The sequence below is a fragment of the Vombatus ursinus genome, unplaced genomic scaffold, assembly GCF_900497805.2.
Source record: "Vombatus ursinus unplaced genomic scaffold, bare-nosed wombat genome assembly UNPS02014793.1, whole genome shotgun sequence".
In the NCBI taxonomy this organism is placed as follows: Eukaryota; Metazoa; Chordata; class Mammalia; order Diprotodontia; family Vombatidae; genus Vombatus; species Vombatus ursinus.
In genome coordinates, this window is record NW_020954571.1 from 2,233,331 (window position 1) to 2,305,419 (window position 72,089).

The window sequence follows — 72,089 nt, forward strand, 5'->3', positions numbered from 1 at the left end:
TTATGATTAGCATTAGCAGAAGGAATTTCCATGATGGAAATGCCTATGCTAACAAAATTATAGATTTTTCATAAATTGATACATAAATGCAACTCTAAGACACTGGCTCAAGCTGAAACAGTTGCAAACTTCCTTTGTTTCTTGTATGTTAAGACCGTATCCATAGGAAGCCAGGACATCCTAGGCTTCCTAATCCCTCCTTTGCTTCTACGCACAAATGAAATACTTTGTTAGTTGCTATATTGCCTACTGTACAGTCCCAAGCTGCCAAGCCTTATGGAACAAACTCATTGGGCACTTTCAGGTCAAGGCTCCAAGAATCTGTCTGCCTCAGTTATAAGGTGTAAGAGGTGTAACTCACCTCCCTCCAAAGGGGTTCTTAGGATGAGGGCTGAGCATCCTGAACTAGGAAGACAGAAAGTTGCAATAGGGTTAGGGCTTAAAGCTACCCAAGAAACAAAGGAATATGACGTTGATGACTTCGGGGAGAGGAGGAGAAAGTTGGATAAGCCAGGATGGTCCCTCCCAGATCAAGTCTATTACCCCATCTATGACCTATGGACATTTGGACTCCCTGCACCTGGGCTCAGTCCATCTTCCACACGACTGCTAAAGCAATTTTTTCTTAAGCTAACATCTGATTACCACACCCCTATTCAATACACTCTAGTAGCTCCCTATTACCTCTATGACTACATACAAACTTCTCTGTTTAGGTAGCTTTTAAGGCCCTTGAAAAACTGGTCCCAGCCTCTTCCCTTTTCCTACACTCTACAATCCAGACAAACTGGCCTTTCCACATACACTGCACCGCATCTTTGCTTCTGTACTTCCTTCCCTCATGCCTAGAATGTACACCTCACCTTCACCTCAAAGAATCCCTCTTTCCCTTTAAAATGAAATTCAAACAGCATCTTCTACCTAAATGAAGCCTTTCCTTATGTCCCCACCCCTGCCCCTACCCCCGTTGCTAGTGCCATTCTCCCCTAAATTACCCTGAATTGACTTTTGCTTTTATTTTTTTAGGTAATTGGGGTTAAGTGACTTGCCCAGGGTCACACAGCTAGTAAGGGTCAAGTGTTTGGTCTGAGGCCGGATTTGAACTCAGGACCTCCTGACTTCAGGGCCGGTGCTCTATCCACTGCGCCACCTAACTGCCCCAACTTTTGCTTTTCTTTATATTTATTCAACACATACTTACATATACACTTGTTTCCCCAGTTAAATTGTAGGCCCCATGAGAGCAGAGATTGTTTCATTCTTTGTATTCCCAGGGCCTGGCACATGGGAAACTCACCATAAATGTTTGTAGATTGAGCTATGATCTTCAGACTAGAGGAGCTTTAAGGTTCCTTCCAGTATTGACTCCTCTGATCCTGAGATAGCCTGGCACAGCTGGTTAGCTTCCTGGTAGGACTCCCTTGTCTATGTATCAAAGGTTAAGCTTCTACTCCTGCTCCTCAAAAGGCTTTCAGCCCTCTCTTCCTTCTAAGAAAAGGCCATTGAGGTTACCTCATCTATGAAGGCTTCCCAGAGACTGTCCACCGTTCCCCTCCCATGTCCCACCTGAATGTCCTCTCTGAAATTTTCCTTGAGTACTTTATCTCTCCCCTTTGTCCCTATTACACTCCACTAGATTTTATACTTTTATCTGTGTGCATGTTGTATCTCTACCCTGCCCCCTAGAATATAAGGTCTCAAGACAGCAAGGAGAACGTTATTTTTAATCTTTGCAACCAAAGCACCTAGAATAGTGTTTGGTATACAATAAGTGCTAAATAAACGCTTGTTTGTAGACGGGGGAAAGGCACATAGGGAGGAAAAATATTGGAGGCCTGATGTTTCCTGGGGCGGCCTTTCATACATGAGAATGCAACCATGAAATAAAAATACATCACTGAAAGAAACCAGATGAGGCTTCTAACTCCCTGCATTTCAAAGATTGTGCTGTTGTTGAATAAGCTTCAGTAGCTTAAAACTACTCTAAGATGTGGGGGATGCCCTGTAGAGGTACCTTAGCTCCCCTCACGCATGGTCTGCTTGACCCATGGCTGTTGTGCTTCTCACGGGCTTGTTAGAGCATCAAAGCTGTTGTAGATCTAGCAAGGTGATCAATTATACTTAATGCTAATTATCACTCCTAAAGAGTAGGAAGCCCAATATACTGGAAAAGGATACAAGACTTAGAATTAAGAGAGACAGGTGCTCGAGTCCTTCCTCCAACAATTATCATTTGTGTGTTTGAACTTAGGTTTCCATCTAGGCTAAGGATAGGTTATAATAGCAGTACTCCTTACCTCACAGGGTTTTATGAGGATCAACTAAGATAACACATAAAAAATGGTTTTATTATTGGTATTATACAGATGGGGAAAGGAGGAAATAAACATTTACTAAATGCCTACTACGTGTGAGGTGCTTTACAAATATCATCTCAATGACAGGCATTATCCAATACACTTGGGTTAAAAATTCCTAACGAAGGCAGCCAATTGAAAACTTTAATATCAACAGATGAAATCTGCTTATCTGCAGATAGGGCAAGGCAGGGTCTACCTAATTTTTGTCTTTACTCCCTCAGTTCCTAGCCAACACGTGGCACTTAGTAGGTGCTCAATACTCATTGGCTAGTGAGTCACAAGGATTAGTCTTATATAGAGGGTGTGTGTATGTACGAAATTAAATTAATTGAAAGGTTCATCTTTTGAAAAACACAAAGCCCATTGGGAAGGGTGCATGTTAAATCCTGGGCACCTTTGTGTATGGTACTCTCCTAGTAGTAACATGAACAGGGCACAAAGTGGGGAGTGGGGCAAAGGACAGAAAAAAACTTTGCCAATCTCACAATGAGCTTGGTCACATCTGTCAACATGGAAATAGAGTGGTTAGATCTCTAGAGGGCACCCCAGATGATGACCCTATCACATGAACCAAACTCAGCTGAGTGTTAGGCCTCAGCACTGAGGCTGTGTGTGTGTGTGTGTGGTCCCAGGATTCTGTGATGCAGAGGGATTGTGTGTCAGGTCAGTAATAACTGACTTTGAATCTTGCTTCTGACACTTGCTGGGGATGTCACTTAAACCTAAGCCTCAGTTTCCCATCTGTAAAATGGGGATGACAATGCCTCTGGCATTTAGGTCTGTGCAGGTTTCTTCTGAAGATCAAATCAGACCATGTCTGTATGTAAAGAGTTTTGCCAACACCAAAAGCACGAAGACCATTTCTGCCTGAATGGTCCATACTCATCTCTGAGGCCTGACTGGGAGCTGGGGAAGGGCAGAACAAGAGCTTTTGCCATAGGTCAGTAGTATATGTGATAGTGTTTGAACTTGGGATTTCATCCCTCTCCCAACATAAGTCCCTTCTCTGCAACTTAAAAGTTGGAGATTTGCTTAGACCATTGAGAGATTTAGTGCCTTGCTCAGTCCCAAAGCCAGCAGCAAAACTTGAACCCAGGTCTTCCAGCTGGTTCTGCCCTGAGGCTTACTGAATAGAGAGCTGGCCTTCAGAGTCAGGAAGGTCTGGGCTAACCTCTGAAATACCTTGGATATGGGAAGCTGGGCAGGTCCTTGGATCTCTCGGTGCTCCAGGCAACTCTCTAAGATGCTAAGTTGCTACCTAGGAGGTGCTACCTGAAGCGATGGAGAGTCTCCCTCTTCTCAGGGAGTTCTCTCATGCCAATGAAGTTAGAGGCCCACTGAGTCTTTCAGTCTGGCATTATCTTAAGTCACCCCAGGATGGGCCATCTTTCTGGGACTGTCTCCATGGCCCTGGGGCTGGAAGAGGCCAAAGTGCTAAGACTGGATGTAGATACTCAGCCAGGAGTCCTCTCAAATCTATCTGCCCTTGTGCCTTGGACCCAGAGAAACCCTAAGAGCTGCACTAGGCAAATCCAAAACTAAGCCTTTTTGACTTGCAGAAAAATTTCCACAAGTGACTACTACTCCAAGAGCTTTTCAAATAACTGCTTTATGAAAAACAAAAATTGTGCAATTTAGATCAAACATACATTTTTCACAAAACTAGACTTGACCAGCAGAGGCACTTTTCCAACAGAAGCCCACTAGGCAGCCATGGACCCCATTTGCTGTTCTCCCAGAGCTGCAGAGACCCCAGGATCCCTTTTCATCCTCCCCAATTCCTCTGGCTTTCCCCTCTCCCCTCAGTAAAAGTGCTATTGGATTTAATATGTTACTTAGAGCAAGATGCTCTAACTTTCTCTCCCCATGATAATCAGGCCACTCCCATCCTTCTTCTCTTCTCTGTAAACACTGATAAAGAGACGAGGGATGTCGAGCTCTGGAGGACCTCTGTGAAACATGAGCAGCAAAGACCCAGAGTACCAGCCCTGCCTTCCTCCCTCAGCCTGAAAGACTGGCCCCCAAAGACTGCCTGGAAATCCCAGATCGAAGGGAACATTTGGCCTGAGTGCATCTCCCCAAACTTGCTCCTCGGGACCCATCTGACAGGGGCAGTCTGACAGGGAAGCCACCATTGTAGCCCTAGCAAAGGTCTGGACTTTGTTCCCTCTGGGGTACCAAGCTAGACTTAGCACAAGAGAAAGTCAGTGAACTCATCAGTTTATCTCCTATGACCAGCTGACTAAAGTTAGCTTGGGATTCTTCCCAAGCTATCCCCACCCCCAACAACCCCACTAGATATGGGGAGCTCTTCCTTGTTTTAGTACTCAAGAGGGCCAGCTTCTCTACCGTACCACTACTTCCAAAGGCCTCATGTCTCTAACAACTAGGCTGATGGTTTGAGGGCCTGCCCAGCTCTCCTGGGTCATGGAAGGGAGAGAACTCATTGCTCAGTCCATTCTCTCCCTGCTCTCCTTGATCACAGTCTAAGGAACAGGGTCTCTTTAGACACAAGGAAAGCATTCTGAACTCAGTGTGCCCTGGCCTGTTGCTGTAAGAGTGCTAACATAAAACAGATACCTCTTCACCACCATCCACCCAGGTTCCAGGAATAATTGGGCAAGGATTTCAGAGACATGGCTGTGCCACCTCTAATTTTAGGTCTCTGGGAACTCAGGCATCATTAAAGAGGGTCTTGGCCTTTGCCAGCAGCATAGGCTGCCTGTCCATCCAGAGGGATTTTTTTGTAGCTCCCCAGAGTGCCAGGATTTGAGCAGTAAGAGATAGAAAGGCTCAGAGAACAAGGAAGTAGAAAGTTGGGCATTTTCATACTTGCTGTGCCAATGGCAGCCTGGAAAAGTTTGTTCCTAATACCTGAGCTGGACACCAGTAGGCAAAGTAAGGATGATAGGGGTAGGATGTTAAACTTCAGTGCTGAGTGAGACCACACAGCCCCCAGAAGAGAGGTGGCTTCACCCCTTTCTTCCCAAAAGTCATTCATTCACCTGGACAAGATCTCAAACACCAGAGAGATGGTAATCTGGTTCTGTTAGTAAGGGTCACTCACAGCACAGGACTTCATTGCTCAGCTTGTGAGATAAAAGAGAGGATGTCTCGGGGCCCAATTGTGGGGATGAAGGCATAGTGTAGAAACCACATCCATGGATGACAAGGAAAGGAATGCCCAAAGAAAGATGGTATGAAGAGGGCCTTTGGAGAAGGTGACCCAGAATGAAAGCCCAGCAGAGGCAGAAACCATGACATTTGGCAACAGGAAAGGGAGGTGTCTCTGTTCATCCTCTCACCCTGAGCAGACGGGTGGGGGATGGTGCCTAGGGCTACTGCATAGGTTGTGAGGTTGGCCCATTGGTCCCATTTTCATTTGGCTTGTTAGATAGTCTGAAAAATGTCTCTCTCATGACAGAATGGCAGGTCTCTAGCAACTTTGGGATGTCAGTCACTGTCAGGCCTTCTGTCTTGATTGGATCCAGCACTTCTACTTTGATCTTCCCTGGAAAGAAGGGCAAAGAAAGAGATATGTCCTGTTGCTGTTGTGGATGCTGCTGTTGAGCCATTGCGGATACTGCTGTTGAGCCATCCTGGATGCATTTTTGATGCCCTAGGTCAGGCCCTTACTTAAAACATCACAGGATGTGTACTTTGGTTGGTTGGTCCTATTCCTCCAACCCAAATAGGTCATGGGGGGGCGGGGGGGCGGGGCTGGTTCTCATGCCCTAAGCATGACCTCCCAAGCCCTGCACCAGGGTTTTCTATCTAGCTCTCTGCTGCCATCACTGGAAGAGAAAAGATCAGAGAAGGCTTGTGACTAGACACTGGAGCCATCCATACAACACAGGCTGCTAGAGGGAGAAGTCACTTAAGGTAATATTACAACTCTTTCACCCCTGGTATACAAAAAACATACACAGAGATGAAACACATGTGCATAGACGCCTAGAATGGAGGGGATATTTTAGAGCCCATCTTGGCATGAGCTATGCCAAGGCAATCCCCCCAAAGGCTATTTCTGGAGCTCCTCTCAGAAACAGGCTCTCACACCTAGCTGGGCTCAGACTTAGGTCTGGTTTCCTCCTGCTTACCCTCTTATGGAATCCCTGGCTAATAGGAGGTCGATATTCTGCTTTTCTGGGGCAGCATAGCCCCTGTACTCTGTGCACATCCAATGTGATGATTCATCTTGACTCTTGCCAGTGGCTTGGGCCCACAATCTTTGGATTCCTCCTTCCCCCGACTCCCTAAGTATCTTCAGAAAAGATAGCAGTTGTTTTGGGTATTGGTACAGCTATCCCTGTATGCCTGATACCAGCAGGGCCGAAGCCTACTTAGAGGATTCATGAGCCAAGATGAGTCTTCTACTCCTGGAGACCTCTGGTTGGGCAAGGGCATACATAATAATCTCTGTATATGGCTCTGGTGCTGGGCTTTAGATCTTTCCCCAAGTGCTCTCCTGTCAATCACTCAATAAGACCTCACAGAAATTCTTGGGAGGGAAGGAGGCTGGGTAAAACTTGTTGGCCCCATTTGACAAATGAGGAAGTTGAGGCTTGGAAATGTTACTACTGTGAACCTCAGAAGGCATTTAATTCAACTTCTTCATTTTACAGATGAAAAAACTGAGGCCCAGGGAGGTTAAGGGATGATCTAAACCCATGTTCTTTGCCTCTAAAAGCCAGCTGCTTTCCCCACCACACCAAGATGCCTCAACTCAATCATTTTACATTCTTCTTGAAGAAGATGATACACCCAAAGCCACGCACAGCTAGATAATGACAGAGTCAAAACCAGCACTGAGATTCCCTGGTCTCAAGCTCATCACCCTATACTACTTGGGAACGGAGACTTGTGGGTCAAATAAAGAACAGCTTACAGTCGGATTTGACAATCAGAGACATGAGAGAAAAGGACAGATACCTATTTCCCCCAGATTCGACTTGGGCCTAATCTCCCAGGCAGGCTGTGTATTTAAAGGTGTTAAGCCATGCTAAGACTAGAAGTTATCTGGGGCCATACCATGCAAGCTTCATCCCCTAAGGGTCCAAAATCCCCAGGTGCTTCTTGTTTCTAGTGATTCCTGGACAATGGGCTTCCTTGATTTTCTTTGATACTCTAACCCAAGAAAAGTATCCACCAAGCCATTCCAAACTTACTGGTTCTATTGGTGGCTAACCCAAGCTCCTTACATTTGGGAAAGGCAAAGGGACACCGAGTCAAGTCTTCTTTACTTTGATTTCCTCATCTGCCAAATGGGGGACCATTGGCCCTGCTACCACCCTCCTAAGGATGTTTTCAGCCGATGGGTCTAAAAAGTGCTTTGTAGAATATCAAATACCGGTTCGATGGGGCTGCCTAAAGCACCCAAAATCCTGTTCCACCTAATTCCTGCTTGGGGACGAAAGAATTCTTTTCCTTTTAAAATATAAAATATATCTCCGAGTGATTCAACTTGATTTTTCCTTCTCTGTTGAACCCATCCCAGAGACCACCTATTTGTAGCTTTTGGGCAGAATTAAGTAGCCAGAACATACAATGCCAGAGTCAGGATTCCAAGCACAAGAACACTCACAGGGAGTAGCTCAGTGCTACCAGTATCCTAGTTATTGCCAATACCAGGTCAGCACTGTGCCTTATGTATATTAGGTCCCCAGGCGACGCAAGTCTGACAGTTTGTTTATCCTCCAGATTGTAGAGGAAGACCTCTGAACCAAGCTTCCAGAGCCCAGGAGCTGACTAAGAAGTACAAGTCATAGAAAGGACACTAGTGTAGGCATTTGAAAAACCTGGGTTCTGATCCCACCCCTACCATAAACCAGCTGCATGACCTGGGACAAGCCATGGTCCTTTCCTTCTTGGGCCTCCATCTCCTCATCTGTAAAATGGGGCAAGGAGGAAAACTAGGTGAATTATTCCACCACCCCAAACCCTATGCCCTCAGGGATGGGAAAAGAATTTGGGTTTCACTCCTCTCAAATACCAGTCAAAGATTCAAGATGGCCTGGGTCTGTGGGCCTATGTAGGGGAGTATGAAGTAAAAAATCTTTGTATAATAACTGGCATAGGGGCTCAATAAAAACAAAACCAGTATTACTGATTAGACTGAAGCTCAGATCCTAAGAGCTTCCTTCGTAAAAGCCCAGGAAGGAGAAACAGATCAAGGAAAGGGGATATGACAGAGAGACATATTCACATATATAGCCAAGGAGTCACATGAAATACCTGATGTGAAGATTTTCTTCTCTGGATGGTAAAAGGAAGAGAATGACGAATACACCACAGGAATGACTGGCACCTAGGGGTGAGGCAAACAAGCCACCAATGAACATATGCCGGAGAGAGGCTAAAACATGGGACTCTCACAGTGGGACAGGCTGAATGTGGCAGGCCTCCCTCTGGCCTCAGGCATGTCTCTCAGGGCCACTCCCTTGGCAACAGGCCCAGGGGAATTACTCATTTATAAGGCTTCTCCCCCACCCCACCTAGCAATAAGCCTGAGAAAGCCTAAGCCAGCAACCGAGTCTTCATCTGCTGCCAAATAAAAACCAAGTACTACCCATTCTACCCACGTCCCATCTGAGTTTTTCCTCCATCATCAGTGGAGAATGCTGAAATGGTAGATAAGATCATGTGACACCTATGCCATTTCTAGATCTCTTCTAAGGACTGTCTGCTTGAATGTTCCTAGTCCCTCTAGAAACAACCCCCTGCTTTCCACAGAAAAGACTTTTCCACCTTCAGGAAGCCCAAGGCCAATGGCCATTAGCCAAAGGGGCTTTAAAAACAAAGCTTAAGAAATGGAGCCCACTATCTTATGATCCCTTTTGGGAGAGCTGAGAGCTAGGGCAGAGTGGAGCGTTCCATCCAGTCCAGCTGGACACTGCTTGAGAAGCCCTCTGCTGCTGGGACATCAGACCTCAAAAAGTGAAATCTGGTTCAACTTTTATCTCTGAGAAACTTTTTTTTGGGGGGGCTAGGCAATGGGGTTAAGTGAATTGTCACACATCTAGTAATTGTTATGTGTCTGAGGCCGGATTTGAACTCAGGTCCTCCTGAATCCAGGGCCGGTGCTCTATCCACTGCGCCACCTAGCTGTCCCTCAACTTTCATCTCTGGCTCTGCCTCTTTTTCCTGCCTAATATCTACCCTTTGGAAGGAAGATGGATAGTGAAATAGGGCCTCCCATCTAATCATATTTGCCTGCTGCTTCATACTGCACTTGCCTTCAGTCTAATCTCCAGCCTCCTTTGGGAAGTGGAATAGCACCCTTCACTCAGTGATGACCATTCTTATACTTGGTCATACCCTTCATATTCCAGTGATTCTGAACCTGTGGAGGTCATCACCCAAAACTCCATTTCTTTCCCCCTTGCTCCTCCCCCCACCAAATGATTCCTTATTCCCACTCCTTCAATCCTCCCACCCTAAAGTTTCAACCAAATACCACCCAGCCATTCCTCTGTGCCCTCTGGAATGCCTGCTCCATAGGCAACAAATTTTCCTTCATCCTAAATGTTGTTTCTCTTACTTCTTCTATCTACTAGCTATTACTGAAACTTAGCTCCCCACTAATGACACAGCTTCTTTGGCCATTTTGACCATCTTTAAGTGCCAGTTTACCTCTTTTGAGGTTCATTCTAGTCATAACTACCACCCAATCAAAATCTTGTTGTCTAAAGATCTCTAGGTCACTTCCCTTTTTTCTCTAATGAGTTCAGTACATGGCTCATAATTTTTCTCTTTTCTTCTTCCTATCCTCATACTATGGGACTTCAACATACATATAACTGTGCCTCAAACACTCTAACCATTCAGTTCCTCAACCTGCTCATTTCCCATAAGCTACACCTCCAGCCCTCCTTAGGCACAAAGACAGCCACATCCCTGACCTTGCCATCATCCATAAATGTACTACCTCCACATTCAAGAACTCCAAAATCCCCTTATCTTACCATAATTCATGGGCTTTTCACCTCTCTGTCTTCCCTTATAAAACCTTACTCTTCTTCCACCCTGTAACCTCCAATCTCTTAACTTTACAATTTTTTCTCAGGCCATCTCTCCCATACTAGCCTGTCTCCTCTTCCCCATCTTGACCCCTTGGTGAACCAATTCAACTCTATATGTATTGTCTTCTTTTTTTGAATCCCTAGTCCCCTTTTTTAAACAATTAAACCATGCCAAATCTCAGCCTTGGATCACTCCCACCATTCACTTCCTGCTCACCTATACAGGTGCTGTTGAAGGAGGGTAGAGAAAAAAAATCATACAACCCCTCTAACTGGGTCTACCATGAATTTATGTTGACCTCAACTGGGCCCTCACTGCTGCTAGGCAATCCTTCTATACCTGCCTTATTAATTCACTATCCCATCGTACAAAAATTTTTATCCCTCTTCAAACTTCCCATGGATCCCTCTCCTCCACTTTCTGAGCTCAGAGACTTGTTTCATATTTTACAGAAAAAACTAAGACTATTTGCCATGAACTCCCTTTGTCATCTCATATCACTCAAATGCCATCTGCCACTAGCTCCTCCTTCACCCCTATTTCACATGAGGTGGCCTTACTACTTATCAAGGTTAACCTCTCTACCTGCTCAAGTGATTCCATTCTTTCCAGTCTCATTTGATTGCCCCCTTTTCCACCCCACCTCTATCATTTATTTTCAATCTTTCCTCTATGCTAGCTCATTCGCTAGTGTCTATAAAAATGTCCATCTTCCCCATCCTCAAAAAACCATCACCTGATTCTTTCCATCCATCACCTGATCCTTTCCATCCCTGTCAACTATTGTCCTCTATCTCTTTGTGGCTAAACTCCTTGAAAAGGCTGTCCACAATAAGTATCTCCACTTTCTCTCATCTCATTCTCTTCTTAACCTCTTACAATCTAGCTTTCCACCTTATCATTCCATCCAAACTGCTCTCTCCAAAGTTACCAATGATCTTAGTTTCCACTGGCCTTTTCTCAACCCTCATACTACTACTTCCTCTTTCCTCCTTGATACTTTCTAGGTTTTCAGGATCCCATTTTCTCCTGGTTCTCTTCCCACCTATCTGACTGCTCCTTCTTTGTTTCCTTTGCTGGGTCCTTAACCAGATCACACCCTTTAACCACAGGTATTCCTCGGGGCTCTCTCTTGGGCCCTCTTGTCTATCTTCCTTGGTGATCTCATTAGTTCCCATGGATTTAATGACCACCTCTATGCTGATGATTCTCAAATCTACTGTTAAGTAAGACCTCCAGTCTTGCATGTCTAACTGCCTTTCAGACATCTCAAACTGGATACTCATTGGACATCTTAAAATCACCATGACCAAAATGGAACTCATGATCTTTCCTCCTAAATCTTCCCTGCCTCCTACCTTCCCTATTACTGCAGAAGGCATTACCATCCTCCTAGTCCCTCAGGCTCAAAACCTAGGAGTTAGCTGGGATGCCTCACTATCCCTCACCTCCCATTTTCAATCTGTTGCTAATGTTTGTCCATTTTACCCATGTAACATGTCTTGAACATGGCCCCCTCTCTCCTCTGACATTGCTGCTATGCAGGCACACGTCCTCATTAGCTTTCGCTTAGACTATCGCAATAGTCTTCGTAAATCTGCCTATCAAGTCTCTCCCCACTCCAATCCATCCTCCCTTTGGCCACTAAAGTGATTTTTCCTAAAACACAGGTCTAACTATTTCACTCTCCTACTCAAATAAACTCCCAAAGCTTCCTATTGCCTCCAGGATCAAATACAAAATCCTCTTCTTGGCATTCAAGGCCCTTCATAACCTAGCATCCTCCTACCTTTCCATCCTCTTATACCTTACTCCTTACCACATACACTTGGATCCAGGGACACTGGCCTCCTTGCTCTTTCACGGACAAGACACTTCATCTCTCGGCTCAGGGCATTTTCTCTGGTTATCTACCCCCTGCCTGGAATGCTCTCCCTCTTCATTTTAAACCTCCTGGCTTCCTTTAAGTCTTAACTAAAAATCTCATCTTCAGGAAGACCTTCCTGGTCTCTCTTAATTCTAGTGTCTTCCTTCTGTTCATTTATTTCCTAGTTAGACTGTGCAAAGCTTCTTTGTATATATTTGTTTATTGTCTCTCTACCATTAGAATGTAAGATCCTTGAAGGCAGGGACTATCTTTTGCCTCTTTTTGTATCCCTAGTACTTAGTATGGTGCCTGACACATAGTATGCACTTAATAAATGTTTATTGATTGCCTCTCCCACTCCGAAAGGAAGTATTGAGTGATTACTCTTTGACTAGCCAGGAATAAAGTTTGAGATTTGAAGTTTGTGGGGAGAGGAAGAAAAGTCAGTTCCTTTTGTCCATCAATCAAGTATTTATTAAGCACTATGTTCCAGGCACAGAACTAAACAATAGAGAAACAAAGACAAAACAATACTGAGTCCTGGATTGCCCTAAGTGCCCCACTCCAAATCCTACCCTTCCCAGAAGATGGCCCCTGAATAGAAGCCTTTCCCCAGCTTGTCCCCAAATGCATCACCTGGGCCTGGACAGCCAGATAAAAGGCACCCTTCTTGAACGGCAAAAGGTCATAACTTTCATTCCGCGTTCCCTCAGGATAAATCCACACTTTCAGCTGTCACAGAAGAGAGGGGAAAAAAAAGATGGGGACAAAGTTTACCTCTGATATCACCCTCTTTAAGGATCATAGAATTCTAGAATCTTAGCCTTGGAAGAGACCTCAAAAACTAGCTCACCCACAGTCCCACCCTATCTAGGAATCTCTTTCACACCATCTTTGATAAAGAGTCATTCAGACTCACCTTAAGCACACCAGAGAAAATGAGGCTCAGATGGTAACCTTTCTGTAGTTTTACTAAAGCCACATAGCTAGTTAGTACCAGAGCCAGAATTAGAACCCAGTGCCCTGAACCTCTAGAAATAGAAATTTCCAGGTTTCTACCATGCCCCACCTCCCCTTGGGTAGGGACCCCTACTATACCTTTGACACCAAACCAGACTCACATTCTCCTGAACCAAGGTGTTTCCCACCTCCTCCATTGCTGACATGGCCGCGCTTGTCCGCTTTCTGTTGATGAAGATGACACCTCCAAGATACATGATTAGGCCCACAGGGCCCATGTAAAACAGCTCCCGCTTGGCAATCTGGATGCAGTTTCTTGGGAGTACCTCCATCAGACCTAAGACCAGGGCACAGTCACAGGGAGAGAAAAGGGAAGGACCATCCCACCCTAGATGCTCCCAGGCACAGCAAGCCTATCCATAGGGACCACCTGCAAAAAAGGGTCACAAAAACTGTTCTAGGCAGAGGGAGCAGAACGGTATGGAGATGACAGGAAAACACAAGGAAGGTCTTGGGAAATATTGAGTAATTCAGACTGGCTATGTGAAGATTATGTAGAGAGGAGTAGGACATAAGAAAAGCATAAAGGATCATATAAAGTGTGCCCAGATCCTAAAGAGGCCTTTTTTTAAAAAGCATTTTTTTAATAAAAAGAATTTTTTAAAAAAATGATTAACTTATTAATGATCTCATCAAATCCAATCAAATAAATAAAATGAGAAGAAATCCCAAATAAAATCTTCAGATATGAACTACCTTCTGATGAAATTAAATATACAATTTAAAAACTTTATTTGCTTCCCATCTCTTTTCATGATCTAAGAGCAACTTTGCTCTCAGAGGCCAGAATAGCTATAAAATATAGTGTATACAAAAGCAACCCAAGGATCCTGGTTCCTTCCAGTCAGCCAACCTTCACTCCCTTCAAGCACCAGTTCCCTTCCCCTAGGGAAGGGAACCTTCACCTAAAACAGCAGCTGCACTTAGCAACACACCTCTCACTTAAGGGGAGTGAGCAGTCTGTGAAATTTAGGGAGGGAGGACCTGCTAAAGATGCAGTTTCAAAGGCACTGTCTTCTTACCCCCAACCCAGAATCCAGTAGGAGCCCAGCTTACCCATCATATCCAGGATGCTCTGATGGTTGGAGATGATGACACATGGCTTGTCATCATGCAGTTTCTCTTCACCGTACGTCTCAAACTGAATCCCATAAAAGTACTTAAAAATTCGGACAAACCTCTTGATGATACTATAGAAGAGAGGAGAATGACTGTGAGCTCCTTAGCTCCCCAGAAGCAGTCCAGTAGAGACAGAACTAGAGTCAGGAATACTCAAGTTCAAATCCAGCCTCAGATACCTACTAGCTTTGTGACCCTGGGCAAGTCACTTAACCTCTTTGCCTCAGTTTCCTCATTTGTAAAAGGGAGATAATAATTGCACCTACTTTGGAAGGTTGTGGTAAGGATCAAACGTGATAACTGCAAAGCCTTTACAACAGCACCTGGCACATAGGAAGAGCCACATAAATATTAGCTATTACTATTGTTAAATTCGGCCTGAGACACTTACTAGCTGTGTAACCCGTGGCAACTCATTTAACCTCTGTCTGCCTTTGTTTCCTCAACTATAAAATGGGGATAATAACAGCAAATATCTCAGGGTTATTGTGAAGACCAAATATTTGTGAAGTGTCTGGTATAAATTAGGTGCTTAATAAATGCTTGTTTTCTTCTTTCTTTCCCTACCTACTTCAGCAGTGGCCAGAATAACAGAACCAGTTTTGGTAATGAGGTAAAGCAAAAGCAGAGAAAATAAATTTAAGTTGTAGGACAGAAAGAAGGGGAGAGTTACAAACACACATATGTACTGGAAAGAACCATGGACTAAAAATTAGGAAGGCTGGATTCTAGTCTTTGTTCTACTACAAACTTCACTGGGTGGCCCCAAAGTTGATTCACCTTTCCTAGACAGTTTTCTCATCTGTAAAATGGGCACAATAGTACGTGTCCTACCTATCTTGTAGGAGCTAGGTAGTGGTGGTGGAGGGAGAAGAGATTTTATTTTCCTTCTGCTGACTCTGCTGACTCCTCCACAGGGTGACAATCTGACCAAAGGAAGCTTGTAATCATGCTGTCACACCCTCATTTTAGGAGGCAACATGAATCCTTGAATTATCTTATTACTACTGGGCAGTTACCAGAGCCAGAGGGAAGAGAGTGGATTCAGAGGAGTTGCTGTCATGGGTGGGATTCCTCCGGGCTGTTCTGGGACAGACCCAAACAACTGCACATGGTGAGGAAGCAGTGTGCTCAGTGGAAAGAGCCCTGGTTTTGGAGTGAGAGAACCTGGGTTCAAATTCTGGCCCTGCTTGTGAAATGATCCAACCATTTTGGAGAGCAATTTGGAACTACAAAAATGTGCATACCCTTTGACCCTGCAATAGCACTTCTAGGGCTATATCCCAAAGAGATCATATAAATGAGAGAAGGACCCATATGTACAAAAATATTCACAGTAGCTCTTTTTGTGGTGGCAAACAATTGGAAATTGAGAAGATGCCCATTAATTGGGGAATGGCTGAGCAAGTTGTGGTATATGAATGTGATGGAATACTACTGTGCTATAAGAAATGATGAGCAGGCAGACCTTAGAAAAACCTGGAAAGACTTGTATGGACTGATGCTGGGTGAAGTGAGCAGAACCAAGAGAACGTTGTACACAATAACAGCCATGTTGTGTGATGACTAATATTGATAAACTTAACCCTTCCTGGCAATACAAGGATCTAAGACATCTCCAGAGGCCTTGTGATGGAAAATGCTATCCATATCCAAAGAAAGAACTATGGAAGTTGAATTGCTATTTTTTTTCCCTCTTCTGTTGAGTTTTGTTTCCTCTTTCTGATGGTTCCTCCTATTGGTTTTAATTTTTACTTACAACATCACTAATGTGAAAATATGTTTAATATGAATGTAAATGTATAGCCTATTATCAGATTGTGTGCTGTCTTGGGGAGGGTGGTGGGGAGGGAAGGGGAGAAAAATTTTAAACTCAAAAGCATATGGAAGTGATTATTGATAAATCAAAATAAATTAATAAAAAAAATTAAACAGGGAAATGACATTATTCTTAAAGAACACAGACAATGATATATTATTATTTAATATATAAGTACCAAATAAGATGGCACTTAAGTATGTAAAGGAAAAATTAATTACAGAGGGGAATAGACAACAAAGCTATAATAGTTTTGGAGATTGCAATATACTCCTTTCAGACAATTTTAATAAAAAGATAAACAAGAAAAGCTAAAAACTTAAATAAAATTTTAGAAAAAAAAAATTCTGGCCCTGTCACTCCTACCTTTGTGACCTGAGGCAACTCAATTCACTTCTCTTGGACTCAGTTTCCCTATCTATAAAATGAGCTGGAGAAGAAAATGACAAATTACTCCGGTATCTTTGCCAAGAAAATCCCAAACGGGGTCACGAAGAGCCGGACATGCCTGAATTGAATGAGCAACACCTTCATGATGATGTGTGCTGAGTCTTTTAGAGGAAAGGAGCTGTGGTCTGACCTTGAATCAAAGAGCAGAGAAAAGCATGACCCTTCCAAAGGACCGCAGAGGCCAGGGAGCTCCTCATAGTCTTTCCAAGTTGGGGATGTGGAGAATGGAACCCCACATGTTACCAGTCCCACTCATATAATACTGGCCATGTAGCTAACATGGGCCTGGAGCAAACCTTTGGGTTACGCTAGATAGTCTCTTTTGCAGCAATGAAGCTTATTGTTTCCCAGGTCTGATTTTGTCGGGTAACTTTCAGCTGGTTCAATGGAAATAATTGGACATTTGCCTGAAAGGTAATTTTTGCAACCCCTCTCTCTGCTACCTCAAGATTTATCTGTGCTTCTTGGTAACCTTGGTATATTCTCTTTCCTTTTTCAAAGAGTTCAGTGCCTGGCCTACAGTCTCTCTCTGCCCCAACCCCAACCCTCATATTAGAGAATGGACTTTAACATACATATTGATACTTCCTCAAGTATCTGAACTTCCCAGTTACTCAATCTACTCCATTTCCATGACCTACCTATGAGGCACACACTTCATCTATCTCATGTAGAGATAGCCATACCCTTGACATTACCATCACCCACAAAAGTGGATTCCATATTCATGAATGCAAAATTGTTTTATCTGATCATCTTTTATCACTCCATCTTTCTGCCTTATGACTCTTAGGTTTCTTCTTCATCCTCACCATAACCTCCAATCCCTCACCCCTCAGAGTTCTTTCCCAAGCCATCACCTTTGCTACACTCTCTTTCATTTACCTCCTTGACTCCTTATCATCAACTCTATACTATCCTCAACCCTCCATTGACATCACTGATCATGCCTTATACAACCCCAACTTTTGAACACTCTCACTATCTCCTGCCTTTGTTCCGATTTACCTGCTGCTTACTAGAGCTCATGAAATCTTGCTAACCAGATTAACTACAGATTTACACAATCTCAATTGGGCCTAATTGCAGTAAGGCAATCCTTTCAACATCTTCCTAACAGGTTCACCGTCCTACTCACCACCATATTTGCTAGTCCAAAACCTTGTCATCCTTCCTCAAGTATTCCATGGTGTCCCTTCCTCCCCTCAGCTGAGGATTTTGCCTCACACTTCATGAAAATGATTGAGGTCATTTACTAGGAGTTCCCTCGAACCACCTCTTCTTTACCTCACATCAGACACTTACACCTGTTATCTCCTTCACCCTTCTCTCACATAAAGAGGTGACCCTTCTTGTCAAGGTAAAACCATCTACATGCACTTTTGATCCCGTCCCATCCTGTCTTCTCCAGTAGACTGCCTCCTCTATCATCCCTGTCCAGCCCCACACTAATCCTCAATCTTTTCCTATCTCCCAACTGCTTCCCTACTGCCTCTAGACATTCCCATGTCTTCTCCAAATCCTCATTTGATCCAGTCATCCCTATGAGTTCCTAGCCTATATCGCTCTCTCCTTCCCCTTATGGATAAACTCCTTGAGAAAGTAATCTATGCTACTCCTCTTTTTTTCTTTCTTCTCATTCTCTTCTAAACCTTTTGCAGTCTGGCTTCTGACCTCATCCTTCCATTAAAACTGCTTTCTTCAAAGTTACCAATGATCTGGATTATCAAATCCAATAGCTTTTTCTCAGTGCTCATCTTTCTTGACTCCTCTGCAAGCTTTGACAACAGATCATTCTCTTCTGCTGGGTTATTTTCTCTAGTCTAGGTTTTTATGACACTGATCTCTCTGGATTCTCCTCTTACCTTTTTGGCCACTCTTCTCCATGAATTGTGGGTGTCCCAAGGCTCATTCCTAGGCCCTCATCTCTTCTTCCTCTTAGTGATCTCATAAGTTCTTATGGGTTCAATTATTATGCCTATGCTGATCTATTTCTCTTTAGCTCTAACCTCTTTCCTGACTTCCAATCTCACATCACCAAAAGTCTTTTACATATCTTGAATTGGATATCCTATAAGCATCTCAAATTCAACATGTACAAAACAAACCTCATTATCTTTCCCCTCAAACCCTTCTTACCTCCCGATGTCTATGAATAGCATTATCATCCTCTCAGTTACCCTGGTTGTCATCCTTGCCTCCTCACTTACACTCATCTCACCTAATCTGATGCTGTCTTGTCATTTCTACCTTCTTCATACCTCTCCTATATGTCCCATTCTCTTCTGTCACATAGCTACTACCTGTGGTGCAGGCCCTTATCACCTTCACACTGAGACTATTTCAATACTCTTCTGGTTGATTCCCCTGCCCCAAGTCTCTCCCTACTCCAATCCATTTTTTATTCAGCTGTCAAAGTGGTTTTCCTAAAGCAAAGATATGACCACGTCACTCCCAGACCTAATAAACTCTAGTGGCTATGACTTCCAGGATCAAATAGAAGGTCCTCTCTTCGGCATTTTAAACCCTTCACAACCTGGCCCTTTTCTACCTTCTGGTCATCTTAAGCTTTACTCTCCTTCTATGCCGTGTGGAGACACTGGCCTTTTTGCTATTCCTCAAATATGACATCCCATCTCTGGACTCCAGGCCTTTTCACTGGATGTATCTCAAGCCAAGAAAGTTCTCTTTCCTTACCTTCTGCAGGAGGCCTTTCCCCATCCTTCTCTTCCTCTCATTCTACTAGTGCCTCTCCTATGAGATTACCTTTCTTTACAGTGTATATGTCTTGCAGTTATCTCCCCTTTGAGAATGTGAGTTCCTTGAGGGCAGGGTCTGTGTTTTTGGCTCTTTTCTGTTTTGTGTCCCCAGTACTTAGTACAGTGCCTGGAACATAGTAAGAACTTAATCAGTTCTTGTTGACTAACTACTTGAATCACCAGTGGACACACACCAGCTAAGACTGAGTAGTGGGATTCAAACACAGCTCTCTTTTGTCTACAAATCCAAAGTTCTTTCTATTGTGCCACACTGGACTCAAATTAGCCTCCCTCTGCTGGTCAGCAGCAGCTAGCCTGGAAGACATTCAAGGCCAACCTTAATAACAACCCTTATTTTTTAGTGTGAGCCGTCCAATCCATTTCTCTCCTGGTAAGTGAAGTAGGGTTTGGGATAAAAATATTTACACAACCAGATAAACCACCTAATTACTGTTTTTCCCTATGCTTGGGAAGGCAGCACAAAGACCCCCCCTATAGAATCTTAGTAAATTCAAACTCTGGATCATCCTTAATGCCTAGAAACAAGAAAGGAGTCCCTTCAAAGTGGGAACCTGGAAGGAAGAAAACTGTTCTTTCTACTGGCCCCTTGGCACCCAGACCAATGACGCTATTCAAAAAACGCAAACAAAAAAAATCCTTCAATTAGGCTTACTTTCTAGACAGGCCACTGACCATCTTCCTCCAGACAGGCAGCGTAATAGTATCATCGTGCACCACGATCCCCTCTGTTCAGCAGGGGAAAGGTAGTCTGTTTCATCATAGGTCTGCAAGCAGACAACCCTCCAGTTTTAACTTCTCAGACTCCCTTTTACTAGCTATAAGGGCAACCAATAGTGAATGGCGTTATATAGCATCATCAATTTGGAGGCAGAAGGACCTTCGCAGCCCGTCTAATCCAACCCCTTAGTTTTACAGATGAGAAAATTGAGGCCTGAAGAGGCTGCTCAAGATAATGGAGATAATAAATATCAGAATCTGGTTTTGAATCTGGATCCTTTGATTCTAAATCTAGTGCTCTTTTCTACTGTACCATCACAGGGCTTGGGCACAATTTTACTACCGCCTCTGAAGTAGCGCATGGTACTTAAATGTCTTGAAAATATTGTACAGAAGGCCCATAGACCTAGAGTTGGAAGAGACCTCAGAGGCCACCCTGTCCAACTCCTCATTTACAGATGAAGAAACTGAGGAAAACAGAAGAGGTTAAGTGATTTTGCCTTTCTTTCCCTGGCTTCCTTCAAGACTCAGTTCATATCTAGCAAACATTCACAAACTTATTTGGCCTACACCCTTTTAAAAAAAAAATCACTCAGCGACCCCCTGAAAATCTTATAAACTAGAAAAGAAGTCTCAGATTAAGTGTACAATTGCACCCGAGGCTACTACCGGCCCCTTGGACCTTTCCAGCCGGGGCAGGTATTGCCCACTTTGGGAATCCTGGTCAGGATTCCTGGTTCACCCACCCCAGATGCTAATGCCTTTTAAATTACCAGTATAAATCTTACATGTGCCTATTTTCATGGTGTCTCCTCAATTAAAATACACACTATTAGAAGGCAAGGACTGGGTTTTTTTTGTCTTTTCTTTGTAGCCTCAGCACTTGGCATAGTGCTTGGCACCTAAGTGCTTTTAATAAATGCTTGTGGACTATTAAGAGTTTCATCCTTTTAGCTAAAGACCTTGAGTCCCACTTAGAGAGTGAACCCTGGAATCAACAGAATGGGTTTTAACGGGATTAGGGAGGGAGAGAAGAAAGGACCAGCACCGATTTGGAAGGGGACTTGTGGACTAGTGGGAAAGGTACATAAACAAGGAACTGAAAAAAGGGAAATCCTCCCTTATCAAGTTGTCTGGGTCTGGCTCTGTGTAGATAAGATACCTCAGCTCCTTCTGAGGCTGTGTTCCTAAGAATAGAAAAGACCCAAGCCAAATCAAGAAAAGTAGGCAAAGAGGACTCCTCTTAGGAAGATGGGAGACTTTTATATTCAGATATCAGCCTAGAAAATGACTTCTAACCGCCACCTGCTCTAGGTTTCCAGCTTGGAAAGAGCCTATTGCTTAAACAAAGGCAGGGATTCAGTCTAGCAAAAGTATAGTTACTGATCAAAAGGGAGAAAGGGCTAATGGGACTGGAGAAAAGGAGAGAAAATGGATGGCTTTGAATTGAATTATCCCTCTCCAATTTCAGGAACTAAGTTCAGAAACCTCAGCTTGCAGCAGAGCTCAGTAGGACTAATTCTATGTTGATCTCATTAAATCATGATTGAGTCCTACCCTCCTTAAAAGGACTATAAGCTCCATGAAGGAAAGGATCATGTTTCCTTTCTTTGTGACCTCAAATTCTTATCGAGGACCAAGTAAAAGTGGTTACTCAAGAAATGGGTCAATTGACTTGGTTAACCATACTCTGGTATAATGGGTGGCCCAGACAGTATGGATTAATCCTAAAAGTATGCTTTTGCTCAGTCTAATTTGGGTTAGAATCTAGTGAAATGGCTAATGAGCACTAATACCTCCCTAAGAAGGAATTTCAATATCATACTATATCTGCTTCACAGAAGCCTCTTTCTCTGGAAAGGGTGAACTTTGGGGAGAAGTGAGGGTGTTGGGGAGGGGGAGAGTAAAACAAAGGGGACTGAGGGGGAGAAAAAATTCTCCTTCCCTCTGATTTGCTGAAATAGAGCAAGAGGAAGGATGTATGGGGCAAGAAGAACTGTCTATTGAGAAAGGAGAGAAAGCTTGCCCCATGGAACAAAACTCAGACCTCTTCATGATTGGCAAAAGTTCCCTCTCTTTGGGACAACTGAGCATTTCTCATTAAAGAATCCTTCCAAGGAGTCACTCACTCCCCAGGTTCGACAATGATAAAGTCTAAAAGCTTCTCTGAAGTAGCAGAAAAGAGCTCTGGATTTAGACAGTGAACCTGGGTTTTCAAACCCCATATCTGCCCATAACTGTGGGGGTAAATCACAATCTCTTTGAGGCTGTTTCCTCATTTGTACGATAAGGAGAATACCAGAATCCTGCAACCCTTCTGCCTGGGACAGAGATCAGCTGCAAATGCAAATTCTCTTGAGAGAAGGTACACAGGAACAGATAGTCTACTGTGGGACAGGCAAAGAAAAGGGAAAGGAGGGGGAGGGGAGAATGACCCAGAAAGGGTACCATGCAACTGGCCCAGGGCACTCAAATCAACACAGGGTTAAGTCCTATTATGGAATCCTTTAGTCTATGTACTTCTCCAAGGGCTTCAGTCTATATAACCTCCCAACTCCTTCTCTCCTAGCTACCCTCAGGTCCGGGCCTCAACTGACCACATTCCCCCTTCCCCTGGAAAGGACTTTAGCTCACTGTAAAGTCTTTTAATTGTAGTAAATGGCAAAGCAAGGACCAATGACTTTGAGACAGTCTGACCTAGTTCCCCAAAGCAGCCCCTTAACTGAAAACTAGCTGATTAGTGTAACCAAGGAAGGTTCCATCTTAAAAGATCTCCCAGGAGAAATCGCCTAGCACAGAGCATGACCTGGAGGGTAGGGGAAGAAGTTTGTTTATGGGGAGGGAAAGAAACGTGAAAAAGAGAATTCATAAAGTCTGGAATTAGAGCATTGTCTGTGTAGGATGTTGTGTAATAGGGGTGGGGGTGTCTATAAGACTGGGGGCATGCAAAGGCTCCAGAAACCTAGGATGGAAAGGGATGCAAGACGGGAGCTGATGGAGAGAGAGAAGACAAATTTCACTTTTGCCTAAGACCCATAGTGGAAGGTAGAGGTGGGAATGAGCAGGGATGCCACAAGGCAGGTTACATAAACTGCCCAGTCATTCTCCTCGTCCCTTTAGTCCAGGCCGGAGTAGGCAGGAAGCCTTAGGGGATTGTTTAAAGGGTACAGTAAACTTTTTTGAAGTGTTCAGTAGTATCACCCCAGGAAGAGTGGAACAAAAATACAGAAATTCTCAAATGAAGGACTTGCTCATTAAACAGGACTCAGAAATAGCAAATAATGGCTTACTTGCAGTTTCCCCTTAGATATTCTGGCTCCCAGGATCTCTAAGATTCAATACTTGGCTGGAGAATCACGCCCCAACAAGAGGCCTTTGCTGATCGCCCCTCCCCCATTGGTGCTCTCAGCCCCACTTCCCAGGAAACACTCTTGCATACATTTTGCATTGGTTTATCTGTATTCAGGCTGTCCCCCACCTGCCACAGAATTTGAAAAAAGCTCCTTGAGGGCAGGAATGGTTTGACTTTGTCTTGGTAATCTCAATGTCCAGCACAATGCCTGGCACATGGCTGGTAATTGAACAATGCTTTTAATGGAAATTGAATAGAATCCCGCCACATGCAAATGTAGCCATATCCAGGTGCACCCAGGACCTCTCACAATTGCCATAACCTCCCCCTCTGTCCCCACTATACACCACAGGTCAATACTCAAGAAAACACCACAGTGTATGGAATGGTTCCAAGTTCCAGTGTGCTCTTCTCCCTCCCCCCAAATCAAACAGGATGGGGAAGAACTTAAACCATTTGGTTAGGGATTATTTAAATTCTATCTAGCTTTAGTGTCATTCATTTGAACAACAGTTATCATTGCACTGGACTTGACTGGTACCAGGTAAGCCAGGCTTGTGGATTCATTAGATTACCCTTCCCCCATTAGACCTCAAATCTTAACTTTGTAAAATAGGGAGGGGAACTTGTTCAATTTCAGTTATTTAAAAAGAAAAGAAAGCATTCAGCTCCTGCTTATTGAATGGCATTAATAAGAAGGCTTTGTACACAGTCTAGGAACATTTATTAAGCACCTACTATGATGCAGTTAGGTAGTATGATGGATAGAGCACTGGGCCTGGAGTAAAAAAAGGCCAAAGTTCAAATGCAGCTTCAAACACTTACTAGCTGTATGACTCTGGGCAAGTCATTTAACCACTGTGGGCCTCAGTTTCCTTAGCTGTAAAATGGGGATAATAATAGCACCTATCTCAAAGGGGTGTTGTGAGATCAAATAAGATAAATTTGTAAATCGCTTAGCACAGTGCCTGGCACATACTAGGGGCTTAATAAACACTTATTCCCCCTCCCCCAATCCCGTGCTTGGCACTGTGTTATGTACTGGGGATAAAAAGAAAGGCAAAAGATAGTTCCAGCTCAAGGAGTTAGTACTTAACAAATGTTTGCTGAACTATTTGCCCCTGAATAGCCACTGACATTGGTTCAATAGTCTCTCAGAGCCAACAGGGCATGGGTCCAATACAGACAGGGTTGACCATATCTGCCCTGGTGAAAAGGGGACCCTTTTCACTAAATTATTCCTGCGGAATCTTCCAGAACATAAGCTCTATAGAGGATGCCTATATACAGTTTGCCTCTCAACAGCATCCCTTTCTTTCCTGCAGGAGCTCTGCAGGGGTCACAAGATCTATTCCCATAGGGCTGCTGAGTGGAGCTTTGGATATGTGCTTACAAACACTGAAACCAGCAGGACCCAGGAGAACAGGAAGATCTCAGCTATGCTTAAGCAGCCAAGTACAGTTGGAAAAAAAAATCACTGGACTGAGGATCAGAGGGCCAGCTCTGCCACTCACTCCATGTGACCATGTAATCAGTCCCTTTCCGTCTCTGAGCCCTTGGTTTCCTCATCTGTAAAACTGAAGTGAGGGGTGGGAGGAATTAGATCCTATCTGATTGGAGGTCAGACTAGCCGAAGACAACATACAAAAAGAGGGTAAGTTAGGGTACACCCCTTCTTTATGAGGAACTCTTGCTCAGCCACAGTCCATAGGCCAAGATGAGGTGGTGGAAATAGTGCTAGATTTTGGAGTCTGAAAACCTGGGTTTGATTTTGGGTTCTAGTAGCTTTCATCTGGTGTGGCTTTGGACAAAATGAAGGTGATGGACTAGATGACTTCTAAGATCCCTCCAAGATCCAAATCAATGATCCTGTGTGACCATGGGCAACTGGTGATGGACTAGATGACTTCTAAGATCCCTCCAAGATCCAAATCAATGATCCTGTGTGACCATGGGCAACTTGCTTCACTCTCTTGGGCCGAGGTATGCTGGGAAATGTTCAACAACTGGCTCGCTGGAAAAAAAAATGTGCCCAAGAAACTCTTTTAAGTTCATTTTTCATTACTTAGATTTTTTTCCCCATCACTTTTTTAAGTCTAGACCAGAAAGTGTCAAACTTGCTGCCCTCAAAACATCTGAATATGTCTGAACCAGATTAAAATGCAACTGGGAAATGTTTAACAAATTAAAAGTACAATAAAACTAAAATAATGTTAGTTTGAGGTTTTCTAAGTTTCTATTTGTTCCACATCATTGGTTTAGACAAGAAACCATATCAAGTCCAGATCTGCAGCATTTGCCAATTTCTAAGGTACAAAGGACCACAATGGAAATGTAACAAGTGGTTCCACAGAGCTAATTTTAGCTGGCTCTGTCCTTGATTTCCTCCTCTGTAAAAAGAGGGAGTAGGACTATATGGTCTCTAAGATCCCTTCTGGCACTAAATTTATAATCCTATGTGACTCTGAGAAAATTACTTCATCCCCTTAGGGATCAATCTCCTCATCTGTCAAATTAGGGGGTTGGTCCTGTAGCTTCCAAGGTCTCTTTCACCTTTAAACTCCTGATTCTATGGATCCCAGTAAGGCCAGCCCAGCACACTGCCTCAAGAGATTGGCCAGAATGACACCCCCACTTCTCCCCTTGGACAGACTGCTTCAACTGTAGAACCAATGATAAGGATGATAAAAAAAAGTATTAACAACTGGCGTGTGTATAATCACTTTAAAGTTTGAAAAAGGGCTTTACACAGAGGAGCCAGAAATCCTCCTAGTGGGACAAAGAAGGAAATGTAGTAATACATATTAGGACTTTTTCAAAGGCCAGTGAGACAACAAGAAAGAATTTCCCTTTAAAAAAAAAGAAAGTGAGGCACACACACAACATCCTCCAGTCCATTCCCGAAGCCTCTGCTCCACCTAGCTTTCACGAAGAGGGCTGCTCATCCATTGGCTCCTGAATGACTTACCGATCTCAGGTGATGCCTGATTTGGGATAGGTGTGGCACCTGGACTACAAAGAGTATGGTGCTTAGCCTGGGTAAGCCAGCCCAAATGACTGTTAAAATGAATCCTTGCAGGAGAAACATTCCAGCCCTACTTCCTTCACTGAACTAGGAAGCACTGAATTTCTCCAAACTCCCTGACTATCTATTTTTCAATTTGCTTCTTGAATATGTGATACACAAATTGACAGGCCTTCCCACAGGTCTTTGGGGGAAAAGGAGGATTGGGGGCGGTGAGTTACTATCCCTTGCTTCAACCCGATCCAAGACCTAGGAAAAAGGGCTGCCCTAAGCCTCCTTAAGGGGGAGGGGAGACAAACACACCCAAGGTTCTTGATCAGGAGTTACTAGCTTTCTCCTATGTCGTGCGTTTCATTGATTTAGCTTTGAGCTTACTCTCCCTTCGCAGCACTGAATGAGGTCTGAACTAGTGACCCGGCTCAGCCGCTGAACTGACTAACTCCTTTCAAGGGTAACCTTGGACAAGTCACTTCCCATCTATGGATCCCTGTTTCCTCCTCTGTGAAAATGAAGGGATTTGATTGGTTGATTTCGAAGCTCCCTTCCAGCTCTGGCATCCTAAGACTTAAAGCTGGACCAGGAAGCAGCCCCACAGGCTCCTGTTCCAAGAATCCAGGCTAGCACATGCCCTTTTCCAATTCAAAGGGGGCACCAATCTCTCCGCACTCTCCTTCGTTTCACTTTTTCTTTACTTGGGCCACAGGGAGGAAGACTTTCCTTCTACCTTCCCTTCCCAACTCTCCCCTGCAACCCACTCCAAGAGGTGCAAGGGACAGGGGAAGAGAGGATTCTGGAAGTCCTCCGCAGATAGACAGGTCGGAGGGGAGAGGGCTCAGGCGGGGCGCGAGGCATTATGACGACAGCTTCTCCAGTGACCACGACGCGGTCTCTCCCCCGACCCTTCCCGAACAGGGAACCGCCGGAAAAGCAAAGGAGAAAGTTTGCAGCCCGGAGGAGAGGGGAGCAGTCTCGGGATACGGCGTGGCTTCTCCCGCGGTTGTCCAAGCGAGGAGAGTCGCCAGGAAGCCAGGGCAGGCGGGGCAGGAAGAAGGGAAAGGAGAAAATAGAAAGTTAGAAAAGCGGAAAGAGTCACCCTGGAAGCTGTTGCACTGAGTGCGCCCACGGCGGGGGCAGACTCCGGACCCCAAACCCCCGTGCAGCCGGGTCCCCAGCTTGCCTCATGTTGCGCACAGTGCGGCCCCCATGGCACAGGACGCAGACCACGCAGGCCACCGCGGAGAACACCACGCATAACACGCAGTAGGAGCCGATCCTGAAATAGAAGTTGGCAGTTCGACTCAGCAGCGGCAGCGCGAGCAGCAGCAGCAACAGCAGCAGCACCCAAGTCCATGGCTCCAGACTGGCCATACTGGCTTCGGCTCCGGGCCGGCCCGACGGGCAGGAGCGCTCTAGGAAATGCGCACGCGGCTGGCGTGCCCGGGAGCCGGGCGTGGCGACCTGGGGGCGTCGGCGGGGGCCCCCCTTCTCCCCGCTCTCAAGGGGGAGCGCCCAGCGCGCTACGGCCCGGGCCGGGGATGTCTTGGATCTTCTGCCCCCTACTCCCGACGGGCGGCCCGACTCTGTTCTCCTTAGGTGCTGCCGCGCGGCTCCCCCTCCTCCCTCCCCCCTCAGCTCCCCTTATTGCATGGGAGGAGGGGCAGGGAGGGGCGGGCGCAGGCGGCCCCTGGGGTGGAGAGAGGGAGCGGGCGAAAGAATAGGCAAGGTGCAGCCCGGAGCCCCGCCCAACCGTCCCCACCCCCAGGCACCAGCCCGCCCTTCCGATTCCCTACCCGCCCCCACCTTTCGCTGGCCTTCTTTGCTCATTTGTTCCGTGCGGGTCACACTTTGTATTCCCTTTCTCTGCCTGAGTCTCAGTCTTCTCTCAACCACCCTCCAAATAACCCTGTCCCACCGGCTCCTTCCACCCACTCTCCAAATACCCAGTGCCCGCTCTCCTTCGCCCCTCTCTTCTTGGCAAGCGCTTAGACATGCATTTTCTCAGCCCTCTCTTCTCCTTTCGTCACTCTATCTACTCTTGCATTCAACCCCTGAGAGCTACAATTGCTAACCCCTCCGCAGCCCCACCGCGACGAAAATAAACACCTGAGAAACACTATTCTTTTGCCCTGGCCCTGGAGCGGGTGTGTGTGGGGATGGGGGGTTGGGGAGGGTGGTTAGGAAAGAAAACATGGTAAATGGACTCAGTTACCAAAAGAAACTAAGGAAGTTAAAAGAAACACCGAAAACGGTCTTCTTCACCTGACTTATCCAACATTTAAGAAAATGGTCGAATTAGGGGGGTTTAGAGTTAGTTGTGTGAGATTTGAATCTCATCTGCTTATATCTACTGCTGCTGCTGCTTTATTCATTGCTTCACTTTGACCTGAGGAATCTTTTCAGTGTTTCTTATGTGGGTCTGCCAGCGACTTGTACTAGGACCCTGGGAGAAGCTGATTTAAAGTCAGTAATTGACCCTTGGATGGGTTAACCCACTTAACCTACTGCAGTCGGTCCTTGGGGTGAGGAGTTGGGAAATGTTAGTGGGTGAATGGTTTGCAACTGAAATCACGTTTTTTATAGATGGTGTCATATTCCCTCCCCTCCCTCAACTGCTAGTAACCTGACTTGACTCTCAAACCTCCTTGTATTTCATTTACTATTTTGCATTCCTTTGTATTTTCTTTATATTTAGTCTATATATTTTTATATGCATCTATCTTCCCCTAATAGAATTCAAGCATGAGGCTAGGGATTATTTATTTACTAATAAGTACTTGTTCATTGACTGATTAAGTATTATCTATCCTTGATTGCTCAGAGGTCTTTTTGTGCCCTGGTCCTGGTTCTCAGCTATGTTCTGAATTTGTTGTTGTTCAATCATGTCTGACTCTTCATGACCCCATGTACCATAGCACATCAGGCCCGTCAATCTTCCACTATATTTTGAAGTTCATTGTTTCCATGACACTATCTATCCATCTCATCCTCTGTTGTCCCCTTTTCCTTTTACCTGCAATGTTTCCCAACATCAGGGTCTTTTCCAATGAGTCTTGTCTTCTCATTACATGGCCAAAGTATTAAGCTTCAGCTTCAGTATTTGACCTTCATATCCCCAGTGCCTGGTGAAATGCCTGACACATTGGAGACACTTAATAGATGCTTGTTGACTGATTGGAAAAGACTTTCTCTATTCATAAGTTTTGAGCTGGAAGGGACCTCAGAATTCATCTAGCCCTGTCCTCTGATTGTACAGTTGAAGAAACTGGAGCTGGACATCGAACAGTAAGTAAATAGCAGGGCAAGGATTTAAACCAAGCTAGCTCACTCTAGGGCAGCTAAGGTGGTGAAGTGGATAGAGCAGGCCCTGGTTGGAATCAAGAAGATCTGAGTTCAAATCTGCCCTCAGACATTTAATAGCTGTATGACCTTAATCTTGTTTGCCTCAGCTTCCTCATCTGTAAAATGAGCTGGAGGAGGAAAAAGGTAAATCACTCCATTATCTTTGCCAAGAAAACCTTAAATGGGATCATGAAGTCAGACACAACTGAACAACAACAAAAGCTCACTCTAAATTCAGTGATTTCCACAATACCATAGTGTCTTTCCCCTGTTACTAGGGGGCCAGGGCGAACACTGGTTTCTTCTCACAAAAGGTTCTTGTTCTGAGTTCACATGAAGCCTGGACTCATTTTGGACTCACTGACCACAGTGAGCTTCCTTCCTTCCTTCTTACTTTTTGTTTCTATATTCAGATCCTGTAGATATTTTTTTTAAATCTATTAAATAACAATCAAAGTGTGCCTATTTTAATCTAGTATTACTATTTAATGAATGATAGGTATTGAACACCTTCATGGGGAAGGGATATAGTATATTATGCTCTTTCCTCTAAAGAGATGATATGCTGAGTGTAAAAGATTTCCTTACATTGAGACAACAAGGTCCCTTCCAGCTTTAAATCTATAATATTGAGGTTAGGAGACCAATAAAATATCAGTTCAGTTTATCCTTGGGACAAGGAGATGAAATAGTACCTTTGTAAGTTTTATATACAACATCCTGAGAAAGGTTAGATTTCTTCACCAAAATCCGAAATAAGAAGCACTTGGCTAAGTCTTGCATCCTATACTAGCCTTCTTCTTTAAGTCTGAGCCAGGATCAAAACAATACCTGTCAATGGTTCTTAACCTTCTTTATGCCATGGACCCTTTTGATAGTCTGGTGAAACCTATGGACCCCTTTCCAGAATAATGATTCATTGCCTCCATTCATAAATGAAAGAAATGTTAAATTTCAGTTAGAGGTTAGTGGGGATTTTTTTTTTTTTTGCCGTCCAAGTTCCCAGACCTCCTGAAATCTGCCCACAAACCCCAGATTAATAATCCCTGAACCTAGGCTGTGTTGCAGGTAAAGGGAAAGGTTCCTTTATGGAGCTATAGGTATCCCCATGTCCCTTCTCTCCCCTAAGCATTTATTTGGACCACTAGACCAAGGCATCAGATTTCTCAACCTGACTCAGTAAGCCAACTCCTCTTTTTGTCCTGACTCAACCCAGAGAGTGAGCTGCTAGCTGTTCGGTCTCAAAGGTCAATGGCCTGTAGTGCGTCAGAAGACAGAACCCCTAACCATAATGTGGCCCAATTGTTAAGGATAATCTGTGCCCACTGATCCAGGTGTTTTTTTTTTTTTTAAACCAAGAGAGGAGGAAGATGTAGAACTCATGATTCCTTGCTGGAGAAGGTAAATTCAGGCAATTCACACTGAGTTGGTTCACAAACCCTAGGGACTGGACTGAATAGACTGGTTAGGGAAAAGATACAGCTGGAGCAGAAATGAAAGGGGAAGAAATCTTTGAAGCAAAATCAGAGCCCGACAGGATGCATGCAACCATACTGATAAGCCCAAAAACCCAGGCCCTAGAAAAACAAGACTGGGCCCCCAAGAAAGAGACTGTATAGCAAATAAGAGTGTTAATGAAAATTAATGCTTGAGATACATCAGAGATAAGACTGAGAATGCCTTGTGAAAACGTAGGCCCTGCTATAAATGTTAGTGGACAACTGAGAAATAGCATGGGGTAGTAGGAAGAGCCTTGAATCCATTGTGAATTGAGACCAAGGTATAAATCCTGGTCCTGATCCATGCTAGCAAATCACTTAACCTCTCTGAGACTCAGTTTCCTTAACTGTAAAATGCAGATGATTATAATACTTAAGATCATAGATTTAGAGCTATAATAATAATAGCATTTATATAATACCTACAATGTGCCAGCCACTTTGCTAAATGCTTTATAAATATCTCATTTGATCCTCACAACAACCCTGGGAGATAGGTACTATTATTATTCCCACTTTACAGTTGAGGAAACTGAGAAAAGCAGCATAACCATGACACCTAACTGAGTAAGGGCCTTTAGAAGTCATCTAGCAGCTAGCCCATTCCCCTCATTTTACAGATGAAGAAACTGAAGCTCAGTGAAATTAAGTGAATTACTCAGGGTTGCTCAGATTTTTTAATCCAGTTGATCTGATTCCAAATCTAACATCTTTTCTATTGCCCCACACTGCCACTTACCATGTTGGGTTGTCACAAGTCTGAAATCCAATTACACTCTAAATATTAGCTATTATTATTATTGTTGTTGTTACAAAATTGAAATTTTGAATGAGGAAAAGAAATAATAAAGAGAAGACTTGATGATATCCATTTTCCCCTTAGTTGCATAACCTCGGTGGCCTTGGAAGTAATAGCTTGTCCTGGACGTTGGTACTAGCAGACTCAGCTTTTCTGAGTTAAGTAATGTGGATGGTGACTGAATCCCCAGGAGCCCAGACTGCCATTGAAGCTGAAGGGATGATGGGACAGGGCTAATTTGAGTCATAAACTTTGGTAGATGCTACCCATGGGACCTAGGGTAAGTCACTTGCTCTCTCTAAGTTTGTTTCTTCATCTGTAAAATAAAAGGGTTGGACAAGATGTCTTTTAAGCCCTTTCTAGCTCTAAAACTATGAGTTCTCTGAGCTGGGGAAAAAAAGATTCACATATTCACGTGGTAACAATAGCAACAAAATTGGGGAATACACAGAGGAAAAAGATCAGAAAAGGATGAGAAAGGAGATGGTGGTCCTTACTAGAACTCCATTGGAGGTACCTATTTAACATTCATTTCTTCATTTAGTAATTAATCAGAAAGTGTGTAAAACAGCATTCTCAGTCTTATCTCAAGCATTAATTTTCATTAACATTTATTTGCTATACAATCTCTGAGTTTTTAAGGAGAAGTAAAACCTGCACACAGGACTGGAGACTCAGGTAGAATTCTTATGTCTGGGACAAATTCAATTGTGGGAGAGGGGAGGCAGTGATGGAGAGAATAGTCCTCTCTGTTACCATGGCCATACTAGGATTGAGTTCTGCCTGTCCAGCAAAGAGTCTGCTCCATGCCCCTGAGGAATTTCCTGAAAAGACCCCTGGGATAGCAGCAGCACAGACCTCACACAAACTCTGATGAATCAGTCAATCAATAAGCATTGTTAAGCACCCACTAAATGCCAGGCAGTGTAAGGAGAGCCTGCTAGTTTTAGTTTCTGCATGACACTACTCTTACAAGACAGTATCTGAGGGGCAGCTAGGTGGCGCAGTGGATAGAGCACCAGCCTTGAAGTCAGGACGACCTGAGTTCAAATGTGTCCTCAGATCAAACACTTGACACTTACTAGCTGTGTGATCCTGGGCAAGTCACTTAACCCTAATTGCCTTAAGGAAAAAAAAAAAAACAGTATCTGAGCTAGGTGCCAAAGGAGTGGTAGGAAATCAGAGGGATTTTTTTGTTTTGTCCAATGTCATCAAATCTGTTTCATGATTTTTGAAAATCTTGGTTTAACACTTTGTGATTCTGTTTGGTCCTTATTTTACTTTGATAAGATACTAGATCTGTTATTTCTCTAGTGGTATAGGGAACTCCCAGAGAAGGAAACTCTCTCTACCAGTGCATGTTGGCACTTTCTCTACAACTTCTATTCTTGAATAATTGTTTAGGGCACTGAGAATAAGGTGATTTGTTCATTGATCACACAGCCAGTATGTGTCAAAGGTAGGACTTGAAATCAGATCTTTCTGACTCCCACATTGTCTCTAAACTTACTTTCATTTTTGGTTTAATATCTCTCATAGCTGAAAAAAATATCTCACAAAAATACATAGATCTAAAATGAAGAAGAACATGGTGGGCTATGCTTATTAAATCATGATACTAATTATTTTTGCCTCATCCACCAATTTTGTGTCATGGGAGTGGCCAGTGAAAGCTCTTATGAGTGTGCTGCACTTGGTGAAATCTCTGCCATGGACTGTGAAGCATGTGCAAGTATTCTTGGACTGTTGCCTATCTACTTACCTTACAATGAAGAAAAGCTCTTCATTTGGGTTCTCAGCGGGAGCTGAGCATGCATATAGAAGGCCCCAACAACTTAACCTTATTTCTTTTCCCTGCCTGGCTTCCTTTAAGTGAGGAAGCAGTAAGTGCTATAAGCCTCACCAGTGAGGGGTCTACTCTCCCCATAGGAAACTATATGGATATGGCCCTTCTGTTACTACTTTCCCTGTTGTATCTATTTTTTCCATGCTTTAGGTAAAGGTGTATTGGGCACACACAAACTCTAATACATTGCAATATGCCAAAAGTGTGGAACTCATATTTTTTCCTTCAGCATACATTACCTACCACAAGAGAAACATGACTCTAATTGCCTAACATAGGAAGTAAGTGAGGGTGCTAGTGACAATCCATATAGAAGACATTAGTAAAACTTTAATTTTGTTCTTATTTTTAGATAAAACATTTAAAATAGAACTTCTCATATTTCTTCCCACTCTCCAATGGACTGTCTCATGCACTCCACTTCGGAGATCACTTTGGAGTGACTTTTAAGCTATGAGAGCCAAGCATAAGAATCCCTTTTTAATATAAAAAAATGTCAAATGATAGTAATTTTGCTGTTGGCGTACGTTGTTTGAGAAAATAGATATAAAAAGCTCCTATGGATGCAGGAGATTTTAAGGTAGCTTTTATTTTTATTAATCATAGCTCCTATCTACATAATTTAAAAATGAGACATATATGTTTTATTTAGTGTGCAGAAGGTATGTTTGCTTATTTATCATAATGATTTACAATTTGGTGGGCCATTTGCATCAACTCTAAAGGTCCCCAAGAGTCTAGTGCCTACAGGCTGAGAATCAAGGATCTGTAAGTCTCCACCTATCCACGAAAGCCCTCAGAATACAGCTGGGGACAATACAGCAAGGATTTGTGACTTCAGTCAGTATAGGCATTTCCTCTACCAGCTCGGTGACAAATGGTTTTTAATACAGAAGTTAAGATGTGGGTAGTTTCCTGAGGCTCAATGACTTTCCTGGGGTTAGCATGTAATCAGAGGTAGGCTTTGAACTCAGATTTTCACTAGTTCATTTCTAGCATTTTATCCATTCCTCAATGTTGCCTCTCATCAGTGAGGATATTAGCTATATAATAATGTCTTTATGTTTCTAAACTAACAATATATTACAATTTAAAAAAAACACACCTGACTTATACAAGATACTATGTTAAGGACTCAGCTAAAAAGTAGATTTTGATTGGTGAAGTAGGTTTAAAAATTAATCATATCAATTTCAATCCCATCCCCAGCTTTCTGAATTTCTTCCCCCTCATCCCTATGACCAGAATTTCCTGAAGGTACAAACACAGTAGTTTCATATTTGAGTATTGAGCTAACTTGGGTTAGGGTTAGGCCAAGCCCCAATCCCAGGACTTGAATTGAGTTCTGTGGCTGGTGCCAGACTCCATGTTTTTCAAGCTAAGTTTCCCAGACTTACTCTTCTCCTCAGTCCCATTTGTGTTTTGGATGAGAAAGCACCTCCTTGTTGCCTATCAGTCTGGTGTTAGGAATTCCAAGGAGCACCCAAATGCTCCCTCATATCTGCCTCAGAAGGAAAAGGCCAAACCCTGGTCCTCCATTTGAAGGAACACATGTAAAACACAAAATACATGTAAAATACAAAATGTGTGTTGTTTTTTTTCTTCAAACATTGTGTCTCATAAGAGAAATGTTAGAAAAATAGTATGCTTTGACTTTTCTGTCCCTAAGCCTCTCCTCCCATTCTTTTTTTTTTCTCCCATTCTTTCAGTACAAATTAAATACAAGGACAAAATCAAGATAGGGAGATTTCTCAGGCAAACTGATAAAATCAAGGGTGGGCCTGAAAATCAGGAAGTAAACCCACTCTGGACAAATTCTACATTCCAGGAAAGAAAGACTTTTCTTTAAAGTCCCTGGTTTCCCACCAACTTTTTACCTGGGAGGGGGCTGGAAGAATTCGGTTCCAGAATTTGTCTCTGAGCCAAAGTTAGCCCTGATCAAGCATGAAACAACTATATACTAAGAGTCTCCTTTGAACAACTAGGAGGCAGGAAATGAGTTGGCAAGGCTCTGGGCAGGAGAGAAAAAAGAGGGTGTGGACCATGAGCTGGACTTTGGTCAGGTCAATGGAATAGACACATCTCTCTTTAATAATCCTGGTTATCTTCATACCTCTTGATGGGATAGATTAGAATTTTTTAAAAAATTACTTCACTGGGGTTCCAGCCTACAAATATTTTATGGGCATTTATTTAAAAGCCAATAGGTTTTGAGCTGTCCAGCCATGTTCTTGCATATCTTGTGCAAAATCATAATCCATTTGTATAAACTCACTCCTGTGGATAAAATGAGAGCCTGAAAGGGATCTCTAGGGCTTAAAGCAAGAAACTGTTGGTGCTTCTGCCAAAGAGGCTCATGGGAACATATCTGTCACTTAGTCCCATGCTTTACAGGGAAGCTATCAGGGTTATTCATCTTTTGGGCAGCTTGATATATTGTCCCCTGGTTTCAGTCCCAGGTGAGACTCTGGAACTGTAAGTTGCTGATGCTATACATTTCTTCCCCTAAGGAGTAGATTTCTGCTTTAGAATGCTGAGCCAGGGCAAAGAAAGTGGGGCAGACACAGGAAACCCAAGGTGGGAACCGGGGGGAGGTACGGGGGGTAAGGAATCAAGAGGTGGGGCTATGAAAATAAAGAGGAGACTTTGGTGCTACATCAGTGCTGTGAGTCCATTAAATAACAATATCTCATCTCTCTAGAGCTCAGCTATCTAGTGCCCTTACCTATTCCATGTTGTAGTCTTCATAGAACCGATCAACTTTGGCCACTTTGGCATCAGTGGTTGGAGCATAGACTTGTATTACTATGATTTTGAATGGTTTGCCTTGGATTCAAACAGGTATTCTGTAATTTTTGAGATTATATGTAAGTATTGCTTTTCTTACCTTTTTAATGACTATGAGGGCTACTCCATTTTTTCTAAGGCATTCTTATCCATAGTTGTATATGTAGCAATCACCTAAATTAAATTCACCCATTGCTATCCATTGAAGTTAACTGACACCCAAGGTGTCTATGTTTAATCTTTTTAAAGTTATGATTTTTCCAATAGCAATGTATGGCTGTGAGAATCAAATTATAAGGAAAGCTGAGTGCCACAAAATTGACACTTTCAAATTGTGGTGCTGGAGAAGACTTTTGAGAGTCTCTTGGACAGCACAGAAATCAAATCAGACAATACTTAAATTAATTCACACTATTGGCTGGAAGGTCAAATACTGAAGCTGAAGCTTAATACTTTGGTCATATAATGAGAAGACAAGACTCATTGGAAAAGACCCTGATGTTGGGAAAGATTGAAGGCAAAAGGAAAAGGGGACAGCAGAGGATGAGATGGATAGATAGTGTCATGGAAACAATGAACATGAACTTGGATAGACTTCAAAATATAGTGGAAGACAGAAGGGCCTGGTGTGCTATGGTACATAGCGTCATGAAGAGTCAGACATAACTGAACAACTACAAATTCAAAACATAGCTGAGAACCAGGACCAAGGCACAAAAAGACTTCTGAGCAATCAAGGATAGATTCTTAGGCACTAAGAGTCATCTAGTTTACTTAATCAATCAATCAATCAACAGGTATTTATTAGGCTAATCTGATGATATGAAGAAAAAGCAAAAATATTGGATCTTACATTCTTTTTTTAAAATAACATTTTATTTTTTTCCAATTATATATAAAGACAATTTTAACATTCATTTTTTATAAAATTTTGATATCCAAATTATCTCCCTACTGCCCTCCTCCTCCCTTAGACAATAAGCAATTTGATATAGGTTATATATCTGCAATCATGTAAAACATATTTCCATATTAGTCATGTTGTGAAAGAACTGATCAAAAGGGAAAAAAAAGCACAAAAAAATTAAAGAAAGTGAAAATAGTATGCTTAGATCTGCATTCAGACTCTAGTCGCTCTTTCTCTGAATGTGGATAGCATTTTTCATCACGAGTTCTTTTGGAATTATCTTAGATAATTGTATTCCTGAAAGTAGCTAAGTCATTCATAGTTGATCATCATACAATGTTGCTGTTACTGCATATAATGTTCTCCTGGTTCTGCTAACTTCACTTTGCATCAGTTCATGTAAGTTTTTCCAGGTTTTTCTGAGATCTGCCTGCTCATCATTTCTTATTCCATTATATTCATATACCACAACTTGTTCAGCCATTCCCCAATTAATGGGCATGGGATCTTACATTCTAATAGGGGAGATAACATATATGCTACTCTGTAGAACAGAGGTTCTTAACCTGGGGTCTATCAATTTGTGTTTAAAAAACATTTTGATAACTATGTTTCAACATACTTAGTTTCCTTTGTTGGTCAGATACTAGCTTTGATGTAGTATGTGCCAGACACTGTGCTAAGTGCTTTGTAACATTATGTATATTATTTCATGCATTTAATACCTTATTCTACCAGATGTGACTCATGGTGGCTGAGGATGTCTGATCTTTTACCTTGGGAGTTATGAGGGGGCTAGATTGGGTAGTCACCAATGATCAGATGCATTAAATTCATGATCAATATGATAAGATCCTCCCAACCACCCCCCGTCCCCCAGCAGAAGGCCATCAGGTTGTTGAAGGAGGAGCCAACCAGCCTAAGTTGGAAAACAAAGCAGATCAAAGCTCCCTTGGAGATCAGTAATAGGATGGGGCCCATGAGTAACCCCTGTACATCTAGCCTAAGTGAGATGGGGAAGGCTAGCTTAAAAACTATAAATAAATGTAGTGAAGCTGTTTCCCATCTGTAGCATGAGGATATCATTGTGTGGTTCCAAGGGAGGCAGAATAGACATCTTTAGCTTCTTCTTCCCCAACCCTTCTTCAAGAGAGATTTTAGGCCAAGATGGCGGAGGGAAAGCAGTGACTTGCTTGAGCTCTCCTCCCAAACCCCTCCAAATACCTATAAAAAAATGTCTCTAAACAAATTCTAAAGAAGCAGAACCCACAAAAAGACAGAGTGAAACAAATTTCCAGCCAAAGACAGCCTGGATGGTTGATCAGAAAGGTATATCTTGCCGGGCGGGGAGCGGAGAGCAGTTTGGTGTGGGTGACCCTGGAGCAGGCCTCAGAGGACTGAATTGCAGGCAGCTGTGGTGGTTTCCAGACTTTTCAACCCATGAAGGCCAAAGACAACTTGGAAGGTCAGTGAGAAAAGTCTGTGACTGCGATGAGAGAGGAGCTAGGTCTCAGCTGCAAGTCTCAAGTGCGGCCTGGGGCCATGGCTGTTTCCTGAGCTTCTGTCCCACAGACTGAGGGGGAATCAAGTGGCTAATCAGAGGGGGATTGCAGGGTTCTCTTTGCCAGTGCTGAGGCAGGAATCTCTTGCTTTACCGGTGCTTGGATCTGGGTCACAGTTCTGAGGGGCGGTCCTGGGGCGAGGAGGAATGCTGGTATGGTGAAACTTATTGTGGCGGTGGAGAGAAAACACCTCACCTCTTATCATAGCACCTTGGAAGAACTGAAAATTTTCAGGTCCCTAGAAGTATCTCTGAAAACAGCTGTACAAACCCCCAAAGCTTGGGACAGTACATTCTCCACATTGGAAGCAGACTTTTACCTTAACAAAGAGTTTAAAACTCAAGTAATTGGCCGGTATCATGAGTAAGCAGTGCAAAAAGAGTCAGACTATATTATCTTACTTTGGTGACAAAGAAGATCAAAACATACAAACAGAAGAAGACAATGAAGCCAAAGCTCCTACATCCAAAGCCTCCAAGAAAAATATGAATTGGTCCTAGGCCATGGAAGAACTCAAAAGGGATTTTGAGAAGCAAGTAAGAGAAGTAGAGGAAAAACTGAGAGTGATGCAAGAAAATCATGAAAAACAAGTCAACAGCTTGCTAAAGGAGACCCAAAAAAATACTGAAGAGAATAACACTTAAAAAATAGCCTAACCCAAATGGCAAAAGAGGTTAAAAAAGCCAATGAGGAGAAGAATGCCCTGAAAAGCAAAATTGACCAAATGGAAAAGGAAGTCCAAAAGCTTACTGAAGAAAATACTTCCTTAAAAATTAGAATGGAGAAATTGGAAGCTAGTGACTTTATGAGAAATCAAAATACTGTAAAACAAATCCAAAAGAATGAAAGATTAGAAAACAATGTGAAATATCTCGTTGGAAAAACAACTGACCTGGAAAATAGATCCAGGAGAGAGAATTTAAAAATTATTGGACTATCTGAAAGCCATGATCAAAAAAAGAGCATAGACATCATCTTTCAAGAAAGGAAACTGTCCTGATATTTTAGAACCAGAAGGTAAAATAGAAATTGAAAGAATCTACCAATCTTCTCCTGAAAAAGATCCCCAAAGAAAAACTCCTAGGAATATTGTAGCCAAATTCCAGAGTTCCCAGCTCAAGGAGAAAATATTACAAACAGCTGGAAAGAAACAATTCAAGTATTGTGGAAACACAATCAGGATAACACAAGATTTAGCTGCTTCTACATTAAGGGTCCAGAGGGCATGGAGTATGATATTCCAGAGGGTAAAGGAAATAGGACTACAGTCAAGAATCACCTACCCATCAAAACTGAGTATAATCCTTCAGGGGAAAAAATGGTCATTCAGTGACATAGAGGACTTTCAAGCATTCTTGATGAAAAGACCAGAGCTGAATAGAAAATTTGATTTTCAAATACAAGACTCAAAGAGAAGCATGAAAAGGTAAACAGGAAAGAGAAAATCATAAGAGACTTATTAAGGTTGAACTGTTTACATTCCTTCATGGAAAGATGATATTTGTAACTCATGAGACCTTTGTCAGTATTAGGGTAGTTGGAGGGGAAAAATTATATGTACTATGCATAGATATAGATAGATAGATAGATAGATAGATAGATAGATAGATAGATAGATAGAGGGCACAAGGTGAGTTGAAAATGAAGGGGTCATATCTGGAGAATAAAATTAAGGGTGAGAGAGGATTATACTAGGAGAAGGAGAAACAGAGAGGTAGAACGGGGTAAATTATCTCACAAAAAAAACAGAAAAGAAAAGGCTCTTACAGTGGAGGGCAAATGGGGGAAGGTGAGAGGGAATGAGTGAATCTTATTATCATAGGATTTGACTTAAGGAGGGAATAACATACACACTCAATTGGGTATGGAAATGTGTCTTACCCTACAGGAAAATAGGAGTAGGGGGGAAGGGGACAAGAGAGTAGGGGAATGATGGAGAGGAGGGCAGATTGGGAAAGGGGGTAATCAGAAGCAAATACTTCTGAGGAGGGACAGGGTCAAAAGAAAGAATAGAATAAATGGGGGGGCAGGATAGGATTAAGGGAAATACAGTGAGTTTTTCACAGCATGTCTACTATGAAAGTGTTTTGCATAACTACACATATATAACCTATATTGAGTTGCTTGCCTTATCAATGAGGGTGGGTGGGGAGGGAAGAAGGGAGAAAATTTGGAACCCAAAGTTTTAAAAACACATGTTTAAAAAAAATGTTTTCACATGCAACTGGGAGATAAGAAATACAGGAAATGGGGTACAGAAATCCATCCTGCCCTATAGGAAAATTGAAGGGGAAGGGGATAAGAGAAGGGGGGGAGAGATAGAAGGGAAGGCAGACTAGGGGAAGGGGTATTCAGAATGCATGCCATCTTGGGGTGGGGGAAGGGGTGAGATGGGGTGAAAATTTGGAACTCAAAATCTTGTGGAAGTGAATGTTGAAAACAAAAAAATAAATAAAAATTACCATAAAAAAAATTTAGAGCAAAATTCCACTCCTCAAATCCCATAAGAATAGTTCCATTTTTATATAAATGTATAATGTATTTTACTTGTTGAGAGACACTATTAAAGAGTCATCTGATCTCAAAAAAAAAAAAAGAGAGATTTTAATTTTTGCCAGGAGGGGAAGCAGGAGGTTGGAGCCAGCGGCTGGCCACATTGTTCTCCTTAGAGAGAGAGTGGACTGGGCTAGAATTAAATTTGTCTGCTCTCTTAAATATTGTTAGTCTAGGGAATATGGTTTTCAGGTTCAAGCTAAACTTCTGATGGCTGCTCATTAACTGGGAGGGAAAGGAGGACCTCAAGCTTTATATCCAAGGTTTGACCCCTTGCCCACCATATACCAGTTCTACAATGACCACACATATAGCAAAGAGCAATGACAGCTAGGTGGCACAGTGGATAGAGAGCTGGGTCTGGAGTCAGGAAGACCTAAATTCAAATCCAGCCTCAGACACTTACTGGCTGTGTGACCCTGGGCAATTCACTTAACCCTGTTTGCCTCAGTTTCCCATCTGTAAAATTAGCTGGAGAAGGAAATGGCAAACCACTCTAGTATCTTTGTCAAGAAAACCCCAAATAGGATCACAAAGAATCAGACATGACTGAACAAGAACAAATATCAAAGAAATATGTTTATTCAAGTCAGTAGCAAAAAAGAAATCAGAGAAAGTATACACAGGAGAATAGGAACTGGACAATACAGAGTGAAGGAGCTCTCCTATTTGGGAGTGAAATAACTCAACTCAGCCAAGAGAGAGCCCTAGATCTCACCCAAGGGGAAACTCCATAAAGTCTCTAGTATAGCAAGCTGGGGATAGGGACATGATGCAACCAGCCATCTTACCTCTTGTTAGCTTCTTCCCACAGTCTTATTTTTCCTTCAGCAATGTCTAGTGGGGCTGGTCTCATCTATCTTCTCTCTCGAAGCCAAAAACCAGAAACCCCTAAAGCAACTTCAGAGACTGAAGAGCCTCAAAAGACTGGAGAGCCTGGTACTCTCCTGTCTCCTCCTTTTGCCAATTCCACCCCACCCCTTTCAGACAAAGGGCATTGATCTCTACCAATGAGGAGAGAGTCCCATACCAATGGGCTTTGGGACTCAGGTTATATGAGCAAACACACAAACAAAAAGTAAACAAATGTAGAGATGAATGAATAAATAAATAGATGGATAGTTAGATTATAGGTAAAACATTATTTTGAGAAGGGGTCCATAGGCTTCACCAAATTGGGTAAAAACCCCTGCAGTAGAAGTCTATTAGCACTTACTCAGAGCCTTTTGACTCTTTTTTTCCCAGTCTACTATATAATAGCTAATATTTATATAGGCTTTAAGGTTTGCAAAGCACTCTTTATATATACTATTTCTTTTTTTTCTCACAACAACCTTGGGAGGTAGATGCTTTTATTATTATCATCATCCCCATTTTACAGATGAGGAATCTGAGGGTGAGAAAGGTTAAATGATTTGCCCATGGTCACAGAGCTAGTAAGCATTTGAGGCAGGATTTCCATTTAGGTCTTCCTGACTCCAAGTCTAGCACTCTATCCTCTATGCCATCTTGTTGCCAGCAGCACAGCATATATTAGAAGTATCAAATTAAAATGGGAAAGAGGGTCTGCTATAGACCCTTATACCAATAACTAATAGTGTAATAGTTGTATAAATTTGGGCCGAGCCCCTAATCTCTCCAGGCTTCATTTCCTCGGGTACCCAGCAAGATATTTAAGGTAGGTGCTCACTAAAATCCTTTAAAATTTTTAAATGGTATGATATAATAATCAAGTTTGACCCAGGACTTCTTTTCCAGAGGGCACCAGCACAGCCACCATGGGTCCTGGAATCTTCTGACATCCTCCTGACTCCCTGGAAATAAACAGTTTTCTTAGAAAGATGGGCAGCCAGGAAGGTGGTGACAAAATGCCAGAAGAAGAATTATAAAAACAGTTCAAACTCACCTTCCACTCCCTGGCAAGGTCCTCTGGAAATGGAGGAGGAAGTAGGTGTAGTTGGCAAGCCTGCTGGGGGAGGTACAACCTTCCCAGCCACATCACTGGCACAACCAACCACAGACCTTCCAGAACTCTAAGAAATAGAGAAAGGCAGAAGCAGGTTGAAAATGATCAAACAGTTCCATGTATGCTTAGGGGAAGAGCAGAGGGAAAGCTAGGCACAGCTAAATGCAAGGCTTGTTGCACCACATCCTACAGTCTTGGAGCATACTAACTGGGGTCTGATCAGGACTTGGGTCCCTCATCTCTGGCAGAATCCTAGAATGCCAGAGCTAGAAGGATCCAAAAAAACATCTAGCTTAGCTGTTCTCAAAGTGTGATTCTTTGTTAGAAGTTATATGAGGAAGAGAGACAGTGGGGAATAGTGGACAGAAAACAGGCCTGAGTCAGTAAGAGTTATGTTGAAGTTCTACTTTTGGCACACGTCAGCTGTGTGATTCTGAGTAAGTCACTTAACCTCTGAGTGCCCCAGAAAACTTCCTAAGACTATAAATTATAAAGCAGGCACAGATCTTCATTAGTGGAAGAAATTTCCTTATCTGGGAATTCCCTATACCAATAAAATCAGAGGTCTGATCCTCAAAAAAAAAAAAAAAAAGAAAAGGCACATAAAGAAATATAAAAACCTTTATGAAATAATGCAATGTGGGGGTAGGGAACAGAACCAGAAGAATGCAGTGCATATTACATATGGTTGTATATATTGCAATCATATTCTCAAACACTTAAATGAATTTGTAATCTCTTTTTGGGGATTCTTTCCCACATCATCCAATCAACAAACATTTATTAAGTGCCTGCTTTGTGACAGGCAATGTACTTAAGGGGGTAGGGAGAGGAAGGGATACAAATAAAAAGCAAAAACAGCCTCTGCCCTCAAGAAGCTTATATTCTAATGAGGGAGATAACATTTATAAATCAGAAGATACAATATAAATCAGAAGATACATAGTAGAGGAGAGGTAGTATTAGATGAGGTAGCACCAGCCCTTGGGGGAACCAGACTAGCACTCCTGGAAGAGGTGGTATTTGAACTGAGTCTTAAAGGAAGAATCAGGGATTGGGAAAGAAAGTACTTCAGGTATTGGGAAAAGCCAGTGGAATGGTTTGGAGACTGGAGATGGTGGGTCATGAGTAAGGAATAACTAGGAAGGGAAATTAGGAAGGGGGCAGGGTTTTGGGAGAAAGATAATAAGTTCAGTTTTAGACATGTTGAGTTGAAGATATCTATATCCAGCTCAAGATGTCTGATAAGCAGTTGGAGATGTGAGAAGTGTGGTTAGCAGAGAGGTTGAGGCTGTATGAGAAGATATGAGTCAATTTCATAGAAATGACCATTGAAACCATGAGAGCTGATGAGATCACCTAGTAAAATGGCATAGAAAAAGAAGAGAAGAAGGCCTAGGCCAAAGTCTTACAGAACCACCATAGTTAGCAGGCATGATGGATGGATCAAGATCCAGGAAAGGAGACAAAGAAGGAGAGGTCAGATGGGTGGGAGAACCAGGAAAGAACAATGTCACAAAGATTGGTAGTGTCACAGGCAGAAGAGAGGTCAAGAAGGATGAGGACTGAGAAAAGGCCATTAGACTGGGCAATTAAGACATCTTTAGTAACTTTGGAGGGAGGAGTTTCAGTTGAATGAAGAGGTTGGAAGCCAGACTGCAGAGTTAAGAAGAGAATGAGAGAAGAGGAAGTGGAGGCATCTATTGTAGGTGGCCTTCTCAAGGAGTTTAGCTACAAATAAGAGAAGAGATATAGGATGAAAGCTAAACCAATCAAGTGACTTTTTTTTGAGGATGGGGGAGAACTAGGTAAATTTGTAGACAATAGGGAGGCAGCCAGTAGAGATGGCATGATAGAAGATTAACGAGATGTTAAGGATGATAGAGGGGGAAATCTGCTGGAGAAGAAGGGAATAGAATGGAATATTTGTGCATGTAGAAGCATTTGTCTTGGGAAAGGGAAAGACCACCTCTTCATGTGAAACAGGTAAATAAAGAGTTAAACAGCTAAGTGCTATGAGATGACAAACAGAGGAAAAGAGGATGCCCTTTGAGAATGAATTCAAGTTTTCCAGTGAAATATGTGGCAAGGTTCTCAGCTGAGATGATGGGGGTGAGGGATGGAAAGCTATAGAAGTTTTAAGGAATGATGAAAAGGTTTGCAAAAGGTCCTGTGGTGAGTGAGATAGTAAATTGTTTAGAGATTACACATCCCTAATCCCACCAAAGTTTGCCTCAGTGCAGTGAGGGCCCAGTTGAGATTATATAACATAAACATGTAGTGGATTTAGCACAGTTTCATGATTTTCTCCAGCTTCATTCAGCAGCACACATGTAGGAATAAAGGCAGCAGATAGTAGGAGTAATCCAAAGCTGGGGTTTGGCAGGGCAAAAGAGGTTCGATAGGATAAAGGAGGGATGGACTCAAGAGGAGGACAGTATAGAGTTCAACTGGTTTACTACTGGGTCAGGACAGGAAAGAGAAGAGAGTGTAGCCAGTGCAGGGATGATAGCCCAGGAAAGAACTGAAGGGTAGAGGAACTGGAGGTCACAGTATGAAAGAACAGAGTTTGGAATTGCAAGGCAGAAGGAGAGGTGAAGTGACAACAGATTTTGATCAAATAAAGGAATTTCAAAGTTCATGAACATGGATGTGGAACATTTGTAGGTGAGGACAAGATCAAAGGTATCAGTCTGTGTAGCTGTAATGGGGTGGAGAAGTAGGTCATGGGAAATGACTAAGTTAGGAAAATGGGAGGTTATGGTGTTTGGGGGAATATCAATATGTATGTTGAAGTCCCCTAATATGAGGGCAGAGAGAAGGAATGTGAGCCAAGATTACTAAAAGACTGAATTCACTAAGGAAGGAAGGATAGTGCCCTAGAAGTCTGTAGACAACAGCTACCAGAATTTTGACTGGATGATAAATATAGATTGAATGAACCTCAAAGGAAGAGAGGTTGACAAGTGATAGTGGTAGAGAGAAAGCCTGGAAGTGGCCAGGGGAACAAGTCATAATCCACTCCCCTGTACCAGAACAAGTGAGTGGAGGGCGGGTGAATGAAAGTGCAACCAATGCTGGAAAGGCTAGCCAGGAAAGTTGTATCATCAGGAGGCAGACACATGGAGTGCAAGAAGATAGAAGGAGCACAAAAGGAAAACGGTTAAGATAAAATCTAGATTGTTACCTATGGAATAGATATTTCAGAGGGCACAGTGGAAGTAAAGTTGAATAACTGCAGAGTGGGAGGTTGGGGTGGGGAGGGTTAGGTTGAGGGAGAAGGAAAAGAAGGAACAATCAGTGAGGGATGGAGAACAGTTTGAATAATGGTAACTGTTCAAATTGGTACCAACAATGGTACCAATGTTCAACAATGGTAACTGTAGGTTCAGAAGAAGAAACTGGAGGGATGGAGTGTATATGATGAGGTGGAAATATGTTAATCATTGAGGAATGAGTTCAAGTAGATTATCATTGTCCACAGGGGTTCTGCCTCAAGAGGAGTCATCCCAGGCATTGCACCCACGAATGGCTAGAAAGGGGGTAGGTGGGAGAGAGATGTAGAGGGTGCCTAGGTGGGGGTAAGGCAAGCCCTGTGGAACTGAAGACTGAAAGGGGCACCTGGAGTGTAATGGAATTGCATTAGCAAGGCAGACCTTACAGTTCCTCGATAGCATTCTTTATTCCTGTTCAAATCCAGAGTTCTTCATTTGTTCACACCTACTGGGTACTTTATCATTGCCTTCTGTGTGATACTCATCTTTGTAGGGCTGTAGGGTGTGTTCAAGGAAGAATAGTACCTCTGGTGTGAAGGCTGCAGAGCCCTTTTCAGGGCTGCTTTCCCCCTTTGGTGTCCACCTGTTCCACCTAACTCTCACTTGTGGCTCTAAGAAGCTGTAGCATGCACAGTGGCCACATCCTGGCAAACCATTTCAGCAAACAGGCTAAACCAGGTCCAGAGTAACCAAGGGTTCTCAAACCCTTTGGTGAGTTAGGGGGTATCTACCTCAAGCATGTGAAGACTTCCCCTGGTGGAATGGGAGGATGAGAACAATTTGTTCCAATGGCCATGAAGGCAGCTGAAGCAGGCACTGCGGAGTGCTTAGAGCTTGGTTGGACATTGAAGACTCCAAGGTCATCCACTGCATCTTGAGCCATCACCAGTTGTCTTGAGTCTGTCCTGCTACTGGACTGTAATGACTCTGGAAGAGAGAGTGAAGCATATGACTTCATGCAACTCTGCCTCGCTTAAATCCAATTTATGCATGAATCAAAGGACATCATCATTTTACCATTTTACCTCCTCAAAGTCCTGTGGCAACAGGCAAGTGACCAAAGGCAAGTGACAAAGCAGCAGGTACAGATATACTGGGAGCTGTAGTCACAATCCTGCACATAGGCAGCCCAGGCCATAGGGTTGTTTCTCGTGGGAAGCAGCAGTGGGATTCAGCAGCCCCCTGGGTGTCTGAACAGCTTTTTAAGGATTGAACTGCTCACCATCTTGTGTGAGGAAGGGGCTAGAAAGTGTGCCCTAAAAATTATCTGCTTACCCAACCCTGGCCTGATTACCACGGCAGGCAGGGAATCCCACTCTGTAGTCGAAACACAAAAAACGTACAAAAACATCTGCAAAGATGATTCTACTAACCATTGGCACATGGAATGTGTGCACACTTGCAGACAACGCAAGATCCAGTAGACCTGAAAGATGAGCAGCTCTTGTCACAAGAGAACTCAGCAGGTATCACATCCAAATAACGCCCTGAGTGAAAGAAGGCTGGCAAATGAAGGTCAGCTTACTGAAGTTGGAGCTGGATACACGTCTTTCTGGAGTGGCCGCAGTGAAGGAGAGAGCTATGAAGTGCTCAAAGTGCTGTGAAGCAATCAAAACTAATCTAGTCAACAAGCTTGTATGCTTACCAAAAGGAGTGAATGATAGGCTCATGACAATGCGATTGCCACTTGCAGGAAAACATCACACCACCATCATCAGTGCCTACGTTCCCACCATGACAAACTCTGATGAGGTTAAAGAAAAATTTTATCAAGACCTGGAGACCCTTATCATCAATGTCCAAAAAAGGACGAGCTTATAATTCTGAGTGTCTTTAATGCTAGAGTAGGCTCAAACTACTAGACTTGGCAGAGAGTTGTAGGGAGGAATGGAGTTGGAAACAGCAACAGCAGTGGTCACTTACTACTGAAGACTTGTGCATCTCATGACCTCCTCATCACCAACACTGTCTTCCATTTAAGTAAATGCAATAAAACTTCATGGATGCACCCTCACAGCAAACATTGACATTTAATAGACTATATAATTGTCAGGAGAAGAGACAGACAGGATGTGAGAGTGATGAAGGCAATATGTGATGCAGAGTGCTGGACTGATCATAGACTTATCCTTTCCAAGCTCAATATTTACAATCCACAAAAGTGGCATCCCCAAGGCAAAATGACTACCAGAAGAATTAATGTCAACAGATTAGGGTTCTTCTCTATGTGCAAACAGTTTGTTACTAACTTGGAGGGAAAGTTGAGCCAACACACAGTTGGCAACAGTGGAGCAGAAAAGGAGTGGACAGCTTTCAGAGATTTGGTGTATATCACTGCATTTGCTCATCTGGGTCAGAACACTCACAAACATCAATACTGGTTTGATGAAAATGATAGAAAAATTCAGAAGCAGCTAAGTGAAAAACAAGAACTCCACAGGGTTTACCAGCAGGATAGTTCATCCATCTCTAAGAAGGAAGCATTTAATTCCATCAAAAGTAAAGTACAAGAAAAGCTTAGAGAGATGGAAGATTCTTGGCTCAGTAAAAAGGCAGATGAAATTCAGTTTTATGCTGATAGCAACAATTCAAAGCACTTTTATAATGTCCTGAAGGCTATTTATGGGTCAAAGATCTATGGTGCATCTCAACTACTCAGTGCTGATGGAGCCACATTGATTAGTGATAAGGACATGATCCTAGAGAGATGGGCTGAACACTTCCATAATGTTCTCAACAGACCATCATCAATCAATGCTGAAGCCACTGACCATTTACCTAAAGTTGAAGTCAATTCCTCCCTAGCTAAACTTCCAACTGAAGAAGAGGTTTTGAACGCCATTAGGCTCCTTTCATGTGGCAAAGCACCTGGTGCTGATTCTCTTCCAGCTGAGATTTACAAGGCAGGGGGTCCACTGCTCATACAAAAGCTGACTGAAGTTTTTCAGGTTATAACCTGGCAAGAGGAGGTTATCCCCCAGGAGTTCAAGGGTGCCTCCATTGTCCATCTCTATTAAGTAAAGGAAATAGATGGTCCTGTGACCATCACAGGAGGGTTTCTGTCTTAGTCATTGCTGGTAAGATTCTTGCCAGAGTCCTTCTTAATAGGCTGATCCTTCACCTGGAAGATGGTCATCTACCTGAGAGCCAGTGTGGCTTCACAAAGGGCTGAGGAATGGTTGATATGGTGTTTGCTGCCTGACAACTCCAGGAGAAATGCCAAGAGCAGAACAAAGGTCTGTATACAACATTTATAGATCTGACCAAGGCTTTTGATTCTTCAGTCGTGAAAAGTGATGGAAAATTACGTCAAAATTTGGTTGCCTGGAGAAGTTCGTTAGCATTGTACATCAATTTCATGACGGCATGCTTGCTCAGGTTTTGGATAATGGACAATGCTCTCATGCTTTCCCAGTCACCAATGCAGAGAAACAAGGCTGTGTGCTTACTCCCATGCTTTTTGGCATGATGTTTTCAGCCATGTTGTCAAATATTTTCAATGAGGATGAACATGGCATCAAGGTCAGCTACTGAAGGTAAATTCTTCAACTTGAAAAGACCAAAGGTAGAAGGAGTGTTGTGCATGATTTTCTGTTTGCAGATGATTGTACACTCAATGCAGCCTCTGAAACTGAGATGCAAAAAAGTATGGATCAATTCTCTACTGCTTGTGCTAATTTTGGCCTAACAATTAACAACATGCACCACCACACCATCCATACATGGAACCGTGGGTTACAGCAAATGGAGAAGTTTTGAATGCTGTGGATAAGTTCACTTACCTTGGTAGTGTACTTTCCAGGAATGTACACATTGATAATGAGGTTGATGCACTAATTGCCAGAGCTAGCTCAGTGTTTGGGAAGCTCTGAAGGAAAGTGTGGGAGAGAAGAGGTATTAGACTGACTACCAAAATGAAGGTCTACAGAGCTGTTGTGCTGACCTTGTCGTCGTATGCCTATGAAACCTGTACAGTATATCAGTGCCATGCCAGGAAACGGAATTGCTTCCATTTGAATTGTCTTAGGAAGATTCTGAAGATCAACTGGCAGGATAAGATGCCAAACACTGAGATCCTTTCTCAAACCAAACAGCCAAGCATTCAAACTCTGCTTCAGAAAGCGCAATTCCAATGGGCTGGCCACGTTGGTTGAATGTAAAACATACGCTTGCCAAAAAGACTATGTTAAGGAGAAGTCACCCTGGGCAAGTGTTCACATGATGGTCAGAAGAAGCGATACAAGGACACTCTCAAGGTCTCTCTTAAGAACTTTGGAATTGATTGTGTGACATGGGAGACACTGGCACAGGACCACTCATCATGGCATGCCCACATTAGAAAACGTGCTGTGCTCTCTGAGCAAAGCAGAATTGAAATAGTTTAGGAGAAATGCAAGATACCCAAATTTAGAGAACCCATCCCCAAAGTTCACATAGACTATTTGTGCCCGACCTGTGGTAGAACATTCCAAGCTTGTATTGGTCTCATTAGCCACAGTCGGACACATTAAAACTTGACTCTAGCAGAGTGATGTCATTTTGGTCCTCTTTGAAAATGAAGGAAAACAACAACAATATCCATCTTTAGTTCCTTGGAGGCAGTGGTGTTCTAGGTCTCTACCACATAACAACATTAGTATAATATTTGTATTGAAAAAGTTGACCTTTGTTTTCAAAAGAAATTTGGCAGTTTAAGAGCTCTATAATTTCTGAAAGCATTGCGACTATTCGCTTCCTCCGGTCAAAGGCACATACATCTAACTTTACATAGATTCATCTATCTATCTATCTATCTATCTATCTATCTATCATCTATCTATCTATCTATCCACATAGGCATATACATACATACACACATCGACACCCTCTCTAGGGTTTTCTGAGACAGTTGTTAAAATTTGAATGTAACAAGGTAAAGTATACAGAGGGCAGCTAAGTGGCACAGTGGATAGAGTACCAGGCATGGAGTCAGGAAGACCTGAATTCAAATCCATTCTCAGATGCTTACTGGCTGTGTGACCTCAGGCAAATCACTTAGCCTAGTTTTCCTCAGTTCCTCATCTGTAAAATGAGCTGAAGGAAATAGCAAACCACTCCAGTATCTCTGCCAAGAAAACCCCAAAAGGGGTCATGAGAATAGGACGCAATTGAAATGACTGAACAATAATAACAAATAGTATACAGAACTGTTGTATAATTATGGAGACAAATGCAGTTCATCTGATTATAGACAGAAGATGAGAGTTTTGTACTAATCACAAGATAAAGTGGGCTGGTTCATAGAAAGGAACAAAATTATAAACCTGGAAAGATAAAAGGATTATGAGATAAGATAAAACCAGGGAGGTTAAAGGACAGCTTTCAGAACTGCATCAACTCTGAGCCCTCTGTGAGAGGTGGGAGGTACTACAGTGTGAATAGCAACCTCATATACCAGTTACACATTCTGTCCATTTTCCCCAGGTACTCCAACATTTTGTTGAGTGGTTATAGCTCTCTTCCAGAAGGCTCTGCAATGTCTGAGGGTTGTTGAATTAACTCATCATCCACAAACAGAAATGTCTGTAGGATCTCACCATCCATAAGGAATGTCTTGACAACCTGCACTCTGTGCTGCATCTACTCCATCATAGTGGGGAATACTTTTTTTTAAAAATTTATTTTATTTTCAATTCATGGAACAAAACAAGCTTTTCCATAACACAGCACAATAAAAAAAATGATTGCACATGAAACTGCAAATGTACCATGTATAACTTGCTGTTCCCTACAAATGTGTAACACTTACCATGTAAATTTCTTTTTTTTCCTTCCCTCCACATGCTGTAGAGATGGCTACCATTAGACATAAATAGGTGAGTGTATATATATGTATATATGTATGTATACACACATATACATATACACATATATGTATATGTGTGTATATATATAAAATTATTCTATACATATTTCTATTTATCTCTGGATGTAGATGTCTTTCTTCATATAGTCTTCATTTTTAATTTGTGTATTTATAATAGCCAAAATGATTTAGTTGCTCAAAGTTATTCTTAAAACAATATTGCTGTTACTGTATACATGTTCTCTTGATTCTGCTCACTTCACTCTTCATCATTTCATGCGAGTCTTTCCATGCCTTTCTAAGATCATTGGGCTCATCATTTCTTATAGCCCAGTAGTATTTCATCATAACTACACACACACAACTCGTTCAGCTTGTTCAGTCATTCCCTAATTAATGGGGATCTCTGCAATTTCGAGTTCTTTGCCACCACAGAAAGAGCTGCCATGAACATCCCATTCACATTCAAAGTTACAATGACTATTTGTGAATTTCCCTCTATCTTATTTTTACTCACTATTTTCTTTCTCAGCTTCTCTTTTTACCCTATCCCTGTTACCTTATCTTCTCCCCCCACTTTCCTACCCCCCATTTCACCCACTCCTCCATTTTCCCCCTCCCTTCCCACCCCACCTAATCTCAATCACACACCCCTCTAAAAATCCCTCCCCCACCCTGTACCCCAGTTTTTTCACTTCTCTACAAGTTCAGAAGACTTCTACACCCTTCCAGATGTACACTTTGTTTCCTCTTCAACCCAGATGAGGGTAAGGTTCCAACATTACCAGCCCTCCACCCCCACCTGCTTCCTCTGTATTAGTTTTTCATTTCATGTATTATTTTTATAATATAATTGCTCCATTTTACCTTTGTAAATGTTTTTTTTTTAAAGAATCATTCCATCATATACAACTTGTCCCCAACCTTTCTTTTAAACTACCTTAGTAATGATGACAGTTTTAAGAATACTGCTAACATTTTCATAGTGGAGAATACTTTTGACCAGCATACATCTTCCTCTATTATTTACTGATTAACTGACTGACTGTTTCAACTGATGTTTTGTATCAGAGAGTCACTGAGCAGGATTATTTCCACTGCCATATCTCCCAAGAATACCTGAATGATCTTGACATAATCAATAAATAATGAGCATGATGGGATCTTATACTTTCTACATCTTTCAGTCATTTGTCAGATGGTTAAGATGTGATCTCTTGTTGAATATAGCTTTAGTGAGCCTTACTAGTGTTCCTTACTAAGACCTTCCTCCATGATGTCCTCAATTTGTGCAATAATTGGCTCTCATTTATTAGATAGAAGAGTATATAAACTATTAATATTATCTCCATTACCTTTGGGGGTATTAGTCATTTCTGTTGTCCATTTCCCTTATTTTATTTTCAGTAACTTGTTGAAATAATTCTGGATTAAATTTTCTGTCTTTTTTTCATTGTTCTTTTTTTAAATGATAAATTCTGATCTTAGTTCCAGTGAGATGACTGTAGGTACTTAAAGATAACTCGCACATCAGGAGTTAATCTTTCTGACTGTTAAAATGCATTCAGTTTCATTCTTTGTGAAGTTATTTCATGTTCACCACATCCAGAATCTACTTTTTTTTTTTTGGAAGAATATGTTCATGGCTACCATTGGCAACGGACAGCTACAAAGTGTGCTCTGGAGCATTGGCAGTAACTACTTTGATTATAGACACTCCATCCCTGGTTTATACTGAAATGGCCTGGAGATCTTCAACATTTGATAAACTTTTGTTGAGAAATGCCTTTGAATCGTATCAAAATGTGTATTGATTTAATTTGTTGGCTCATGTCAAATTCTTAATAAAATTTCTCTATTCCCTTGTGATCAGCAACTTCATAAGAGAAAAAGTGGAGGAGAATGAATGGGATCCTTAGCTTCATTCAAAGTGCTGATCGGATACCACCTATGTTAGGGATGTCCTGATTCCCCTGGTTGTTAGCACATCTCCCCAGACCCCTTTACTTTTTATATATTATGTATTAATTTGTATACATATTATCCCCCCTCCCCCCCTAAACTGTAAACTCTTTGAGAGCAGAGATTTTATTTTGTCTTTGTATCCTGAGGGCCTGGCATAATACTGAGTGCTTAGTAGGTATTTATTCATTACTTGTTGAATTTCATTGGAAATGAAATGAACAAAGAATGGAATGAACAAAGAATCTCAAAAGGCACTTAGAAAAAAGAATGACTGAAAAGTTATTAGGATGCTTTATAGTTTGAAATAAATTAATTTAAACGTAAATGGTTATAGACCAATATCTTATACTAAATGCCAAGATAAGGTCAAAATGGGTACATAATCAGACATAAAAGGTGATACCATAAGCAAATTAGGGGAGCATGGGGACCAATAAACTATTAAAATTAGGGGACTAGTAAACTATTCTGGTCAGACATATGGATAAGGGAAGAATTTATGACCAAACCAGAGATAGAGAGCATTGCAAGATGTAAAATGGATAATTTTGATTATATTAAATTAAGAAATTTTCATACAAACAAAACCAATCCAACTAAGATTAGAAGGAAAACAGAAAACTGGGAGAAGAATTTTTATAGCAATTATCTCAGATAAAGACCTCACTTCTCAAATATATAGAGAACTGAGTCACATTTATAAGAATACAAGTCATTCTGCAATGCTGAAATGGTCAAAGGATATGAACAGGTAGTCTTCAGAAGAAGAAATGAAAGCTATCCATGTTCATATGAAAAAATGCTCCAAATAACTATTGATTAGATAAATGCAAATTAAAACAACTCTGAGAGACCACCTCACACCTATCAGATTGGCTAATATAACAGAAAAGGAAAATGATAAATGTTGGAGAAGATGTGGGAAAGTTGGGAAACTAATACATTGTTGGTGGAGTTGTGAACAGATACAACTATTCTGGAGAGCCATTTGGAACTGTGCTCAAAACTGTATTTACCCTTTGATCCAGCAATGCCAACTACTAGGTCTGTATCCAAAAGAGATTTTTAAAAAGTGAAAAGTACCTATTAGTTCAAAAATATTTATAGCAGCTCTTTTTGTGGTGGCAAAGAATTGGAGATTGAGGAGGTGTCCATCAATTGGGGAATGGCTGAACAAGTTCTAGTACATGATTGTAATAAAATACCATTGTGCTATAAGAAAATGATGAGCAGGATGCTTTCAGAAAAACCTGGAAAGATTTACATAAATTAATGCAAAATGAAATGAGTAGGATAAGGAGAACATTGTACATAGTAACAGCAATATCATATGATAATCAACTATGAATGACTTAGCTATTCTCAGCAATACAATGATCTAAGATAATTCCAGTTTCCATGATGAAAAATGCCATTCATCTCCAGAGAAAGAACTGATGGAATCTGAATGCAGATTGAGGCACGCTATTTTTCACTTTCTTTTTTTTGGGGGGGGGGAAGGGAAATCTGTGTTCTTTCACATGACTAATATGGAAGTATGCTTTGCATGATTGAACAGGTATACTCTATATCAAATTGATTACCATTTCAAGGAGGAGGAGGGGAGGAAGGGAGGGAGAGAATTTGGGACTCAAAAAATTTAAAAACAAATGTTAAAAATTGTTTTTACATGTGATTGGGAAAATATTATTTTAAAAAATGTAAATAGTTACTGAGAAAGTTTAATTGGGTGTCTTGCTTTTCAATGTTGTTTGTAATAGAGGATAGGGACTGAATCTATGATTTCATTGTATAAGGCACAGGGAGCACCCAAGTGAGAAAACTCCCTCTCTTTTCTCTGTAATTTACAGTCTTAGAGAATTGGCCAGATCACTGAGAGGCTAAATGACTTGCCCAGAGTTTGCATAGCCAGTTATGTGTCAGAAGTAGGAGCTGAACTCAGATCTTCCTGGTTCTGAGGCCTACACACTATGCGTTATGCCATATTGCCTCTCTTTGTGGCAGAACATTTATTATTATTATTTTTTAAGAGGCAGTAGTAGGTGAAAGGTCTTCTCCTAAAGGACTAAATTTTGCCTTAAGAACCAAATCCAGGGAGCCCGAGTCAAAGAGCAGATATGAACTTCCAAGTCACACCACCTCTCCACACCCAGTGGTGATGGTTATTTTTTCCTTATTCATTCTTCAGGGGTAGGAGGTAACGATATCATTCTGTTAGCTATACTGCTACTGTGTGAGGGTTCATAACCAAAGTCCAGAGTGTTCATAATAAGAAAGTTGGCACTCCAATCCTCTAAGGACCTAACTCACTTACCAAGAATAATAAATGCCTGAGTATTGAGTCATAGTTCTGGAACAGGACTTCTAGGGCATTAGATTCAGGGCACTGTGAAGACATTCTGAAATATCCTGGATTTCCTCACTCCCTCTTGGGGGGTAGAGGGGAGAAGTGGCAATGACCGAGATAAAAAAAAAAAAGAGGAGGGAGCATGATTGAGTATGTTTGTGTGGGTGGGGAAGGTGAGATGGGAGAATAGGGTAGTAAAATGGATTGCAGATGAAAAGTGTTTATGGACAGATGGTTAGGAAACAGAGTGGGGATGGAATGTTCATGTGGTCCCCAGGCAATTCACAGTTATGCTTAAGGGACATTATTTTTCCATGTTCAGGTCAGACTATCCCAGAGTCCCAATGCTTTCTTCACTCTCTTAGCTCTGAAAATTAAGAAGGTAGCTTGATGGAATGAGCAATAACGGGAAGATTGGAATTCCTGGATCTTAATCTGTTCCAGTTTTGATTTTAAACAAGGTGGGGACCAATTTTCAGAATGATTAAGTTTCCCCAGATACATGTATAATGCTTCAATTCATACTAACACTGTCAGGTTGGGTCCCTAGAGAGGTGGCTGTCACAACTCTCAGAGTTTTATGGATAACTTTTTGGGTGGCTATTTTGCTAAATACTAGCTCTTGAGGCCCCACCTTTGTGCTTCTCTTTAATTAGCTGGTAGACTCATTTAGTTCTTTAGCCAAGGCATTACTCAAATGGCATAGGAAGGACAGTATAAAACATTTCCCTCTTCTCCCCACTCCCCACCAAAACAAACAAACAAACAAACAAACAAAAAAACCCAGAACACACAAACATACCCTGAGTCCAGGAGGGGAGAAGAATGGTAACATTTAAAATACAGTGATAGTGAGGCACGTGTAGGGAACACATGAAGCCAAGGCAACTCAAAACCCTGAAACTATATGTCTTCAATGTCTTTTCTCCAGAAAGTTCTTGAAAAGTTTATTATGAATCATTTAGCTATTCAGCTAAGCTGGCTCTTTGCAGGGAACAGCTTCCCCCCTGGACTGGCAGCTGAGCTGAGATACCACACCCTAAGAATAAGTCAGATAGGTCATTCTGTGGTTGTATGGGCTCCTCACCAGACTGTGGACAGTGACTACCAGGTGCGGCTAAGCAGGACCCTCTGTCACTGGACAGGACTGGGCAGGCTACTTTGCTGCTTGGTAGCCATTGCTGGACAATGCCTGCTGCTAGATGGGGCCAAACAGGCTGGTTTATCACTGTGCAGCTGATGCCAGGATGGGGCATGTAAGTTGTATGGGCTCTTCTCAAGGTGCAGTGTCTATCCACTGTTTTCCCTCTTTGATAAGCAGCTATAGTCTCTTGTCACTTTCAGCCACTGGCTGGGCTGGGGGGGGTACTGTGCTCTCTTCAGCTAGAGAGTTCACCATCTCTTTTAGCTAGGGAAACAACCTATAGTTTGGGGGTCTGCAGGATTTTCTTGCCTTTGACTCCCTCTCTGAGGCTGTTACCTTCAGGCAGGAAAGGAAAGAAAATGAAGCTATTCTTTAGACAAAATTCATTCTGCCTCAGAAACTCCTCCCCTCCTTAAGCAATGCTAGTAATTTAGGGTGAGTTTCAATTTTTCATTTTCACTTCTCACCCCTTTTTAGGAAATATTACATAGATAAGTGGGTAGGGACAAAGAATGTAGCCCATGCCCTGGAGGCACCTTCAATGTATTGGGGGCCTCTTCACGTGCACTTACGGTGTTCACACCTCCCACCTTTTTTAGGAAGAGGAATGACTATTTTTTAAAGTTAATGAAAGCTTTCCCCTTTACCCTTCGATATCTTTTTGTCTTTTCTCCTGTACTAACTTTGAACTTTTGTCAAAGTCTCGTTGGGGAATCCCTTATACATAGTATGGAGGAGACACTACAGAACTGTAAGTCAGAGAACCTGGTGTCCAGTCTCAGGTACAATTTGTCCCAATTAGTAGTTTAATGTTTCTAAACCTCAATGTTCTCATCTGTAAAATAAGGGTGGCAGTACTTAAAATGATTATCTTCAAGGTCAGAATGGGTAACCTATGTACAAAGTACTTTGCGAACTTTAATTTGTTATAAGAATGTAAGGTATTATTAAAGTAATTCTGAGATTTTACCTCATACTGATCAGATTGGCGAAGTGGATAAAACAGGGAAATGACAAATGTTGAAATAACTATAGGAAAATTGGCATGTTAATGCTCTGTTGGTAGAGCTGTGAATTGGTCCAGTAATTCTGGAAAGTTTTTTAGAACTATTCCCCCAAAGTCACTAAACTTTAATCAGCACTACCACTACCAAGCCTATACCCCAAAGAAATCAAAGAGGAAGAGAATCCAGATGCACAAATGTATTCATAGAGGCTCTTCTTGGATCTTTTATATTGAATTTTCCATTGAACTCTTTTTTTTTTGTCACAAATGCACGAAAATTTTTCAATTCATCAAGTGTCTATTTTTTTCCCCATTCAGGATTATACTCAACCTTGCTGGGTAAGTTATTCTTGGTCACAACCCTAGTTCTTTTGGTCTTTGAAATATAATGTTCTAAGACCTATGGTCTTTTAGTATAGAAGCTGCTAGGTCTTGTGAAATCCTGATTGTATTTCTACAATATTTAAGTTGTTTTTGTTCTCTTGTTGCTTACAATATTTTCTCCTTAACCTGGGAGTTCTGAAACTTGTCTATGGCATTCCTGTAAGTTTTCCTCCTGGGATCTCTTTTAGGTGATAAAGGTAGATTTTTTTTTTCTATTTCTACTTTATTCTCTTGCTTTAGAACTTCAGGACAATTTTCCTTAACAATTTCTTGTAATATTGTACCAAGATTTTTGTTTTGATCATAACTTTCAGGTAGTCCAACAATTTGGACTGTCCTCAATCTATTCTCTAGATCAGTTGTTTTTCTAATGAAATGTTTCAGATTCTGTTTTTTCTAGATTTATTATTTCTTGGTATCTTACAATATCATTTGATTCTTCTTGCCCAATTTTAGTTTTCAAGGAGTTATTTTCCTCCTTAAGATTTTGGACCTCTTTTTTCTAATTTGTTAACTTTCTTTTCATAATTTTCTTGGATTACTTTTATTTTTTTCCTAATTTTTCATTGATCTCTCCTATTTGATTTTTGAATTCCTTTTTAAGTTCGTCCAAGAACTCTTTTTAGGCTTGTGACCATTTGACATTATTCTTTGAAATTGGAATGGCTTTTTTTTTAACCTCACTATCTTCATCTGAACATGAACACAGACCTTCTTTTACAGCAAAGCTATCTATGGTCAGGTTCTTTCTCCTTTGCTTGCTTGTTTTTATTTTGTTTTGTTTTATTTTTAGCAGCTTATTATTGTAATTGGGTTTTAAAACCAAGTTGTGGGTAATGGTGCCCCAGGCCTCGTGTCTTCTTTACTGTTATTTTCTGAATTCTTTCTGGGGGGCTCACCCTCAGGCCCTCTTCCCCTACACCACAGTTAGGGGCCCCAGCCACACTGCCCCACAAATCTTCTTGTTCCCTGCAGTACCACACTCACCTGGCATGTGCTTGCTCCTCCCAGACCACAGTCACAGCCCACTTTGAAGATGCGTTAACAGGATTTTCCTGAGCCAGTCTCTTACCTTGAGAATGATGAAACAGCAGGCCAGAGACAAAATGCCAGTAATCAGGTAGCTATTTAATTAATTAGTTTCATTATGAGGAACAGATTTGCAAATTGGGAATTCTCCTGACCAGAATTCTACCTTGGTGAAGTGAAGACAGAGATTATACACATAAATCACAATGGGAAGGGAAGGGGGAAGGTGGATTACAACCCAATCTTTCCCAGGACTTTGAGCAATTTCCCATGACAAAAAGACAATGCAACAATTCTGGAGTCCTGTAGGAGCAATGTTGTTCGTGGTTGTGACTTGGTGGGTCACAGGACCAGAGTTCTGTGACAGGAACGGGTTCTACAATCTTTGATTCACCTTGCTTAAGGTACACAGCCAGTGATTGTCAAAGATTTGATTGACCATTTCAAGCTACATTGTGAGCTGATTCACAAGAGAGGTGACACTGAAAAATCTAATCTATTAGTATATTTATTATATATATCATATTGATTACTATAAAAATCATAATTCCTTTCACATAAGAATTCATTATTTGGAGACTTCTGATGACAAGATGTTGAAATGAGGAAGCCCTCCCAAATTCCCCTCCAAACAAATAGAAAATTACTTCAGAATTGATCTAGGAGCAGAGAAGCAGCCTACCAGCATGGCAGGAAAGGTCTGTCTTCCTGGGGTGGGAGGAGAGCTAGGTCCAAGAACAGCAGTAGCAGGCAGCTTCACAACAGGGAGGCTGCAGCAAGGCTCCAAGCCTGGAGCAATCCACCAGAGAGGCCCCACCCTCCTGCAAACTAGCAGCCCCCTAGGCAAGTGAGCAGTCTATGAAGCTCAACAAGGCTCCACCCCAGCAACCCTACCTCCAGCAAAAGCCACCAGCAAGACCTTGACCTTATTGCTGACCAGTAGTGAAGCTCTGCCCTAAGGCTAGCAAGACCCCACCCCTGGAGCCTACCAGCAGAAAGACTCTGTTACCATAGCAACCCAGCAGCAAGGCCCCACCCCTGGAGCAGACCAGTGGCTAAATCTAATACCCAGAAGAGGTCAGCAGGGAGGCCCCACCACCCAGTACAAGCCAGAAGGGAAGCTTAGATTCCAGAGAAAGCAAGCAGCTAAGTCCTGAAGCCCAATGAAAGCCAGCAGTAAGTCTCAGAGCCCTGGCCCCAAAAGCTTGTGACAGTGCAGGACCAGAGCTCAACTCTCACATAAAAACACCAAGTCACACATTACAAAAAAAAAAAAGGCAGAAAAAAATAAGCAAAAAACAAAAAAAGAGCTTGACTATAGAAAGATATTATGGTGATAGGGAAGATTGGGGTACAAACTTAGAAGAATAGTGCTCAAATAGCTACATGTGAAGCCCCAAAGAAAAATGTAATTTGGTCTGAGGCCCAAAATGAATTCCTGGAAGAGCTTAAACAAGCTTTAAAAAAGCAAATTAAAGAAGTAGAAGAAAAATAGGAAAAAGAAATGAGAGTAATGCAAGAAAATCATGAAAAAAAGAGTCAATAGCATGGGAAAAGATACACAAAAATTTACCAAGGAAAATAACTCCCTAAAAACTAGAATTGGCTAAATGGAAAAGGAAGTACAAAAGCTCACTGAAGAAAATATTTCCTTAAAAATTAGGACTGAAGAAGTGGAAACTAATAACTCTATGAGATATCAAGATATGATCAAACAAAATAAAAAAAGTAAAAACATAGAAGAAAATATGAAATTTCTCGTTGGAAAAATAAGTGACCTAGAAAATAGATTCAGGAGAGATAATATAAGAATTATTGAACTACCTGAAAGCCACAATAAGAAAAAAAACCTGGACAACATCTTTCAAGAAATTATCAAAGGAAACTACTCTGATATATTAGAACCAGAGGGCAAAATAAAAATTGAAAGAATCTATTGATCACTGCCTGAAAGAGATTCCCAAAATGAAAACTCCCAGGAACATCATAGACAAATTCCATAGCTCACAGAACAAGGAGAAAGTCTTGCAAGCAGCCAAAAAGAAACAATTCAAATATTGTGGAGCTACAATCAGGATTACACAGGGTTTGGCAGCTTCCACATTAAAGGACTGGAGAGCTTGGAATATGATATCCTGGAGGGTGAAGGAATTATGACTACAACCAAGAATCACCTAATCAGCAAAATAGAATATAATCTTTCAGGGAAAAATGAATATTTAATGGAATAGAGGATATTCAAGCATTTCTAATTAAAAGAGTGGAGCTGAATAAAAAAATTTGACCTCCAAATACAAGACTCAAGGGAAACATAAAAAGGTAAAAAACAAGAAAGAACAAACATAAGAAAGAGCAATTAGAAGGAGTATATATAGACAGAAGGTGTGGATATAAGGTGACTTTGATGGGATGATACCCCAAAAAGCAAAATAAAATAGTGAGAAAGAAAATTGCATTGAAAGAAGAAGGAGGAGGGAGACTGAATGGACTAAATTATCCCACATAAAAGAGATGTGAAAAAGCTATTATAATGAAGGGGAAGATGGGGGTGGTGATGGCAGGTAAAACTTAAACCTTACTCTCGTCAAAATTGTCTCAAAGAGGGAATAATATACACACTCAGTTGGATATAGTAATCTATCTTACCCTATAAGGAAGTAAAAAGGGATGGGGATAATAGAAGGGGGAGGGAAGACTGATAAGAGGGAGAGTTATATTGGGGAAAGTGGTGATCAGAAGTAAAACACTTGTGAGAAGGGAAAGGTTGAGGGGTAAGAGAGAGAGGGGGATAAACAAAAGAAAAATAGCATGGAGGGAAATACACAGTTAGTTACCATAACTATAAATGTGAATGGGATGAACTCACCCATAAAATGGAAACAAATAGCAGAATGGATTAAAAACCTGAATCCTACAATATGTTGTTTACAAGAAACACATCTGAAACAGAGAAATACACACAGGGTAAGGGTAAGGGGCTGGAGCAGAATGTATTATGCTTCAGCTGAAACAAAGCAAAAAGAGGTAGCAATCATGGTCTTAGACAAAGCAAAAGCAAAAATTGAGCTAATTAAGAGATAAGGAAGGAAACTATATCTTGCTGAAAGATACTATAGACAATGAAGTCATATCAATACTAAACGTATATGCACCAAATGGTATAACATCTACATTTTTGAAGGAGAAGCTGAATGAGTACAGGAGGAAATAGATAATAAAACTATACTAGTGGAGGACCTCAACTTTCTCCTCTCAGAACTAGATAAATCTAACAAAAAAAATCAACAAGAAAGAAGTTAAGGAGGTGAATAAAATTCTGGAAAGTTAGATATAGATCTCAGGAGAAAATGAAATGGGAATAGAAAGGAACATACCTTTTTTTCTCAGCAGTACATAGCACCAAAAATTGACCATTTATGAGGACATAAAAACCTCACAGTTAAAAGCAGAAAAAGTAAACATATCCTTTTCAGATCATAATAAAATAAGAATTACATTCAATAATAAACAACAGAAAGAGAGATTAAAAATTAATTGGAAATTAAATAATTTAATCCTAAAAAAACAAGGGGGTCAAAGAACACATCATGGAAACAATCAATAACTTCATTAAAGAAAATGACAACAATGAGACAGCATATCAAAATTTATGGGATGAAGCCAAAGTGGTACTTAGGGGAAAATTTACATCTCTAATGCTTACATCAATAAAATAGAGAAAAGGCAGATCAATGAAGTAGGTATGCAACTAAAAAAAACTTGAAAAAGAACAATTTTTAAATCCCCAATTAAAGACCAAATTGGAAATCCTGAAAATCAAAGGAGAGATTAATAAAATTGAAAGAAATATGGAAATAATCTCTTTGGGATACAGACCTAATAGTGAATTATCCAATTTTTAGACCCTCCACAAACATTAACTTAGCTGTGGGTACTATAAATAATGAGATCCTTTCCAAATGGCCAAAAAGAAGACATAATACTAGAGGAAATGAACCTTATCTGATCTTGACAATCTTGATATAAATGAAACCATAGACAAAAAAAAGAGGAAGTTTCAGCTAAATGGAAAAATGACTCATAGATTTTCCTAGGAGAAGCAAACAAAGGCATTAATGGAGGTGGTTTTATTATGGGTTCAGAGGCAACAAAAACCACACTTCTCCTTTCTTCCCTTCCCCCTTTGACTCCTCCTCTGGCTCAGGCCATACTAGAATCCACCAGCCACCACCAGGAAGGCTTATTTACTGGGCATTTTGACATGAGAGAGTAGTGAGAGGGCTAAGAGTCAAACATGATCAATTCTCATCTCTTATGTAGGACTTCCAAGTCTTTATATTAATTACTATCTCTCCTGAGCTCCAGTCTAATATCATCAACTGCTTATTGTATATGGAAAGTTATTTCACCTTTATGGATGTGCTGCTTCAATTGACAAATGAGGACCTTGGACTATCCAGCTCTTAATACATACACACACACACACACACACACACACGACACATATATATACATATATATACACACACACATATGTATGTATGTATGTATATTTTGCTTTTTGGCTAGACAGTGGGGTTAAGTGACTTGCCCAGGGTCACACAGCTAGTAAGTGTCAAGTGTCTGAGGCCAGATTTGAACTCAGGTTCTCCTGACTCCAAGTCTGGAGCTCTATCCACTCTGCCACCTAGCTCCCCTCAGCTCTTAATATCTGATCCTATAATCTTCATCTGAATATCCCACAGGCAAACTCAACATATGCAAAACAGAACTCATTGTATGTTTCTCTCTAAAACTATCTCAACTCCAAACTTTCCAATTTTTGTTGAGGGCCCTTCTATTCTTCCAATCACTCACATTCACAACCTTGGAGTCATTCTTGACCATTTGCTCTCTATCATCCTCACATCTAATCAGTTACCAAGTCTTGCCAATTCTACCTATACAGCTTCTGTCACATCTGCCCCCTTCTTTCTACTCTCACAGTCACCATCCTATTTCAGGCTTGTATCACCCAGCTGGACTATTAGAATAATCTCCATTAGAATAGTCTTCCTGATTTCAATGTAGCCCCTTTTCAATTCATTTACATAGCTTAAAAATGATTTTCACAAAACATGGATCTTATCATGTTGTTCTCATATTCAGAAATCTTTAAGGGCTTACTACTGCCTCTTCCTTAGACACAGGTGCTCCTGATTGGCATATAAAGCTCTTCACAGTATAATTCCAAATGATCTTTAAAGACTTCTTTTTTATTATTCCTTTTGTACATATTATGTTCCAGCCAAACTGTTTTTGTGTACACCACCACCCACAGACAACATGTATGTTGGTAAGTGAGTGTGTCCCAAGTTTATGAATAGGAGGTATCAACTCTTACCTCAGTGTTAGTATTCCTTACCTTTTGAAATTACTCTGTATAGCAATGTGTAGCTCAAGAATAGCATGGACACGTGAAGCCCCAATTCTCTCTCTTCTCTCTGGGATGGTTCATTCACTCATCTCTGTTGGCAGATGGAGGTGGCCAAGCTTCTACAGCTCACTGCGAGGGTCCTCATATCTCTCAGCTCAATACCTTCTAGGGAATTCCTTCTAGGAGGGTGTCCTCCTAGTCAGCATGCTTTCCATATGAAGAAGTCAGTCAAGATGACACCAATAACTCTTAATTAGAAACACTTACAAAACAGAAGGCAAAGCAAGAATAATAAAAATATAACATCCCACTCATAAACTTGGGACACACTCTCCTAATATACATGGTGTCTGTGGGATGGTGGTGTACATGAAAACATAGAAGCAGGGGACTCAGGTACCTAGGGCAACTTATAACGATGGACCATGAGCCTTGATGTCCTTGGTCTCCTAGGGAATAGTTATGACTTCCATATCTGAGGGATCAGGGGTGTGGCTCCCCCACTTTCTGGAAAACCCGTGCAAAATTTGTCAGCTCTCTCTTCATACCAGAGAAGAAGTCTGAATTATTAAAAGATAAACTATATTGATATCATACAATGCTATACATATATTTTATGCATTTCTGAGTTTCTAAACTTTCTGTCATCTGCTGGCCTTTGTGTGTCACCTGTGGCTTCTGCAAAATTCCCCCAAAATATTCATTTAATTTCTTATGCCAACCTGCGATATATTGAAACCATGATGGGGAAAGTCATGATGTGGAAGGGATCACCATAGTCTGCACCTCAAGTCATTGATGGCTAAAGCCACTTCTTTCCTGGCTGCGGTGCTTGGGCTGCTCCCAATCTTTTAGTGAAGTGGAAACCCTAATCCTGGGAACTCCAGAGCTCTGTGAAGTTTGCTTCCTTGGGAGGGCTCTGAAGGAGCATTATACTCTTTCAGCAAAGGCAATTCCCCTAGGACTGGAATCTGCAGAACCTTTCCTGACTGGGCTCTAATGGGGTTTCTTCAATAGATGGGGATGGTAAAGGTAAAACCTTGCCCCTACAATCGTCTCTTCTAAAGAAGCAAAGTTTTTCTCCAGTTAGCTCTTCCCAGCAGCAGATATCCATGTAAACTCTGAAGTCTTTCTGTGATCTAACTATGAAATTGTTTTTTTAGACACAGCACTGTAGACCCTTCTCAGGCCCACCGACTTAGAGGTCTAGTCTTGCCCCTCAGAGGCAGGGTCTTGACCAACTGTTTCAAAGTAGGGTCTCTTTTGTGTGGCAACTCACCTCTATTTTATGGCGAGAAAAAAATTCATATTTCTATCAGTCAATTTATAAATACACAATACACAATTTCTCATAATGATAAAAGTGTCAGGGTTTCCTAGCTTTCAATCTTAATTTTTTTATTTTTTATTTTATTTTTTTTCCCAATTACAAGTAAAGATAATTTTAACATTCATTTTAAAAAAAACTTGAGTTGCAAATTCTCTCCCTCCCTCAGCTCTCCACTTCTTGAGAAGGCAAGCAATTTGATATAGGTTATACATGTGCAGTCACGCAAAATGTATTTCCATAGTAGCCATTTTGTGGGAAAAAAAAAAAACAGACCAGAAAACTCCAAACAAACCAAAGAAAGCCAAAGGAAAATAAAACAAAAAAAAAAAAGAGGATGCTTCAATCAGCATTCAGACTCCATCAGTTTTTTTCTTTGGAAGTGAATAGTATTTTTCATCATAAGTACTTCAGAATTATCTGGGATTATTGTGTTGCTGAGAATATCTAAGTCATTCACAGTTGATCATAATACAGTATTGCTGTTACTGTGTACAACGTTCTCCTGGTTCTGCTCACTTCACTTTGCATTAGTTCATATAAGTCTTCCCAGGTTTTTTTGAAATCATCCTGTTCCTCCTCCTCCTCCTCCTCCTCCTCCTCCTCCTCCTTCTTCTTCTTCATCTGTTTTTTGGTGAGGCAGTCAGGGTTAAGTAACTTGCTCAGGGTCACACAGCTATTAAGTGTCAGACACTTGTCTGAGGTCAAATTTGAACTCAAATCTTCTTGACTCCAAGGCTGGAGTGGAGCTCTATCCACTGAGCCACCTAGCTGTCCCTCTGTTCATCATTTCTTATGGCACAATAGTGTTTCATTATAATCATATACTAGAACTTATTGAGCCATTCCCCAATTGATGGGTATCTCCTCAATTTCTAATTCTTTGCCACCACTAAAAAAACCTGCTATAAATATACTTGTACATAGGTCCTTTCCCTTTTTCTTTGATCTCTTTGTGATACAGACCAAGAAGTGATACTCCTGGGTCAAAAGGTATGCAGTTTTATAGCTCTTTGGGCATAGTTCCAAATGGCTCTTCAGAATCGTTGGATGAGTTCACAACTCCACCAACAATGCATTGGTGTCCCAATTTTATCGCATCCCCTCCAACATTTATAATTTTCCTTTTCTGTTATATTAGTTAATTTGACAGGTGTAAAGTAGTACCTCAGAGTTGTGTTAATTTTAATTTCTCTCATCAATAGTGATTTAGAGCATTTTTTCACATGACTATAGACAACTTTAATTTCTTCTTCTGAAAACTTCCTGTTCATATCCTTTGACCATTTATTGGGGAATGACATATATTCCTATAAATCTGACTCAGTTATCTGTATATTTTAGAAATGAGGCCTTTATCAGAGAAACTTGCTGTAAAATCCCCCCACCCTAGTTTTCTGCTTTTCTTAAATCTTAATTTCTCATGCCAATCATATGTAAACTATCAAATACTAGGAAAAAGGCCACTTTACTCTAAGATGGGGTCTTTTTTGGGGTGGGGCTGCCTTTTCATTGTTTATTACACAACTATCTTTTTTTATGTTCCTTTCAATCAATAAATTGTCCCAATCTGGAAGGGTCATCTCAGAACAAGAGACATTTCTCAGTGGATAAGGAAAGGATATGAGCAGATAGTTCTCAAAACAGAATTGCAAACTATTAACCATATGCAAGATTATTCCAAATCATTTATCATAAGAGGTGGACAAAAGAAAACTACTTGGAGGTTTTATCTTACACCTAGCAAATTACCAAAGATGGCAAAAGATGGGAATAGTCAGTGTTGAAAGGGCTGTTGACTAATATACTACTACACACTAATATACTAATAAAAAAAGATAGAAATTTAAAAAAGAAATTACTTTATAACTTTGCATATGTACTTATTTGTATACATGTTATAGCCCCCAAGTAAATTGCTTGAGGTCAAAGACTTTCATTCTTACCTTAATCATATAATTTAAGAACCCTTCATTTTGCAGATAGGGAAACTGAGGCCCAGAGAAGTGGTGGGATCTGCTGTAGCTGGTAGACTATGTGGCAAAGCTGGCACCAGAACCCAGATCTCCTAATTCCCGGTCTAGTGTTGTTCCCCACCCATGGTGCCATTGGATTTGATTATCACTCCAAACAATTGCTGTCAGATCAAACCTCCTTGCCTTTTGCTTCCTTCCCAGTAGTTTTCCTGCTGACATCCTGGGCTCCAGAATTGAATTACAAACCTAGGATAAGTAGCAGGGGAGGGGACAGGGTCTTCTACCAGGAAGGAACTTAGAGGCCCACTGAGCTGCAGACCTCTGGGATCTTATTAAACCCATACTGCCCTCTAGCCAGAGTCTTAAAAGTGCAAGGTTAGTAACTAAGTAACTAGCTCCCAGCCAGATTAGATAGTAGGATAGAAAAAGGACTCAGATATGGTCCTTTGGGAGTTAAGGAGGCTGAAACTACTTTTACAAGAGGAAAGGAGGAGGAAAGCAAGAGGAGGGTGCTGGGAAATAGATAGGACAATAAATTTCCTTTCTATTCCTTCTCAGATTCCTTTTTTTTTTTTTCTACTCCCATCCTCCAACCCTTCCAGGGAATCAACCAAACAATGCTGCCTGAGGCTAACAACACAACGTTTAGGATGTTCAAACTCATTGGGGGAAATGGCTTCTGAAAAAATTCTCTTCCTTTTCCTGGCTTTCTCCTCGCCACCTCCCCACCCCTTTAAAAGAAATCAACTATGTTTTTTTTTAATGACTGTATACAAAAATAGAAAAAAACAAAAAACCTTGTAAATTCAGCCTTCTAAGGAAGATCAATGGAGTGGCATTCGCAAGCATACAAAGGGAGATTTCTGTACTCAGGCACCTTCCAAAGCCATCTTAGAGTGCAAAAACACAACTTAATCAATATTTCATCATTTCTTTTCTTTCCTTTTCACTTTAGCAGGTAGCAGAGAATGGCCTAAAGCCCTTCACTGAGGAGATTATAGCAATTTTGATTGACCAGTTATGTAAACACCACATGGAGCCAGCCTCCCGTTGGGCCACAGGGGAAGTAAGCTCTCTCTGTGTGTGCAGACTGCCATTGGGAACTGACCTCAAAGGTAACCAAGGGTGACTATAATTTTGACACCCCTACCCAATTTAATCAGCATCTATTCAGTTCATTGTGATTTGATGAATTCCAGTGATTGTATGGGTGAATTAAGCAGAATAGAATTAAGAGGAAGGTAATTAAGTTAGTTAATGGTATTAGGATAAGGGGTACAATTAATTAATCCACCATGTATTGATGATTATATTCATCATATTTGATTTATCAGCTAGATTCCTCTTTTAGGTCTGTTATAAGAATGTAATTGCTACACCATCCTTCCGCTTCCAAGTGTAATAGTGCTTGTAATAAGATGCATTTGCCTCCCCACTCTTGTGAATCAATGCCGCCCACTCCCTGGAGACCTTTGCTTCAAAACCACAACTTCCTTGGACTCTAGGACACTGTTGGTCAAACACTACCTGTGGAAGGCCTGTTGACAAAGAGGTTATGATTGATGGACATTTCCCTTAGCCAACCAGAAGACTTCCCTGCTTCTGGAATTGACCAATCATGGAATTATGCTACTTCATTCTGTTTTTGGTACATAAAAGACGATTTTGCAGAAAACTCATGCAAGGCAGGTGCTCACGTGGTTGTCAGACACTCAAGGTCTCTCTGAAGAACTTTAGAATTGATTGTGAGGCCTGGGAAACGCTGGCAAAGGACTGCCGGGCATGGCTTGCCCACATCAAAGAAGGTACTGTGCTCTATGAGTGAAGCAGAATTGTAGTAGCTCGAAAAAAACATGAGACACACAAATTTATAGACATCTCCACTCCAAACATTCATATGGACTATTTGTGCCCAATCTGTGGCAGAGCCTTGCGAGCTCATACTGGTCTGATCAGTCATAGTAGGACACACTGATTCTGATGTCGTTTTGGTCCTCTTTGAGAATGAAGGATAACAACCAACTATGTCAATGACTACAAATGCAATTTTTCCTCAAGCAGAAGAAGTCCCTGATCATGAAGAAGGTCTTGGACGCAATTGATTAGAGACTACCAATATCCCTAATAAATTAATTGATCCTGCTCCATGGTCTAAGTGACTTTTGTTACAGATTGGAATTCTGTGGCCCACACAGGAGAAATATCAGGTCCTTAATAGTCAGACTTGCCTCAAGAGCTGCCCGTAGGTTACTCTCCTGTGCAGCTCAATAAATTCACTAAACATGTATTAGGCACCTACTACCATTTGCAAAGCAAGGTGCTAGGTGTTAGGAAAACAAAGACAAAAATGAAATGTCTTTAAGGAGTTTACACTTTATTGGAATATACAAGTCCACAGGTAAGTAATTATAAGTAATATAACAGTGACTACCCTTATTTCCACTGTTTGGGAGATCGTATGTGTTATATTTCATCCTTCTCTCAGGGTTCTCCAGTATGCTTACTAGTGGGTTAAGATGTCTAGTCTCTCTGTTATTGGCTTAAGCTTCTACTAATAATGTTCCCCCAATTTTAGGGGGTCTCCCA

At 41.6% G+C, this 72,089-nt stretch overlaps 1 protein-coding gene across 1 annotated transcript; it reads right to left on the reverse strand.

Annotated features, from left to right (window-relative positions):
* Nucleotides 1–3,950: 3,950 nt before the first annotated feature.
* AGPAT2 (1-acylglycerol-3-phosphate O-acyltransferase 2) lies at nucleotides 3,951–27,949 on the reverse strand. The gene is made up of 6 exons (XM_027869475.1): nucleotides 27,709–27,949; nucleotides 14,326–14,459; nucleotides 13,371–13,546; nucleotides 12,886–12,981; nucleotides 8,595–8,667; nucleotides 3,951–5,871 (listed from the first exon to the last, which is right to left on the reverse strand). Exons 1-6 carry the CDS (start codon nucleotides 27,897–27,899, stop codon nucleotides 5,699–5,701), a joined length of 843 nt encoding a protein of 280 aa, XP_027725276.1. The 5' UTR covers nucleotides 27,900–27,949; the 3' UTR covers nucleotides 3,951–5,698.
* Nucleotides 27,950–72,089: the final 44,140 nt, after the last annotated feature.

Coding starts and splice junctions, on each gene's coding strand:
- AGPAT2 (XM_027869475.1), bottom strand. CDS start 27,899: ATGGCCAGTCTGGAGCCATGGACTTGGGTGCTGCTGCTGTTGCTGCTG. Junction 12,982..13,370: donor ACACCTTGGTTCAGGAGAAT/GTGAGTCTGGTT, acceptor CTTCTGTGACAG/CTGAAAGTGTGGATTTATCC. Junction 8,668..12,885: donor ATCTGGCTGTCCAGGCCCAG/GTGATGCATTTG, acceptor CCTCACCCCTAG/GTGCCAGTCATTCCTGTGGT.